The sequence below is a fragment of the Ranitomeya variabilis genome, chromosome 8 (assembly GCF_051348905.1).
Source record: "Ranitomeya variabilis isolate aRanVar5 chromosome 8, aRanVar5.hap1, whole genome shotgun sequence".
NCBI classification, from domain to species: domain Eukaryota; kingdom Metazoa; phylum Chordata; class Amphibia; order Anura; family Dendrobatidae; genus Ranitomeya; species Ranitomeya variabilis.
The window spans coordinates 106,049,135-106,121,223 of NC_135239.1; positions in this window are offsets into that span (position 1 = coordinate 106,049,135).

Consider the following 72,089-nt stretch of genomic DNA (forward strand, 5'->3'; position numbering starts at 1 on the left):
GAGAGCATACCTCTAAGCCGCACCATATAAACCTATAAGAACACACTGGGTTGCAAACATGAAATATCACCTATATATAAAAAAATATATGCACAAAGTTTGCTCCCAGACAAAAAGAGGTATCAAAGAACAAATTTTATTAATGAAGATTTAAATACATAATATTATAATAAATACACATGGACAAAAAAGCGGTGCATGGAGAGGCGTGCCAACAACAACACCAGCATAGGAGATGGAACTAGCTGCTGGGAAAAGACACAAAAAGTCCAGGCGTTCACACTGCCCACCCACGCCGGGATATAACCCTAATTAGCAAAATGTCTTGAAGAGAAAATAATGGATAAAAGGGAAAAAAGTAACCCCATACAGATGGTTCAACCGAATAACATGGGACCTTGTATGTAAATATAAATATATTTACTCAGGACAAGACATAATGATAAATGCAACACCGGCACCTCCAAGTCCTAATACCAGTACATGCATGCTATTGCTAATGAAAAAATATTATTACCTTGGGACATGGTAGGAGCCGAGCACCTGACGAAGCCCGCAACGGTGAAACGTACGTCGAGGCCTTCTCCTGTTCACACCACGCCGATGCTCGGCTCCTACCATGTCCCAAGGTAATAATATTTTTTCATTAGCAATAGCATGCATGTACTGGTATTAGGACTTGGAGGTGCCGGTGTTGCATTTATCATTATGTCTTGTCCTGAGTAAATATATTTATATTTACATACAAGGTCCCATGTTATTCGGTTGAACCATCTGTATGGGGTTACTTTTTTCCCTTTTATCCATTATTTTCTCTTCAAGACATTTTGCTAATTAGGGTTATATCCCGGCATGGGTGGGCAGTGTGAACGCCTGGACTTTTTGTGTCTTTTCCCAGCAGCTAGTTCCATCTCCTATGCTGGTGTTGTTGTTGGCACGCCTCTCCATTCACCGCTTTTTTGTCTATGTGTATTTATTATAATATTATGTATTTAAATCTTCATTAATAAAATTTGTTCTTTGATACCTCTTTTTGTCTGGGAGCAAACTTTGTGCATATATTTTTTTATATATAGGTGATATTTCATGTTTGCAACCCAGTGTGTTCTTATAGGTTTATATGGGAGTAGGTGGTCTGGCTAGCACCCACCAGTAGATCAATTAAGGCCTCTTTAGTCAGTCCCTGGTAGTTCAGGCCCAAGTCTCTGGCTCTCTCCTGTAAACTGGATACAGTCCAATTTCTGTACTCACTCTGTGTGTGGTTCTCCATTAGGTTACGCTCTGTTGATCCCGCTGCTTGCCACCAGTTGTCACAGGTTCCTTCTCTGGTATCACCCAATCAACAGAGCAAGAGAATAGTGAACGATTCCAGAACCTTTATTTAGGCAAAAGTACGAAAGGTCCATATACGCATATACGGTCCACCACACAAAGGATAAAAATATTCCAGAACACAAATGCAGTTCAGTTACAGGATAAAAGTCCAAAAATCCAGCACAGAGGATAACAGTCCATATTCCCTTCTTTCTCTCTCTGATGTGCTGTGTTCACTTCATAGTTCCAAACAAAACTGAACTGTGTCTCACCTCCCTCCTCATTCACAGGTTAGGGGGTGGGTCGCAGGGGCTCATTGTTTCAACAAGCTAGGTCAACATGTCACTAGCATATTAGCAAACAACATTATTCTCTGACCCTGTGGAGAGATAACAATACAGAACTGGGGGGAGAATATCAGATGGCAAATAACAACTCAACACCATGAAAATAAGTAAAATAGAAATATACACAAAATGATACCCACATAGCATATCACACCATCACAATAAGCATAAGACTAAAAATTAGAGCAAAAGATATTATCTAAATTATAAGCAGAAGAAGACTAAGCAGTGTATGGGGGTGAGTCCGTTCCTCTTCGTGGTGCCCCTGGAAAAAAACTACTGCTGCAGGCCAAACTGAACGCAGACAAATCCTGAATAAGGTGAAGGGGAAGTTGATGAAAAAGATGCTGCTGCTGAGGATGATGAAGAAGAAAGTGTGGGAGAAGTAAAAAAGAAGGTGAAGAACATGGAAGTAGTGAAACATAAATATCTGACAAAATATAAAAAATATTCACATAGTCAATATCTTTGTAACTCCGAACGTCTTAAAAAGAAAAAAATTAATTCCTGCTATTCCATTTGATTTGCCTAAACCTTTATGCCTTTAATGTCTTCTCCACCTCCCCCAATACATCTTACATTATTCTTAGTTGTTTTCCTTCATGTAGAATGAACCTACAAGGAAAGAAAGGGTTTATTTCAATTCCGATATTTTTGTCCCATTGACTTGCATTGGTATCGGGTATCGTTATCGGCGATATCCGATATTTTTTGAATATCAGCCGATCCAATCCGATACTTCTGGATATCGGAAGGTATCGCTCAACACTAATGGAGAGAGATCACATGCGCTGTGTATAAATTGTAGCACCAGTTGCAAACTCTTCAGGGTTGAGTGGTAATTAGTATTACACATTTGAAAGCAACAGTGTCACGGGGCAGAAATAGGAAAATAGGAGATGAGGAATCTGGGCCCCTGAACTGCCCCTCAGGCTAGGGGAAGCCCTGCCTTTCCTTAACTTGGGGGTACCCTTGAAGGTAGGGAGGCTAAAGTCACTGACCTGTCCCTGTCTCCTGTTAAACCCTGAACTAAACCCCCAACCCCCACCCCAGGAGGTGAACAGTGTAAACAGCACCACAAAGCAAATAAACTGGAATAAACATTATGAGAGTGAGGGGAACAGGATACCAAAAGGTGAATGCACAAACTACAAAGTACAAAACTCAGAACTTAGCTTGTGCACGCCGCTGCAGACTCCACAACACAGATAGTACAGCAACTGAGCTCCAAACACCAGACTTGGCTGACACCAGGGAGCTGCTACTGCGAGGTTGGTCTCCTGAAAGGAACTGTATAACCAACAGTCAGCTGATGCACCAGGTGACCTTATAAAGAATGGTGGGAGTGGTCACAAACATCAGCTGATCCAGCAGCAATGCAATGCAATAACACCAGCGGCCACCGGGGGGGGGGAGTTTGGGGAACTGCATTAACCCCCAATGACCAGAACGGAAAAAAAGTTTATATCAGAGGGAAACCAGATCTGCCACAGATCCAAACATGGATCGTAACAAACAGTGCCTATTACTACAAGGCAGAAGATAGTCCTCATAGGCTGTAGAAGGGGACAGTAGTACTGAAATGAAGCAACAGCTTATTGTAGCTGGCTCATGACAATATACAACTTTTTTTTATAGGAATAAAAAGAACATCTTCATTTTTACCAAACATGATGAACAAATAACTTGCAGCTCTGGCAAAAATTAAGAGACCACCACATCAAAACCCTGTCATGGGCAGCCCAATCTCCAGACCTGAACCCCATTGAAAACCTCTTCAATGTAATCAAGAGGATGATGGATAGTCACAAGCCATCAAACAAAGATGAACTGCTTACATTTTTGTACCAGGAGTGGCATAAGGTCACCCAAAAGCAGTGAGAAAGACTGGTGGAAAGCATGCCAAGACGCATAAAAGCTGTGACTAAAAATCATGGTTATTCCACAAAATATTGATTTCTCAACTCTTCCTGAGTTAAATCATTAGTATTGTTGTTTCTAAATGAAAAAAAAACCAAAATGTATTGCTTGGAAATTCGGAGACGTTGTCAGAAGTTTATAGACAAAAATAACAATTTACATTTTACTCAAAAATATGCCTATAAAGAGAAAAATCAAACTGAACATTTTGCAGTGGTCTCTTAATTTTTGCCAGAGCTGTAATTCAGCTGCTCTCTACAACTTTGGGTAGCAGTAAACCAGGAGCGTACATAGAAATCATGGCGCACCATAGCAAAAGTCTTAATTGGCCCCACCTTCCCCCTGAAAAAAGCAAAGCAAATTTTTTTCAGAGGAGAAGGAAGAATCATGGCCATAGGTGCAGTCACACAAAAGCCTACTTCCCAACTGTAACAGAAGGAATAGGGAATGTATTTTGGCATATACACAGAAATAGTGCCTTTACTAAACCACCTTAGTCTTCCTACTCACTATGATATCCCGTTCATGACCGCCATGGAGTATGATGTTCCTCAAAATTCACGACACACAGTATAATTCTTCAACAGTCAATTCCCCCACCGAATTTGCACCAGCTATACTTTCCATATGCACCATATGATGCTGTGACAGTGCCCTTAACACAGTATAATGTCCCCACAGTGCCCTCAACATAGTATAGTTCCCTTAGCATGATGCATTCTCATTGAACCCCTACATATTATGATGTCGCCAAAGTCCCACTCACACAATATGATGCTCCTAGTCACCCCCCCCACAGTATGATTCCTCCTCAATGCTCAGTATGATGATCCCACTGTTCCAAACTCACCCAAACACTATGATGACCCCACAATCCCTTACACAGTGTATAATGACACACTCTTCTCCACAAGTGTGATGACCTCACAGACTACCCCTCACACACAGTATGATGGCCCTAAAGTCCCTCCTACACAGTATGATGATACCACAATCCCTCCCACACATGCAGTAGCGTAGCTACTGAGGGGCAGAGGGGGCTGTTGATCCAGGCCTCAAGCTATGAGGATCCCACCTGATGTTACACTATGGTAACTGTATCGGCATGTGCAGAGCACCGATACAGTTACACTCTGTGGCAGAGCAGGGAGAGTCAATCTCCCTGCAATGCCATGCTGCCACTTTGATGCCTTGATCAGGAGGGAAGTGGCCTAGTGCCAACACCGGGGCCCCCACCCATCACTGCATGTTCAACTGCAATGCTGGATGCTGCCAGTTGAAAGCAGTGATGAGAGAAGGAGTGTCACGTGCCCTCTCCCATCATTTATTCTCTGTGCTTGACATCAATGACGTAGACACTGACAGCAGGTGCAATGATGTCACTACATGACGCCCCCTGTGCTGAAATGAGTGGGCATTTGGAGCAGTGGGGAACGAGGAGAGGGAAGTGTTGTATTTTTTTTTAATGGTGAGTGCAACTTTATAATATGGAGGTCTATGGGGAGTGCATTATACTCTATGGAGGCCTATGGGCAGTGCATGATGCTATATAGAGGCCAATGGGGAGTGCATTATACTGTATAGAGGCCTACATGGAGTGCATTATACTCTATGGATGTAACAAGGTGGCACAGAGTGGTAGTTATGGGCGCGTCCACTAAGGCGCAGTCAGTGAGCACCCCGGCCCCTTGCACATGACACAACAGACAAAGTCCCTGTCCTAAAGCACAGTTAACTCTAGCACATGGTTGCTCCCAACAATGGATTGGCATCCTCCGGATACACCACACACCACGCTTTAGTTCCAATGTTAACAATCTTTTTAATAGGGATGAGGTAGATGAGGTAAATGAGGTAAAACTTCCTGTTCTTACCCTATCAAGCTCTGTTACAGCATCAGCTCCCATCCAGCACCTGGGAACTGACAGTACTTCGGTGGGCACTTCCACAGTCCTGGTGCCTGTTTTCACTGCCCAAAAGTCCTTGGCAATGGCTTATTCCCCTCCAGGGGTATATCCTCCTACAGTCGGTGGAGCACGTCCTGCCACAGGAAAGCATGCCCGGGCTCTGCTCCAGAAGCAGGAAATTGCTGGTTTTTGCAGCCTGCTGGGCCAACCCCCTTCCTTTACTTAACCCTTTCTGTTCCTAACCTGAACACATGCAATATACAATATACACAGGACACAGCACATTACATTAACCCCTTCATGACCGGAGCTTTTTTCATTTTTGCGTTTTCGTTTTTCACTCCCCTCGTTCCCAGAGCCATAATTTTTATATTTTTCCATAAATATGGCCATGTAAGGGCTTATTTTTTGCGGGACGAGTTGTATTTTTGAACAACACTATTAGTTTTAGCACTTGAAAATGGGAAAAAAATTCCACGTGTGGTGAATTTCCAAAAAAAGTGCAATCCCACACTTGTTTTTTGTTTGGCTTTTTTTGCTAGGTTCACTGAATGCTAAAACTGACCTGCCATTTGATTCTCCAGGTCATTATGAGTTCATAGACACAAAACATGTCTAGGTTCTTTTTTATCTAAGTGGTGAAAAAAAATTCCCAAATTTGCTAAAAAAAAAAAAATTGCGCAATTTTCAGATACCCGTAGCGTCACCATTTTTCGTGATCTCGGGTTGAGTGAGGGCTTATTTTTTGCATGCTGAGCTGACTTTTTTATTTTTGTGTAGATATGTTCTTTTGATCTCCCGTTATTGCCTTTTAATGCAATGTCGTGCGGACCAAAAAAACGTAATTCTGGTGTTTTGATTTTTTTTTCCTCGCTATGCCATTTAGCGATCAGGTTAACCCTTTTTTTATTGATGGATAGGGACATTCTGAACACGGCGATATAAAATATGTGTATGTTTGATTTTATTTTTGTTTTATTTTGAATTTATTAGCATTTTCTTTTACTTTTGGGAGGCTAAAAGCTGCCACAACTAGAGTTGAGCGACTTTTGCTTTTTTAGGATCGAGTCGGGTTGGATGAAATCGTCCGATTATTGTGAAAAGTCGGGGATCCGACCGAAACACGAAACCCAATGCAAGTCAATGGGGAATCAAAGTCGGCAGTGAGTGCAGGACAGGAAAACACCTACAGTGCCCATTTTAATGCCAAAAACATCCATTCTTGTTACTGAAGCTTGTCAATCTTAATTTACCTTATAACAATAGTTAGGGATTGGAAATTGGGGGTCATTTGGCTAAATTTTTCATGGGCCCAGGAAGCGCGGACTACGTCACGGCGGTGGAGCAGGGAGAGGTAAGTATTTCAACTTTGCAAGTGCTGTGATCCTGATCAAGCAGGGGGGGCCCACTCGCTCGCATTGGCACTGGCACAGGGCCCCTCAAAGTACGGCGGTGTGTTTGCACGGCGGGGGCGCCTCCCACCGGCAGCGACACTTTTGCGTACTCTGAGGGGCCCTGTGCCAGTGACGTCACCAACAAGTATGCCCCCCCACCTGATGAAAGAACCTGCACTTTCATCTGCACCTTCCTCTTTGTCACCGTGTAAGGTGGTATAGTATGCGGGAAGGGGAACCTGACTTTCAGCAGGGTCAGATTGTGGCTGTGTAGCGTGCAAAAGGAATGTAGTGGTCTGGGACAATGTACCACAAGACTCATCTAGCACTGGCTGGGCAATGGGCAGGATGAGGAGGAAACACAGATATAGGCCCAAATAATAAAGTGGGCTAAATGCAGTTCAAAATTGGTAACAGGACTAAACAGCTGGCATTGCTTTGTTCAGTGGAGTAGAAAGCCCAGGAGCGGCAGACACCATTAATAGGGCCCAACCACACTAGTAGGCCAAATGCAGTTTAATATTAAAAATATAGGCCGAAAGCCTGAAGATTGAAGCTCAGGAAAGCAAAACAGGAGAAAACCCAGGAGTGGCAGACACCGTTTTAAGGGCCCAACCAGACTAGTAGGCCCAATGCAGTTTAATATTATAAATATAGGCCGAAAGCCTGAAGATTGAAGCTCAGGAAAACAAAACAGGAGAAAACCCAGGAGCGGCAGACACCGTTTTAAGGGCCAACCACACTAGTAGGCCCAATGCAGTTTAATATTAAAAATGTAGGCCAAAAGCCTGAAGACTGAAGCTCAGGAAAACAAAACAGGAGAAGACCCAGGAGCGGCAGACACCGTTATAAGGGCCCAACCACACTAGTAGGCCAAATGCAGTTTAATATTAAAAATATAGGCCGAAAGCCTGAAGATTGAAGCTCAGGAAAGCAAAACAGGAGAAAACCCAGGAGTGGCAGACACCGTTTTAAGGGCCCAACCAGACTAGTAGGCCCAATGCAGTTTAATATTAAAAATATAGTCCGAAAGCCTGAAGATTGAAGCTCAGGAAAATAACACAGGACAACACCAAGGTGCGGCAGACACCGTTTTAAGGGCCCAACCAGACTAGTAGGCCCAATGCAGTTTAATATTAAAAATATAGGCTGAAAGCCTGAAGATTGAAGCTCAGGAAAACAAAACAGGAGAAAACCCAGGAGCGGCAGACACCGTTTTAAGGGTCCAACCACACTAGTAGGCCCAATGCAGTTTAATATTTAAAATGTAGGCCGAAAGCCTGAAGATTGAAGCTCAGGAAAACAAAACAGGAGAAAACCCAGGAGCGGCAGACACCGTTTTAAGGGCCCAACCACACTAGTAGGCCCAATGCAGTTTAATATTAAAAATATAGGCCGAAAGCCTGAAGATTGAAGCTCAGGAAAACAAAACAGGAGAAAACCCAGGAGCGGCAGACACCGTTTTAAGGGCCCAACCATACTAGTAGGCCCAAATGCAGTTTAATATTAAAAATATAGGCCGAAAGCCTGAAGATTGAAGCCCAGGAAAATAACACAGGAGAAAACCCAGGAGCGGCAGACACCGTTTTAAGGGCCCAACCAGACTAGTAGGCCCAATGCAGTTTAATATTAAAAATATAGGCCGAAAGCCTGAAGATTGAAGCTCAGGAAAACAAAACAGGAGAAAACCCAGGAGCGACAGACACCGTTTTAAGGGCCCAACCATACTAGTAGGCCCAAATGCAGTTTAATATTAAAAATATAGGCCGAAAGCCTGAAGATTGAAGCCCAGGAAAATAACACAGGAGAAAACCCAGGAGCGGCAGACACCGTTTTAAGGGCCCAACCAGACTAGTAGGCCCAATGCAGTTTAATATTAAAACTATAGGCCGAAAGCCTGAAGATTGAAGCTCAGGAAAATAACACAGGACAACACCAAGGTGCGGCAGACACCGTTTTAAGGGCCCAACCAGACTAGTAGGCCCAATGCAGTTTAATATTAAAAATATAGGCCGAAAGCCTGAAGATTGAAGCTCAGGAAAACAAAACAGGAGAAAACCCAGGAGCGGCAGACACCGTTTTAAGGGCCCAACCAGACTAGTAGGCCCAATGCAGTTTATATTAAAAATATAGGCCGAAAGCCTGAAGATTGAAGCTCAGGAAAATAACACAGGACAACACCAAGGTGCGGCAGACACCGTTACTAGGCCCAACCAAAGTAGTAGGCCCAATGCAGTTTAATATTTAAAATGTAGGCCGAAAGCCTGAAGATTGAAGCTCAGGAAAACAAAACAGGAGAAAACCCAGGAGCGGCAGACACCGTTTTAAGGGCCCAACCACACTAGTAGGCCCAATGCAGTTTTATATTAACCCCTTTCTGACATTGGACGTACTATCCCGTCGAGGTGGGGTGGGCCCGTATGACCAACGACGGGATAGTACGTCCAGCGCGATCGGCAGCGCTCATGGGGGGAGCGCTGCCGATCACGGCCGGGTGTCAGCTGATTATCACAGCTGACATCCGACACTATGTGCCAGGAGCGGTCACAGACCGCCCCGGCACATTAACCCCCGGCACACCACGATCAAACATGATCGCGGTGTGCCGGCGGTACAGGGAAGCATCGCACAGGGATGGGGCTCCCTGCGTGCTTCCCTGAGACCCCCGGAGCAACGTGATGTGATCGCATTGCTGCGAGGGTCTCTTACCTCCTCCTTGCTGCAGGTGCCCGGATCCAAGATGGCCGCGGCATCCGGGTCCTGCAAGGAGGGAGGTGGCTTACCGAGTGCCTGCTCAGAGCAGGCGCCGGGAAGCCTCCAGTGCTGTAAGTCAGATCGGTGATCTGACAGAGTGCTGTGCAAACTGTCAGATCACCAATCTGTGATGTCCCCCCCTGGAAAAAAGTAAAAATGTAAAAAAAAAATTTCCACATGTGTAAAAAAAGAAAAAAATTCCTAAATAAAGAAAAAAAAAATATTATTCCCATAAATATATTTCTTTATCTAAATAATAAAAATAAAACAATGAAAGTACACATATTTAGTATCGCCGCGTCCGAAACGACCCCACCTATAAAACTATATCACTAGTTAACCCCTTCAGTGAACACCGTAGGAAAAAAAAAAAAAAACGAGGCAAAAAACAACGCTTTATTATCATACCGCCAAACAAAAAGTGGAATAACACGTGATCAAAAAGACGGAAATAAATAACCATGATACTGCTGAAAACATCATCTTGTCCCGCAAAAAACGAGCTGTGATACAGCGTCATCAAAGAAAAAATAAAAAAGTTATAGTCCTCAGAATAAAGCTATGCCAAAATAATTATTTATTCTATAAAATAGTTTTTATCGTATAAAAGCGCCAAAACATAAAAAAATGATATAAATGAGGTATCGCTGTAATCGTACTGACCCGAAGAATAAAACTGCTTTATCAATTTTACCAAACGTGGAACGGTATAAACGCCTCCCCCAAAAGAAATTCATGAATAGCTGGCTTTTGGTCATTCTGCCTCACAAAAATCGGAATAAAAAGCGATCAAAAACTGTCACATGTCCGAAAATGTTACCAATAAAAACATCAACTCGTCCCGCAAAAAACAAGACCTCACATGACTCTGTGGACCAAAATATGGAAAAATTATAGGTCTCAAAAATGTGGAGATGCAAAAACTTTTTTGCTATAAAAAGCGTCTTTTAGTGTGTGACGGCTGCCAATCATAAAAATACGCTATAAAAAGTGCTATAAAAGTAAATAAAACCCCCCTTCATCACCCCCTTAGTTAGGGAAAAATAATAAAATTAAAAAAATGTATTTATTTCCATTTTCCCATTAGGGTTAGTGTTAGGGCTAGGGTTAGGGCTAGGGTTAGGGTTAGGGCTAGGGTTAGGGCTAGGGTTAGGGCTAGGGTTAGGGTTAGGGCTAGGGTTAGGGTTAGGGCTGGGGTTAGGGTTGGGGCTAGGGTTGGAGCTAAAGGTAGGGTTAGGGTTGGGGCTAAAGTTAGGGTTAGGGTTGGGGCTAAAGTTAGGGTTAGGATTACATTTACGGTTGGGATTAGGGTTGGGATTAGAGTTAGGGGTGTGTCAGGGTTAGGGGTGTGGTTAGGGTTACCATTGGGATTAGGGTTAGGGGTGTGTTTGGATTAGGGTTTCAGTTAGAATTGGGGAGTTTCCACTGTTTAGGCACATCAGGGGCTCTCCAAATGTGACATGGCGTCCGATCTCAATTCCAGCCAATTCTGCATTGAAAAAGTAAAACAGTGCTCCTTCCCTTCCGAGCTTTACCGTGCACCCAAACAGTGGTTCCCCCCCACATATGGGGTATCAGCGTACTCAGGACAAATTGGACAACAACTTTTAGGGTCCAATTTATCCTGTTACCCTTGTGAAAATACAAAACTGGGGGCTAAAAAATCATTTTTGTGAAAAAAAAGAATTTTTATTTTCACGGCTCTGCGTTATAACATGTAGTGAAACACTTGAGAGCTCTCAAAACACATCTAGATAAGTTCCTTAGGGGGTCTGCTTTCCAAAATGGTCTCACTTGTGGGGGTTTAATGTTTAGGCACATCAGGGGCTCTCCAAACGCGACATGGCGTCCCATCTTAATTCCAGTCAATTTTGCATTGAAAAGTCAAATGGCGCTCCTTCCCTTCCGAGCTCTGCCATGTGCCCAAACAGTCGTTTACCCCCACATATGGGGTCTCTGCGTACTCAGGACAAATTGCACAACAACGTTTGTGGTATAATTTCTTCTCTTACCCTTAGGAAAATAAAAAATTGGGGGTGAAAAGATAATTTTTGTGAAAAAATATGATTTTTTATTTTTACGGCTCTGCATTATAAACTTCTGTGAAGCACTTGGTGGTTCAAAGTGCTCACCACACATCTAGATAAGTTCCGTAAGGGGTCTACTTTCCAAAATGGTGTCACTTGTGGGGGGTTTCAAGGTTTAGGCACATCAGGGGTCTCCAAACGCAACATGGCGTTCCATCTCAATTCCAGTCAATTTTGCATTGAAAAGTCAAATGGCGCTCCTTCGCTTCCGAGCTCTGCGGTGCGCCCAAACAGTGGTTTACCCCCACATATGGGGTATCGGCGTACTCAGGACAAATTGTACAACAGCTTTTGGGGTCCATTTTCTCCTGTTACCCTTGGTAACATAAAACAAATTGGAGCTGAAATAAATTTTGTGTAAAAAAAATTTAAATGTTAATTTTTATTTAAACATTCCAAAAATTCCTGTGAAACACCTGAAGGGTTAATAAATTTCTTGAATGTGGTTTTGAGCACCTTGAGGGGGGCAGTTTTTAGAATGGTGTCACACTTGGGTATTTTCTATCATATAGACCCCTCAAAATGACTTCAAATCAGATGTGGTCCCTAAAAAAAAATGGTGTTGTAAAAATGAGAAATTGCTGGTCAACTTTTAACCCTTATAACTCCCTAACAAAAAAAAATGTTGGTTCCTAAATTGTGCTGATGTAAAGGATGTGGGAAATGTTACCTATTAAGTATTTTGTGTGACATATCTCTGTGATTTAAGGGCATAAAAATTCAAAGTTGGAAAATTTTTGCCAAATTTCCGTTTTTTTCACAAATAAACGCAAGTTATATCGAAGAAATTTTACCACTATCATGAAGTACAATATGTCACGAGAAAACAGTGTCAGAATCATCAGGATCTGTTGAAGCGCTCCAGAGTTATAAACTCATAAAGGGACAGTGGTCAGAATTGTAAAAATTAGCCCGGTCATTAATGTGCAAACCACCCTTGGGGGTAAAGGGGTTAAAAATATAGGCCGAAAGCCTGAAGATTGAAGTTCAGGAAAACAAAACAGGAGAAAACCCAGGAGCGGCAGACACAGTTTTAAGGGCCCAACCACACTAGTAGGCCCAAATACAGTTTAATATTAAAAATATAGTCCGAAAGCCTGAAGATTGAAGCTCAGGAAAATAACACAGGAGAAAACCCAGGAGTGGCAGACACCGTTTTAAGGGCCCAACCAGACTAGTAGGCCCAGTGCAGTTTAATATTAAAAATATAGGCCGAAAGCCTGGAGATTGAAGCTCAGGAAAATAACACAGGACAACACCAAGGTGCGGCAGACACCGTTTTAAGGGCCCAACCACACTACTAGGCCCAATGCAGTTTAATATTTTTTTTTTTTTGTCTTGTAAACTGTGGTGTCTGTTCACATGGGGTGCATTTGGATAGCGCTGGGCAGGCCCGCCTGATCTAATAGAAGGGTGTCACTACTAGGCCTGCCTGGATGCTGTGCATCTCCATTGTGTGAACAGCGCCGCATACAAGTCTTTTATGTGCAGCAATGTGCCAAGCAGCCACCCCCTCCATTAATTTGGTAGGTTGTGAGTGGCTGCTTCATCGGTTATGCTGCACCTGTGTTTTTTCTATCACATGGGTCCACTGCATCCTGAGAGTGCATTTGTTTGGTGGCCTAGGCAGGTAAGCATCTCTGCCTTGTTTTGCTGTATTTTCTATTTTTGGAGGATCTTTGAATCCTCTTTTTGTGCTTTTGCTGTTTAGAGTTAGGACTCATGAGCGTGGGGACCCTTGACGCGGGTCATGAGCTTCCGTATTTTGGCCAAAATATTAACCAATACCTCACATAGAATTTTTATTTTTTTTTTTATGTGTTTTTTGCACTTTTTTTCCAGGGTGCAGTTGGGCCCATTTTTGTCTTGTAAACTGTGGTGTCTGTTCACATGGGGTGCATTTGGATAGCGCTGGGCAGGCCCGCCTGATCTAATAGAAGGGTGTCACTACTAGGCCTGCCTGGATGCTGTGCATCTCCATTGTGTGAACAGCGCCGCATACAAGTCTTTTATGTGCAGCAATGTGCCAAGCAGCCACCCCCTCCATTAATTTGGTAGGTTGTGAGTGGCTGCTTCATCGGTTATGCTGCACCTGTGTTTTTTCTATCACATGGGTCCACTGCATCCTGAGAGTGCATTTGTTTGGTGGCCTAGGCAGGTAAGCATCTCTGCCTTGTTTTGCTGTATTTTCTATTTTTGGAGGATCTTTGAATCCTCTTTTTGTGCTTTTGCTGTTTAGAGTTAGGACTCATGAGCGTGGGGACCCTTGACGCGGGTCATGAGCTTCCGTATTTTGGCCAAAATATTAACCAATACCTCACATAGAATTTTTTTTTTTATGTGTTTTTTGCACTTTTTTCCAGGGTGCAGTTGGGCCCATTTTTGTCTTGTAAACTGTGGTGTCTGTTCACATGGGGTGCATTTGGATAGCGCTGGGCAGGCCCGCCTGATCTAATAGAAGGGTGTCACTACTAGGCCTGCCTGGATGCTGTGCATCTCCATTGTGTGAACAGCGCCGCATACAAGTCTTTTATGTGCAGCAATGTGCCAAGCAGCCACCCCCTCCATTAATTTGGTAGGTTGTGAGTGGCTGCTTCATCGGTTATGCTGCACCTGTGTTTTTTCTATCACATGGGTCCACTGCATCCTGAGAGTGCATTTGTTTGGTGGCCTAGGCAGGTAAGCATCTCTGCCTTGTTTTGCTGTATTTTCTATTTTTGGAGGATCTTTGAATCCTCTTTTTGTGCTTTTGCTGTTTAGAGTTGAGACACAATATTTTCAGGAATGCCGTGCAAGCGAACCACATTCTGAAAAAATAGAGGAACCAAATCGGAGGAAGAAGGCAACTTAGGCAAGGGCACCAAATGGACCATCTTGGAAAAACGATCACACACCACCCAGATGACAGACATTTTCTGAGATACTGGAAGATCCGAAATAAAATCCATGGAAATGTGCGTCCAAGGCCTTTTCGGAATAGGCAAAGGCAAAAGCAAACCGCTGGCACGAGAACAGCAAGGCTTAGCCCGAGCACAAATCCCACAAGACTGCACAAAGGAACGCACATCCCGCGACAAGGAAGGCCACCAGAAGGACGTAGTCACCAAATCTCTGGTACCAAAAATCCCAGGATGACCCGCCAACACCGAAGAATGAACCTCGGAAATAACTCTGCTGGTCCATCTCTCCGGGACAAACAGTCTCTCTGGTGGACAACGGTCAGGTCTATCCGCCTGAAATTTCTGCAGCACTCGTCGCAAATCTGGGGAAATGGCAGACAAAATCACTCCCTCACTGAGAATACCAGCCGGCTCAGAAACTCCCGGAGAGTCAGGCACAAAACTCCTAGAAAGTGCATCAGCTTTCACGTTCTTCGAACCAGGCAGGTATGAGACCATGAAATAACTCTGCTGGTCCATCTCTCCGGGACAAACAGTCTCTCTGGTGGACAACGGTCAGGTCTATCCGCCTGAAATTTCTGCAGCACTCGTCACAAATCTGGGGAAATGGCAGACAAAATCACTCCCTCTCTGAGAATACCAGCCGGCTCAGAAACTCCCGGAGAGTCAGGCACAAAACTCCTAGAAAGTGCATCAGCTTTCACGTTCTTCGAACCAGGCAGGTATGAGACCACGAAGTTGAAACGGGAGAAAAACAACGACCAACGAGCCTGTCTAGGTTTCAGGCGCTTGGCAGATTCAAGGTAAATCAGATTTTTGTGATCAGTCAAGACCACCACGCGATGTTTAGCTCCTTCGAGCCAATGTTGCCACTCCTTAAATGCCCACTTCATAGCCAACAACTCCCGATTACCAACATCATAATTCCGCTCGGCAGGCGAAAACTTTCTTGAAAAGAAAGCACATGGCTTCATCACAGAGCCATCAGAGCTTCTCTGCGACAAAACAGCCCCTGCTCCAATCTCAGAAGCATCAACCTCGACCTGGAAGGGGAGAGAGACATCTGGCTGACATAAGACTGGAGCTGAAGAAAACCGGTGCTTCAGCTCCCGAAAGGCCTCCACGGCCGCAGGAGACCAATTAGTAACATCAGAACCCTTCTTGGTCAAATCCGTCAAAGGTTTAACCACGCTAGAAAAATTAGCGATGAAACGACAGTAAAAATTAGCAAAACCCAAGAACTTCTGAAGACTCTTAACAGACGTGGGCTGAGTCCAGTCATGAATAGCCTGGGCCTTGACTGGGTCCATCTCCACAGTAGAAGGAGAAAAAATAAAACCCAAAAAAGAGACCTTCTGTACTCTGAAGAGGCATTTTGAGCCCTTCACAAATAAAGCATTAGCACGCAGGACCTGAAACACCATCCTGACCTGCTTCACATGGGACTCCCAATCATCAGAAAAGACCAAAATGTCATCCAGATAAACAATCATAAATTCATCCAGATATTCTCGGAAGATGTCATGCATGAAGGACTGAAACACAGAAGGAGCATTAGAGAGTACAAAAGGCATCACCAAGTACTCAAAATGGCCTTCAAGCGTATTAAATGCTGTTTTCCATTCATCTCCCTGCTTAATGCGCACAAGGTTATACGCACCACGGAGATCTACCTTGGTGAACCAACTGGCACCCTTAATCCGAGCAAACAAATCAGACAATAGAGGTAAAGGATACTGAAATTTGACTGTGATTTTATTCAGAAGACGATAATCTATACAAGGTCTCAAAGAACCGTCCTTCTTGGCCACAAAAAAAAATCCTGCACCAAGAGGGGAAGAGGATGGGCGAATATGTCCCTTCTCCAAAGACTCCTTTATATAACTCCGCATCGCGGCATGCTCTGGTATAGACAGATTAAAAAGTCGTCCCTTAGGGAATTTACTACCAGGAATTAAATTTATAGCACAGTCACAATCCCTATGAGGGGGCAGGGCACTGGACCTGGGCTCATCAAATACATCCTGGTAGTCAGACAAAAACTCAGGGACCTCAGAAGGAGTGGAAGAAGCATAAGACACCAACGGAGCATCGCCATGAATTCCCTGACAACCCCAACTTGACACAGACATAGCTTTCCAATCTAAAACTGGATTATGAGCCTGCAGCCATGGCAGACCCAAAACGACAACATCATGCAAATTATGCAGAACAAGAAAGCGAATCAACTCCTGATGTACGGGAGTCATGCACATGGTCATTTGCGTCCAATACTGAGGCTTATTCTCAGCCAATGGCGTAGCATCAATTCCCCTCAGAGGAATAGGAAATTCCAAAGGCTCCAGGACAAAACCACAGCGCCTGGCAAACGACAAATCCATCAGATTCAGGGCAGCACCCGAATCCACAAAAGCCATAACCGGGTAGGACGACAAAGAACAAATCAAAGTAACAGACAAAATAAATTTAGGCTGCATAGTACCAATGGTGACAGGTTTAGCGATTTTTTTTTTAAGCGTTTAGAGCATGCTGAGATAACATGAGTAGAATCACCACAGTAAAAGCACAACTCATTTTGACGTCTATGACTTTGTCGCTCAATTCTGGTCAGAGTTCGGTCACATTACATAGACTCAGGTCTCTGTTCAGAAAATACCACCAAAGGATGAGCAGATTTGCGCTCCCGCAAACGCCGATCAACCTGAATGGCTAAAGCCATAGAATCACTCAGACTTGTAGGGGTGGGAAACCCCACCATAACATTCTTAACGGCCTCAGAAAGACCTTCTCTGAAATTTGCAGCCAGGGCACACTCATTCCATTGAGTAAGCACCGACCATTTCCGAAATTTTTGACAATACACCTCTGCTTCATCCTGACCTTGAGAGATAGCCAGCAACGCTTTTTCTGCCTGATTCTCAAGATTAGGCTCCTCATAAGGCAGTCCAAGAGCCAGAAAAAATGCATCTACATTAAGCAATGCAGGATCTCCTGGCGCCAGAGAGAAAGCCCAATCTTGAGGGTCGCCACGCAACAAGGAGATAACAATTTTAACTTGCTGAGTGGAATCACCAGAGGAACGAGGTCTCAGAGATAGAAATAACTTACAATTATCCTTAAAATTTAGAAACCTAGATCCATCTCCAGAAAACAACTCAGGAATGGGTATCTTTGGTTCTGACATAGGGCTATGAATAACAAAATCCTGAATACTTTGCACCCGTGCAGCAAGATGATCCACACTAGAAGCCAGAGTCTGAACATTCATGTCTGCAGCTGAGCTCAAAACCACCCAGAGTTCAAGGGGATGAAAGAAGCTAAACAGACTGCAGCAAAGGAAAAGCGGGAGGAAAAAAAAAAAAAAAAGTACTCAGGTCTTCTTTTTATCCCACTTCTGCGATGCATTAAACACTTTTTGGCCTGCTCTACTGTTATGATCCTTAGTGGTTGAGGATCACAAAATACTCCAGCTAAGTAACAAAACATAGGACAAACTCTAGGCAGGTGGTAAACTGGACTGACCGCAAATCTGAAGCTATCCAACACACTAAAGGTAGCCGGTGAACGTGACTAAAATCCTAGACGTCTCGAGCCAGCCTGAGGAACTAACTACCCCTAGAGAGAAAGAAAGACCTCACTTGCCTCCAGAGAAATAATCCCCAAAGATATAGAAGCCCCCCAACAAATAATAACGGTGAGGTAAGAGGAAGGCACATACACAGGGGTGAAAGCAGATTCAGCAAATGAGGCCCACTAATACTAGATAGCAGAAAATAGTAAAGGGGTCTGTGCGGTCAGTAAAAAAACCCTTACAAAATATCCACACTGAGATTTCAAGAACCCCCGCACCAACTAACGGTGTGGGGGGAGAAACTCAGTCCCCTAGAGCAACCAGCAAGCAAGGAAATCACATTTTAGCAAGCTGGACAAGAAACATGATAAATGCTGATAATCAAAAAATAAACAAAAACTTAGCTTGTCTTGGAGAGACTGGGAGCAAGGTAGACACAAGGAATCTGAAGAGCACTGAATACATTGAGAGCAGGCAAGGAACTGAGTATCCAGGTGAGCTAAATAGGAAACCAACCAAGGATAACGAACCAGCTGATGCTGCCAACCTGCAGAAAGACAACACTACACAGTACCGCTTGTGACCACTAGAGGGAGCCCAAAAATAGAGTTCACAACACTGAACATTCAGCTGTATAGAAATGCATGCAACCACACACTCCAACGGCAGTGCTGGGTTTTTTAGGCAAGAGACTCGCCTGAGTTTCTCGCATTGGAGTTACAAGTGGGACACCGGCCTAAATCTCTTAGTGACGTGATTCACATGAAACCACTGAGAGATCCATTCACTATAATGAGGCAGCAGAGTTATTCTGTATTCTATCTGGTCTCTGTTCAGCGTTGTCCTTCTTTCAGAAGTACCCAAAACTGTGGCTGATGGCACTTTTAGGCATTCCTAAAAAGACGGACACTACCGGATCACAGGTCCTATGGCGTCCGCAGTGCCTTGATCTGCCTCATTGGCACAGAGCACAGGATAAATGTGAACTGAGCCTTACTGCGATCTTTGGGAATCAGAATGAAAAAAATCAACAGCAGGTGAAGAATTGGTTTTATTTATTTTTTACACCATTTCTAATGTAAGGGCTTGTTTTTTGCGGGATAAGTTGACGTTTTTATTGGTACCATTTTCAGACACGTTACATTTTTTGATTGCTTTCTATTCCGATTTTTGGGAGGCAGAATGAACAAAAAACAGCAATTCAGTAAATTTTTTATTATGTCATTCCACATGTGATGAAATTGATGAGGCAGCTTTATTCTTAGGGTCAGTACGATTACAGCAATACCACAGTTATATCATTTTTTGTGTTTTGGTGCTATTACACAATAAAAACTATTTTATAGAAAAAATATTATCGAAAGCAATAACTTTTTTATGTTTCCGCTGTTGGAGCTGTATGATGGCTTGTTTTTTTGTGGGACAAGATGGCGTTTTCAGCTGTACCATGTTTATTTATAATTGTTATTTTAATTGCGTTTTATTCCGCTTTTTCTTCAGCAGTGTGATGATAAAGCATAGTTTTTTGCCTTGTTTTTTATTTATTTTTATGGTGTTCACTAAAGGGGTTAACTAGTGGGACAGTTTTATAGGTGGGGTCATTACAGTCATGGCGATACCAAATAGGTGTACTTCTATTTATATTTTTTTTCAGAAAAATATTTATTTATGGGCACAATATATTTTGACTTTTTTTATTATTATTTTTTACAATTTTTACAATTTTTAAAAAACTTTTTTGTTAACTATTTTACTTTGTCTCACTATGGGACTTTCATTTTTTGCAGGCTAATCGCTTGTATCGCATGGGGATGCAGCACTATCCCTATTCTATTTAAACTGTCAGCGCTGCACAGATGGACAAAGTTACTGCTCATTCTCTGAGCTTGATCAAGCAACTTTGCTAGCTCTGGTGACCCAGATGTCATCATGGCAACATCAGATCATCATGGCAACAATCGCGACCATGCAATGACGTCACAGGGTCCCTGATCCAAGGGCAGAGGGGCTGTCTTCCCTCTGCCTGCTTTTGAAATGCTGCAATCAAGTTTGCTTCAGCATTTATGGGGTTAAAGTGCAGGGAGCCGTTCAGGACCACTCCTGGCACTGAGTGCCATGTGTCAGCTGTCAGAATCAGCTTCTGCAGCTTCTGTGTGCAAAATCACAGGGACGTACCTGTACTTCCAATTTAAATAAGACCCAGTCACATGCACATGTGGATACATCCAAGGTTGTAAAGGGGTTAATCGAGATTGGAGTTCCTCCTTGGCTCTTCTTAACTTAGGGTACCCTCTCACTATATGATTTACCAACGATCACGACCTGCGATACGACCTGGCCGTGATCGTTGGTAAGTCGTTGTGTGGTCGCTGGGGAGCTGTCACACAGACCGCTCTCCAGCGACCAACGATGCCGAGGTTCGCTGGTAACCAGGGTAAACATCGGGTTACTAAGCGCAGGGCCGCGCTTAGTAACCCGATGTTTACCGTGGTTACCAGCGTAAAAGTAAAAAAAAACAAACCGTACATACTCACCATCTGATGTCCTTCAGGTCCCTTGCCGTCTGCTTCCCGCTCTGACTGAGTGCCGCCGTACAGTGAGAGCAGAGTGCAGCGGTGACGTCACCGCTGTGATCTGCTCTCACTTTCCGGCCGGCAGTCAGTCAGAGCGGGAAGCAGACGGCAAGGGACCTGAAGGACATCAGATGGTGAGTATGTACGGTTTGGTTTTTTTTACTTTTACGCTGGTAACCACGGTAAGCATCGGGTTACTAAGCGCGGCCCTGCGCTTAGTAACCCGATGTTTACCCTGGTTACCAGCGAACGCATCGCTGGATCGCTGTCACACACAACGATCCAGCGAAGACAGCGGGAGATCCAGCGACGAAAGAAAGTTTCAAACGATCTGCTACGACGTACGATTCTCAGCGGGGTCCCTGATCGCTGCTGCGTGTCAGACACTGCGAGATCGTAACTATATCGCTAGAACGTCACGAATCGTGCCGTCGTAGCGATGAAAATTGCACTGTGTGACGGTACCCTTAGTGTTCACACTCTTATATTCTCGTTCATTATGTTTTAAAACCAATTTCAATAGATTTTGTGAACATTGCAGGTGTTTTTTCTCCCATTCATCTGTAAACTCTTTATCATCGTGAAACTGAGAGATTTCTTTGAACACTCGTAAACCTTGAGGAATTCGGTCTGACTCTTTATGTGATTTTATTGACTTCACCGTCCAGAAAAAACAAACTTCTTTGTCAGATAAAATGCTGACCTTATGTTCCAAAGATCTGATGCCCTTAACTTGGATATAATCTTAAGGTTGCATTCAGAAAAAAAACACCCCTGCATTCTCACGTCCTGCCAAAATACCCGAATTTGACATTTGCAGCTAAGTGGATGATTCATCCAAATCCTTATCCATAATGTACTGTATGTGTGGATTTTATTTTTCTTATTCCTTATTTAAAAGGAACCTGTTACCAGATTTGGCTGATATAAGATACGGCCACCGCCTTTCAAGGCTTATCTACAGCATTCAACAGGGTGTGCCATTTATATGGATACACCAAAATAATATGGGAATGGTTGGTCATATAAACCTCCTGTTTATGGCACATTAGTATATGGGAGGGGGAAATCTTTTCAAGATGGTTGGTGACCATGGCAGCCATTTTGAAGTCAGACATTTTGGATCCAACTTTATTTTTTTCAATGGGATGAGGGTCATGTAATACATCAAACTTATTGAGAATTTCACAAGAAAAGCAATGGTGTGCTTGGTTTTATTGTAACTTTATTCTTTCATGAATTATTTACAAGTTTATGACCACGTATAAAATGTGTTCAAAGTGCTGCCCATCTTGTTGGATTGTCAATACAACCCTCTTCTCCCACTCTTGACACACTGATAGCAACACCGCAGAAGAAATGCTAGCATAGGCTTCCAGTATCCGTTGTTTCAGATGCAGCACATCTCGCATCTTCACAGCATAGACAATTGCCTTCAGATGACCCAAAGATAAAAGTCTAAGGGGGTCAGATCAGGAGACCTTAGTGGCCATTCAACTGGCCCACAATGACCAATCCACTTTCCAGGAAACTGCTCATGTAGGAATGCTCAGACCTGACACCCATAATGTGGTGGTGCACCATCTTGCTGGAAAAACTCCATGCCATCTTCAATGCATAAAGAGGGCAACACATCATCTCATCATGTAGCAATTTCAGATATCCAGTGGCATTGAGGTTTCCATTAATGAACAATAGCCCCACTATCTTTGTACCCCATATACCACACCATACCATCAATTTTTGTGTTCCAATTTTTGTGTTTCCTGGAAATTGGATTGGTCATCGTTGCCCAGTTGAATGGCCACCAAAGTCTCCCGATCCAACCCCCTTTGACTTTTAGCTTTGGGGTAATCTGAAGGCAATTGTCTATGCTGTGAAGATACAAGATGTACAGTATCTGAAACAACGGGTACTGGAAGCCTGTGCTAGCATTTCTTCTGCGGTGTTGCTATCAGTGTGTCAAGAGTGGGAGAAGAGGATTGCATTGACAATTCAACACAATGAGCAGTACTTTGAACACATTTTATATAAGTGTTCATAAACTTGTAAATAACTAATTAAAGAATAAAGTTATGCTAAAACCAAGCACACCATTGTTTTTCTTGTAAAATTCTCAATACGTTTGATGTGTCACATGACCCTCTTCCCATTGAAAAAAATAAAGTTGGATCCAGAATGTCCGACTTCAAAATGGCCACCATTGTCATCATCCATCTTGAAAAATTTTCCCTCTCCCATATACTAATGTGCCACAAACAGGAAGTTGATATCACCAACCATTCCAATTTTATTTAGGTGTATCCATATAAATGGCCCACCCTGTATAATCTTCTTGCGATGCCGCCCTCCTGCTTGCTTCACAAGCTCCCTGGCAATGCCCTTCTGCGCAGGCATACTTATCTGCCCTGTTGAGGGAAGAGCAAAGTACTGCAGTGAGCAGGTGCTGGGCCTCACTGACCTATCCTGGCACCTGCACACTCCAGTACTTTGGTCTGCCCTCAACAGGTCAGATAAGTACAGGTCAGATATTAGGGAGCCTGTGAAGCAAGCAGGAGGGTGGCATCACAAGAAGATGGGAGGAGCCGGACCCGGACCTGCGACACCCATTAGACCAGACTGCTCCCAGGTGAGTATAATAAAACATATTTTTCTTATCTTTCGGGTCAGATCAGGGGCTTATCTACAGCATTATAGAATGCTGTAGATAAGCTCTGGAAGGGGGTGGCTGTAACTTGTATCCGCCAAACTTGGTAACAGGTTCACCTTAAACATCTGCGTTTTTTGTCCCCGACAGCAAGGGAAGAGTCAATATAGTAAAACAGAAGAGCTGGGGCTCCAGCCTACGACTTGCACACATATATAACTGTTTCCCTTTTTTAGAGCTTTATCAAGCAAGTAAGGAAGATCATGGTGCTAGTTCACAAGTATAATGCAATGTCACCACTAGGGTTGAGCGAAACGGGTCGGCCATTTTCAGAAGTCGCCGACTTTTGGCAAAGTCTGGTTTCATGAAACCCGACCCGACCCCTGTGTGGGGTCGGCCATGAGGTCGGCGATCTTCTGAATCTGGTATCGGAATTCCGATACCGAGTTCCGATATGTTTGCAATATCGGAAATCGGTATCGGAATCCACATTTAAGTGTAAAGTAAAGAATTAAAATAAAAAATATTGATATACTCACCTCTCCGAGAGGCCCCTGGACATCGCCGCTGGTAACCGGCAGCCTTCTTTGCTTAAAATGAGCGCGTTTATGGCCTTCCATGATGTCACGGCTTCTGATTGGTCGCGTGCCGCTCATGTGACTGCCACGCGACCAATCACAAGCTGTGACGTAATTCTCAGGTCCTAAATTCCTCATTCTAGGAATTTAGGACCTGAGAATTACGTCACGGCTTGTGATTGGTCGCATGAGCGGTCACATTGGCGGCCGCGACCAATCACAAGCCGTGACGTCATCTAAGGCCCTTCACGCGCTCATTCTTAAGAAGGAAGGCTGCCGGAAAGAAGCAGGGCGCGTCCGAGGGTGAGTATATACCTAATAGGAATATACTCACCCTCGGCTTCTTTCCGGCAGCCTTCCTTCCTAAGAATGAGCGCGTTCAGGGCCTTAGATGACGTCACAGCTTGTGATTGGTCGCGGCCGCCCATGTGACCGCCACGCGACCAATCACAAGCCGTGACGTAATTCTCAGGTCCTAAATTCCTAGAATTAGGAATTTAGGACCTGAGAATTACGTCACGGCTTGTGATTGGTCGCGTGGCGGTCACATGAGCGGCACGCGACCAATCAGAAGCCGTGACGTCATGGAAGGCCCTGAACGCGCTCATTTTAAGCAAAGAAGGCTGCCGGTTACCAGCGGTGATGTCCAGGGGCCTCCGGACGGGTGAGTATATCAATATTTTTTATTTTAATTCTTTATGTTACACATTAATATGGATCCCAGGGCCTGAAGGAGAGTTTCCTCTCCTTCAGACCCTGGGAACCATAGTATCCCATTGCACTGCATTGGGTTTCGTGTTTCGGCCGACCCCGACTTTTTTATAGAATCGGCCGATTTCGCTCGACCCGACTTTTGAGAAAGTCGGGTTTCGTGAAACCCGACCCTATCCTATAAAAATGAAAGTCGCTCAACCCTAGTCACCACTCCTTTTAAAATGGAATGTCCTTTATTTTTAATGCATCGGGACATCCATAGGGTACGCAGGAGAATGCAAGTTGCAGGAGAGATTGTGGACTACGGCCGATTCACGTCCATCCACAGGCCCAGGTGTGTCAAGGTGTGGTAGAGTCTTCCTTATTAGTAGTCTGATAAATTCAGACCCCATGAAAGCTTTAGCAAACATTCACAGTTTTAATTACAAAAAACATTTCAACAATACATTTAAACTAACACCCAGTTTATAAAAACGTATTTATAAAAGCATTGATACGGACTCTGTGCTGATGTCTTCATTATCTATTTAGCCTCCCTTCTTAACAACATTTTATTGTGATCTCTTCCTTGTGGAGAGTAGATAACAGTTTCCAAATTGGCAAAGTATAATACATTAGGGTTTAATCCATGGGATTCCTGAATATGCTTAATAATAATGATAATAATAATCTTTATTTATATAGCGCCAACATATTCCGCAGTGCTTTACAGTTAAACAGTTTCAAACACAACAGTCATAAGTAACAGTGTTAAAAATAATATAATGATTAATGCAAAAATAAAACAACCCTGCTCGTAAGAGCTTACAATCTACAATGAGGTGGGAGAGATACAAAGTACAGGTGTGTATTTACAATGATGTATTTACAATGATGGTCCAGCCATCTTCACAGGGTGGGGGATAGGTGGAGATATGAATGGGCTACACACGCACACTTACACGTAAAATGACTTTAATTAGGGAACGTGATAGGCCGCTCCGAACAATTGTATTTTGAGGGAACGCCTAAAACTGTGCAAGTTAGGGCTGGTCCTAATTTCTTGGGGTAGAGCATTCCAGGGGATTAGCACAATGAGGGAGAAGTCTTGGAGTAGGGAGTGGGAGGTACGGATTTGGCAGAGGTTAGTTGAAAGTCATCTACAGAGCGCAGCGATCGGCTACGCCGATAGACAGAAATGAGGGAGGAGATGTAAGGGTGTGTCGCACTGTGGAGAGCTTTGTGGGTGAGAACAAGTACTTTGAATTGGATCCTATAATGAATGGGCAGCCAATGTAATGACTGGAGAAGAGCGGACGCGTCCTAGTAACTATTAGCCAGGTGGATGACCCTGGCTGCTGCATTAAGGATGAACTAGAGAGGGAAAAGTCGAGTAAGGGGGTGGCCAATTAATAGAGCGTTACAGTAGTCCAGGCGGGAGTAGATCAGGGCAACAGTGAGGGTTTTTGTTGTTTCCATGGTGAGAAAAGAGCGGATTCTAGAGATGTTCTTTAGGTGTAAGCGGCAAGAGCGGGCAAGAGATTGTATATGGGAGGTGAAGGAGAGATTGGTGTCAAACATAACACCCAGACAGCGCGCCTGCTGCCGGAGAGTTCTTATGGTGCTACCCACGGAGAGGGAAATGTCAGATTTAGGGAGGTTAGTAGACAGCAGGAGTAGAAGTTCGGTTTTGGAAAGGTTGAGTTTCAGACAGAGAGCGGACATGATGTTGGAGACAGCGGACATGATGTTGGAGACTGCGGACAGACAGTCACTGCCGTACTGTAGTACAGCGGGGGTAAGGTCAGAGGATGACGTGTATAGTTGTGTGTCATCTGCATAAAGATGGTACTGAAAGCCAAATCTGCTGTCTGTCCAATTGGGGCCATGTAGAGGGAGAAGAGAAGGGGGCCAAGGACTGAGCCCTGAGGTACCCCAACAGTGAGAGGAACATAGGATGAAGTGGAGCCAGAGAACAGAACACCGAAGGAGCTGTTAGAAAGATAGGAAGAGAACCAGGAGAGAGCAGTGTCCTTAATGCCTAGTGACTGGAGCCTAGAGAGTAGGAGAGGGAGGTCAACAGTGTCAAAAGCTGCAGAAAGGTCGAGAAGAATGAGCGAAGAGAGGTCACCATTACATTTTGCTGTCGCAAGGTCATTGATCACTTTGATGAGTGCAGATTCTGTCGAATGTAGAGGGCGTAGAGGGAATGAGTAGAGAGGTAACGGGTAAGGAGGGAGTAGATCGGGCGTTCCAAGAGTTTAGAGATGAAGGGGAGATTGGAGACTGGTTTGCAGTTGTTTGTGCAGGATGGGTCGAGGGTGGGTTTCTTTAATAATGGAGTAATGATAGTGTTTGAAGGAGGAGAGGAAAATGCCAGAGGAGAGGGAGAGATTAAAGATTGCAGTTTGGTGAGTTGTGACAACTGGAGAGAGAGACTGGAGGAGATGTGAGGGAATGGAGTCAGTAGTGCATGTAGTCGGACGAGAAGAAGAGAGGAGCTTGGAGACTTCTGTGATGGGATCGAATGTGGAGAGTGAGCCATGGGAAATTCAGGGAGGGATGGGAGTCACTGCACTTGGTTGCTGGGTGTGGATTTCCTGACGGGTATTATCTATTTTCTCTATAAAGTGGGAGGCCAGGTCATCATCACAAATGTCTGTGATAGGGGCTTGTGCTTTTAGCCTGAGGAGGGAGTGAATGGTGTCAAAAAGTCTCTTGGGGTTGTTGGATAGTGAGGAGATCAGGGTGGTGAAGTAGGTCTGTTTTGCAAGGTGAAGGGCAGAATTATAGTTTCTTAACATAAATTTGAAGTGGATGAAGTCTTCTGGTGTGCGAGTTTTCCTCCAGCACACCTAGAGCATCACTAGAGAAATCAGGTTTGCATTGTGAGTCAGGGCTGTTTTACTCTGTGTTTGGAGGTTCTGAGGGTGAGTGGAGCTACTTGGTCAAGGGTGCTTCTAAGAGTGTCATGTTGTAGTGATGTACAGCCAGATCAGGAAAGGAAAAAGAGGGGATTGGGTACAGTGATGAGTGTAGGGAGTCTGAAAGTGTATGAGGGTTAATGGCATGCAGATGTCAGGACTCTGAACATTTTTATCACCTTTTGTGCATTACTGCCCTTTTCCAAGATGGCATCTTTAGTCTCATGTGCACTGTGTCTTCCTGCTATAAAACTCCACCCCAGCCTTCAGTCTGTGCTAGAGTATTCTGCCTTGCATCCAGCTCCTGACTCTGGTGAATCCCTGGCTATATACCTGCTCCTGTGAACCCGTGTGTTGATCCTGCTACTATGCTCTGAGTTCCTGCTGCATACACCAGTTTCCAGTAATCCTCCTTCATCTGCTGCTTGTGTTTACTTCCATCTGCATTTGCTGGACATGTAAGTTGTTGCTGCTCTGCAAAAACCTGAGACTATTAACCAGGCCTCCCTGATTGAGCTAAGATATTATTTGAACTGCCTTATAAGCATATCTATCTGTGTTTAGACTAAGACAAAGACTTATTCGTGTCAAGTATGCTCAAGAATAACTGTGGTTCATAGACTTTCTGTGGGATTGCATTTTCCTCTGAAGTTCCCTATAGACTGTTAAGCTGCGTTTTATATTTACACCAAGTGTTGTGGAATTGAGTTTCTCTCTGCACCTGTTTGAATCACCATGTGATAATATAGACTTTACCACTTATAAAACTGTGTCCTGTAGTTGTCTTGTTCCACGCAAAGAGTCTCCTGAGTTATCCCCTATAATTATTACAGTAGATTTCTGAATGCATGGTAGGCAGGAGTGTGCTGGCGTGGGCGAGGAATTGTGAGCATGAAGGAGAGAATGTTGTGGTCAGAGAGGGGAAGCGGTGAGTTGTCTAGGTGGGAGATTGCAACACAGGTGCACAATACCAGATCAACAGCCACTCACCACATACCCACTCCTGGAGGGGGTGACTGCCCAGTATAGAAGTGCACAATAAAGGCCCACATAGGGCGTTGTTCACACAATGGTACTGCATAGTGTCTGGTTCACAGCCTATTAGTCATGCCCCTACTTTTCGATTAGGCGGGCTGGCCAGCACACTCTCAATGCATCCCAGTGTGAACACCCCTCATGCGAGACCGAACGTGTTTGGGCTTGGCTGCACCCCGAAAAATATAGTGCAAAAATATACAAAAATAGTGAGGTATTGGTTGATATTTTGGCCAAAATACGCAAGCTCGTAACCCACGCCAAGGGTCCCCACGCTTATGAGTCCTATCATTAAACTAAATAGCAAAGCCACTAAAGACTCAAGGTCTACAAAAATTCAATTTTCAACAGCAGAAAAAAAAAGGCAGCAACACTTACCTGCCCAGATCTTGGAACAAATGCACTGCAGGGTGCAGCCAGCCCATAAAGCAAGATGTTAGCAACACAGGTGCACAATACCAGATCAACAGCCACTCACCACATAACCACTCCTGGAGGGGGTGGCTGCCCAGTGTAGAAGTGCACAATAAAGGCCCACATAGGGCGTTGTTCACACAATGGTACTGCATAGTGTCTGGTTATTATTATTATTATTATTTATTGTTATAGCGCCATTTATTCCATGGCGCTTTACATGTGAGGAGGGGTATACATAATAAGAGCAAGTACAATAATCTTAAACAATACAAATCATAACTGGTACAGGAGGAGTGAGGACCCTGCCCGCGAAGGCTCACAATCTACAAGGGATGGGTGAGAATACAGTAGGTGAGGATAGAGCTGGTCATGCAGCGGTTTGGTTGATCGGTGATTACTGCAGGTTGTAGGCTTGTCAGAAGAGGTGGGTCTTCAGGTTCTTTTTGAAGGTTTCGATGGTAGGCGAGAGTCTGATGTGTTGTGGTAGAGGGTTCCAGAGTAGGGGTGATACGCGAGAGAAATCTTGTATACGATTGTGGGAAGAGGAGATAAGAGGGGAGTAGAGAAGGAGATCTTGTGAGGATCGGAGGTTGCATGTAGGTAAGTACCGGGAGACGAGGTCACAGATGTATGGAGGAGACAGGTTGTGGATGGCTTTGTACGTCACGGTTAGGGCTTTGTACTGGAGTCTCTGGGCAATAGGGAGCCAGTGAAGGGATTGACAGAGGGGAGAGGCCAGGGAATAGCGGGGGGACAGGTGGATTAGTTGGGCAGCAGAGTTTAGAATAGATTGGAGGGGTGCGAGAGTGTTCGAGGGGAGGCCACAGAGGAGGAGGTTGCAGTAGTCAAGGCGAGAGATGATGAGGGCATGGACTAGGGTTTTTGCAGATTCTTGGTTGAGGAATGAACGGATTCGTGAAATATTTTTGAGTTGAAGTCGGCAGGAAGTGGAAAGGGCTTGGATATGTGGTTTGAAGGAGAGATCAGCGTCAAGGATTACCCCGAGGCAGCGAGCTTGTGGGACTGGGGAGAGTGGGCAGCCATTTACTATAATGGTTAGGTTCGTTGGGGGGGTCGCGTGAGATGGGGGAAAGATGATGAATTCTGTTTTGTCCATGTTAAGTTTCAGAAATCTGGTTCACAGCCTATTAGTCACGCCCCTACTTTTCGATGAGGCGGGCTGGCCAGCACACTCTCAATGCATCCCAGTGTGAACACCCCTCATGCAAGACCGAACATGTTTGGGCTTGGCTGCACCCCGAAAAATATAGTGCAAAAATATACAAAAATAGTGAGGTATTGGTTGATATTTTGGCCAAAATACACAAGCTCGTAACCCGCGCCAAGGGTCCCCATGCTTATGAGTCCTATCACTAAACTAAATAGCAAAGCCACTAAAGACTCAAGGTCTACAAAAATTCAATTTTCAACAGCAGAAAAAAAGGCAGCAACACGTACCGGCCCAGATCTTGGAACAAATGCACTGCAGGGTGCAGTCAGCCCATAAAGCAAGATGTTAGCAACACAGGTGCACAATACCAGATCAACAGCTACTTACCACATACCCACTCGTGGAGGGGTGACTGCCCAGTATAGAAGTGTATGCGTATTTTGGCCAAAATATCAACCAATACCTCACTATTTTTGTATATTTTTGCACTAAATTTTTCGGGGTGCAGCCAAGCCCAAACACGTTCGGTCTTGCATGAGGGGTGTTCACACTGGGATGCATTGAGAGTGTGCTGGCCAGCCCGCCTAATTGAAAAGTAGGGGCGTGACTAATAGGCTGTGAACCAGACACTATGCAGTACCATTGTGTGAACAACGCACTATGTGGGCCTTTATTGTGCACTTCTATACTGGGCAGCCACCCCCTCCAGGAGTGGGTATGTGGTGAGTGGCTGTTGATCTGGTATTGTGCACCTGTGTTGCTAACATCTTGCTTTATGGGCTGGCTGCACCCTGCAGTGCATTTGTTCCAAGATCTGGGCAGGTAAGTGTTGCTGCCTTTTTTTTTCTGCTGTTGAAAATTGAATTTTTGCAGACCTTGAGTCTTTAGTGGCTTTGCTATTTAGTTTAGCGATAGGACTCGTAAGCGTGGGGACCCTTGGCGCGGGTTACGAGCTTGCATATTTTGGCCAAAATATCAACCAATGATGGTTTCCATGAGGGCCAACAGATTAAGAGAGTTGTTCAGAAAGTAGTTGTGTAGGAATGGAAGCTTGTTACATACAGATCGTGGATTCCAAAGTGCACAATTAAAAGAAGGAGATGAAGGAGTGTAGTTAATATTAATAGGATTAGTAAGGTTTCTATGTGAAGTAAGGTAGGGGTTGAGGGATGGTGGACGGGGGGTTGGGGGAGATATCCCCTGAAATCCGTAGGAATATGAAGATAAAGAGCAAGTAGTTTTTGGAATTGTACGAAAATTTTTGTGCGATGTGTTTGGGCAAGCTGGGCTGAGGTTTTTCAGGAAGGTGAGAAGGACATGGAAGCTGTATATGGGAGAGGGAAGTATAGAGGGGCTGATGTGGATGACTCGTGATGAAAGGGGGATGGTGTCATGAATTTGGATGGCAAGGGAACACAGGAGGAAAGAAATAAAGCACAAGTATAGAAGGGAGAGCAGAGTGTGTGTTACCTGACTCCTGCCATGGAATAACTGCTTTATCTTGATGCTTATCTTCTGTGATGCTTTGCTTATGGGATGCATGCATGCACCCCCACACATGCGTATACCCCTTAGGATGTTTCTAAATTTATAGGCCACAATACAGGCTCAAGAGAGATGGATTGTGGGAGCTGATTTGGGATAATTTGGCAGCTGGGGCCAGCACGCCAGGGGGTGGTTAGATGATCAAAGACATTGGGCCAGGCTACATCTATGTGCTATAGCACCTTCCACCAGATAATATCTAGATTGACCCCAGTCATGGAAATACGACAGTGAGTATTAAGTGCAATGCAGAAATTGAATTATACGAATGATTTAGCAGGCACACTAAAATATGTTGCTAGATGGTAAAGTGGCAGATGACAGACAGCAAGCTGAGATTGTACCATTAGAAGCTGCTTGCTGACATAGAATAGAGTGAACACATGCAGGATCAATACAGGAGTTGAATGAGATGGATACCTGCGTGAAGAGAGAAGATGGGTGTTAGTTCTTTTGGGGAGCCTTTTCCAGTGCTAACAGATTTATAGTGCTCACAAAAGAGGATAAACAGGGGTTTAATTGGTTTCCAATGTAAAAAAAATGGCTAGGACAAAAAATAATATAGATCACATGTGTGGTTCTGCATGATATGAAATACCTTACTTGATGCTGAATTGAATTTTCATTAGAAAAACTGTTAGACCCCTGTTTATCCGCTACAGTTACGTATGTGTGGCAAGTCATGAACTGGTGCCCAGGCTTTTCTGTTTTACTAGAGTCATTACAGCATAAAGTGACACGTGATGTTCGAAAAAAAAAGTCTTGCTCACAAAACCAAAATTAGCTCCATCATTAAGGGACTATAAGCTAAGCATTGGCTTTTTTTTAAAAAAAATTAACAAAATAGATCATGGGCCACCTTTCAAGATACATTTTTTTTTATTAGAAATGCATTATTTTATAATTATGCTATATGAGATCAGAACTCCAGTGCTAATACATTGAGCTCTGAATCCCCAGAGTTAGGCCGGGTTCACATTAGCATAAATCCCCATGCATCATGCGTACATATCTTTAACATGGTGTACGCAGGAACATGCGTTTGCATGCGTCGTTTTGCGGTGTGCGGCGGTGTCTGGAGAGTGCAACATGTTGCATTTTTTGAGGCGTCAAATATTGCGCAATCATGCACATGCGGATGATTGTGGATGAGTGCGTAAAAAAAATGCATTACTGTCTATGGGAACGCATTGGTACACAAGGACATGCGCACGCATGCGTTCGATACGCATGCATACTTCAGACTGAATATGTCCAGGAACTGGTTTCAGTCACTCCTAAAACAAAGGGATATGAAAGGGGGTGAGGACACAGCAATTTCATTACTCTCAAGACTTTGGATGCAAGCACAAGACTTTGGATGTAAGTATAGAAGCTGTAAAAAAGTCTGTTTGTCTTTGCAGTCTGTACTATTTTTTTTTCTGTTCCTTGTTTGCTCCTCTTGTCCTGGTGCTGCCTTCCTGGTGCTGCCATCCCAGTGCTGCCTGACTGCTGTGCTGCTGGACTAATGCTTGCAATGTAAGTATTGGTGTCTATTCGTCTTTTTTTTGGGGGGGGGCTACATTGTGTTTGGCTCTTAAAAGTTACATTTTTCTGTTCTTTTCTCTAGTGTTTCACTTGACTGCTGCCTGCTATTATAACATGTCCTTCACTGAAGCTTCCGAAAGTGGACATGACACTGATTATGTAATCACTAGTGATGAGCGAATATACTCGTTACTCGAGATTTCTCGAGCATGCTCGGGGGTCCTCCAAGTATTTTTAGTGCTGGGAGATTCAGTTTTTAGCGCCACAGCTGAATGATTTACATCTGTTAGCCAGCATAAGTGCATGTGGGGGTTGCTGGTTGCTAGGGAACCCCACATGTACTTATGCTGGCTAACAGATGTAAATCATTCAGCTGCGGCACTAAAAACTAAAACTCCAAGCACTAAAAATACTCGGAGGACCCCCGAGCACGCTCGAGAAATCTCGAGTAACGAGTATATTCGCTCATCACTAGTAATCACATTTGATTTACTGATTGGTATGTATTGACTGGCAATACTACTGTATACATGTGGTAAATCATGTATTTTCTTTACAGGTACCTTCCAGTGTGGAAGAGCAGGAGCAGTCGAGTGGAAATTATTCTTCCCAGGGTCCTCGGCCTCAAGTTGCTGAGGAAGAAAGACGGTGTGTAAGTAGCCTTTATCCGAGTTGTAATTGATTTTGTTTTCAGTTTTACTTACAAATTCTTTTTTTGTATTTCATCTATAGGTTCCACAACGTGAGGTAGGACAACCTGACATAGCTGATTGGGACTGTGCCATGCATGCCACATGCCAGAAAGGATTTTTCGCAAGCATCGCAATATTGTCTGACGCGGCAGTGAACCTGTTAATGTAGGTGCATTGTTTTACAATTAATTTTTTCATTTTTTCCTCCTTCACAGTGGAGAGAATAAAAGAACGTTGGCATTCGATGAAGGATCGCTTCAATAAGGACATGAAAGAGGAGATTCGGGTTCAAAGTGGTGCTGCTTGAAAACTCAGAAAATATAAGTACCATCATCAGCTTTCTTTTCTGAAGCCTGCAGTTGCTCAGCGAACGTGAGTATCTTTTGTGTTGTCTTACTATTATTTAAACTTTTTATTTGTTTTTACTAATGTTTTTCATTTATTCTCATGAGAAGGGGAGAAAAGAAAGACTAGACTAATAATGGTATGCACATCCAAATAATAAAATTTAAGACAACCTTTATTTCACCTGGTACAAATAATTTAAAAACATTTAAGATACAACACAAAACCCAATAACCATCTGTTACTGAATTACAGGTGATTAATCTTTCGGGGCATATGTTGTCATCTGCGGAGCTGTCTGTACTACAAAGAGGCTTGACCTTTGTGCCTACAAATACAATTGATAAATTTTCTTTGATTAAGGATCTTTACCTTTTCTGCAGGAAACTTACATTTCAGGTTATCTACAAGAGACCTGATTTGATACAATCCATTCCTTCGAAATTTACAAAACCATTTTTGTAGGGACCACCTCACATTTGAAGTCAGTTTGAGGGCTCTATGTGGCTGAAAATACCCAAAAGTGACACCATTCTAAAAACTGCACCCCTCAAGGTGCTCATAACCACATTCAAAAAGTTTATTAACCCTTCAAGTGCTTCACAGCAGCAGATGCAACATGGAAGGAAAAAATGAACATTTAACTTTTTAGTCACAAAAATGATCTTTTAGCAACAATTTTTTTATTTTCCCAATGATAAAAAGAGAAACTGGAACCCAAAAGTTATTGCACAATTTGTCCTGAGTACACCGATACCCCATATGTGGGGGGAACCACTGTTTGGGCGCACGACAGGGCTCGAAAGGGAAGGAGCGCCATTTGACTTTTTCAATGAAAAATTGGCTCCAATCTTTAGCGGACACCATGTCGCGTTTGGAGAGCCCCTGTGTGCCTAAACATTGGAGCTCCCCCACAAGTAACCCCATTTTGGAAACTAGACCCCCCAAGGAGCTTATCTAGATGCATAGTGAGCACTTTGAACCCCCAGGTGCTTCACAAATTGATCCGAAAAAAGGAAAAAATACATTTTTTTCACAAAAAAATTCTTTTATCCTCAATTTTTTCATTTTCAAATGGGCAACAGGATAAAATGGATCCTAAAATGTTAAATAAACAAAGGCACCGCGCCAACTAAATAAATAATGCGTAAATGTACACAGTGAGCATCTACCTGAATACAACGTGACGCACAATGAAAATATAAAAGGTAACAATAGCAGAGTGGATGCCTATTATTTCCAAAGCTACCACATAAAGTGCATGGCTTGCTATTAGAAAAGAAAACACACTTACTGGCTAATAATGTGCGTCACGTTGTATTCAGGTAGATGCTCGCTGTGTACATTTATGCATTATTTATTTAGTTGGCGCGGTGCCTTTGTTTATTTAGTATTTTCCTTTATTATTCGACAGAATTAGCACAGTTACTGTCTAGGTACCTGCAGCCTTCTGCTTTATTCCCCTGGGAGCGCCGGTGTGTGTTTATTCTCTGGATCCTAAAATGTGTTGGGCAATTGCTCGTGAGTACACGATACCTCATATGTGGTAACAAACCACTGTTTGTGCACATGGCAAGGCTCGGAAGGGAAGGAGCGCCATTTTACTTTTGAATGAAAAATTAGCTCCAATCGTTAGCGGACACCATGTCGCGTTTTGAGAGCCCCTGTGTGCCTAAACATTGGAGCTCCTCCACATGTGATGCCATTTTGGAAACTAGAACCCCCAAGGAACCTATCTAGATGCATAGTGAGCACTTTGAACCCTCAGGTGCTTCACAAAGTGATCCGTAAAAATGAAAAAGTACTTTTTTTTCACAAAAAATTTCATTTAGCCTCAATTTGCTCATTTCCACATGGGCAACATGATAAAATGGATCCTAAAATTTATTGGTCAATTTCTCTTGAGTACACTGAAACCTTACATGTGGGGGTTAACCACTGTTTGGGCACACGGCAGGGCTCGGAAGGGAAGGAGCGCCATTTGACTTTTTGAATGAAAAATTAGCTCCAATCGTTAGCGGACACCATGTCGTGTTTGAAGAGCCCCTGTGTGCTTAAACATTGGAGCTCCCCCACATTTGACCCCAATTTGGAAACTACACCTCCCATGGAACTAATCTAGATGTGCAGTGACCACTTTAAACCCCCAAGAGCTTCACGGAAGTTTATAACGCAGAGCTGTGAAAATAAAAAGTTTTTCTTTCCTCAAAAATTATTTTTTAGCCCACAATTTTTTATTTTCACAAGAGTAACAGGAGAAATTGGACCCCAAAAGTTGTTGTCCAGTTTGTCCTGAGTACACTGATACCCCATATGTGGGGGTAAACCACTGCTTGGGCACACGTCGGGGCTCAGAAGTGAATTAGTGACTTTTGAAATGCAGACTTTGATGGAATGGTCTGCGGGCATCACGTTGCATTTGCAGAGCCCCTGATGTGCGTAAACAGTAGAAACACCCCACAAGTGACCCCATTTTGGAAACTAGACCCCCAAAGGAACTTATCTAGATGTGTGGTGAGCACTTTGAACCCCCAAGTGCTTCACAGAAGTTTATAACGCAGAGCCGTGAAAATAAAAAAATAATTTTTCATTCCTCTAAAATTATGTTTTAGCAAGCAATTTTTTATTTTCGCAAGGGTAACAGGAGAAATTGGACCCCAATAATTGTTCCCCAGCTTGTCCTGAGTAAGCTGTTACCCAATATGTGGGGGTAAACCACTGTTTGGGCGCACGTCGGGGCTCGGAAGGGAGGGAGCACCATTTGACTTTTTGAACGCAAGATTGGCTGGAATCAATAGTGGCGCCATGTTGCGTTTGGAGACCCCTGATGTGCCTAAAAAGTGGAAACCCCTCAATTCTAACTCCAACACTCACCCCAACACACCCCTAACCCTAATCCCAACTCTAGCCATAACCCTAATCACAACCCTAACCCCAACACACCCCTAACCACAACCCTAACCCCAACACACCCCTAACCCTAACCCTAACCACAGGCCTAATCTTAACCCTATTTCCAACCCTAGCCCTAATTCCAACCCTAACTCTAATTCCAACCATAACCCTAAGGCTATGTGCCCACGTTGTGGATTCATGTGAGATTTTTCCGCACCATTTTTGAAAAATCCGCAGGTAAAAGGCACTGCGTTTTACCTGCAGATTTACTGCGGATTTCCAGTGTTTTTTGTGTGGATTTCAGATGCGGATTCCTATTGAAGAACAGGTGTAAAACGCTGCGGAATCCGCACAAAGAATTGACATGCTGCGGAAATTACAACACAGCGTTTCCGCGCTGTATTTTCCGTACCATGGGCACAGCGGATTTGGTTTTCCATAGGTTTACATGGTACTGTAAACCTGATGGAAAACTGCTGCGAATCCGCAGCGGCCAATTCGCTGCGGATCCGCAGCCAAATCTGCACTGTGTGCACATAGCCTAATTCTAGCCCTAACCCTAGCCCTAACCCTAGCCCTAACCCTAGCCCTAACCCTAGCCCTAACCCTAACCCTAACCCTAACCCTAGTTCTAACCCTAATGCTAACCCTCACCCTAACCCTAGTGCAGAAAAAAAATATTTTCTTTATTTTATTATTGTCCCTACCTATGGGGGTGATAAACGGGGGGGGGGGGTCATTTACTATTTTTTTATTTTGATCACTGTGATAAGTTTTATCACAGTGATCAAAATGTACCTGGAATAAATCTGCCGGCATTTTGGAAGATGGCAGTGCCCATGGAGAAGACGGATGGACACCGGGAGGCTCGGTAAGTATGAGGGGGGGATCGGAGCACGGGGGGTGGATCGGAGCACGGGAGGAGCGGACAGGAAGACAGGGGAGCGGACAGGCGGACGGAGGGGAGTACGGGACAGAACGGAGGACTGGGGAGGCGATCGGTGGCAGTGGGGGGGCAAATCAGGGTTTCCAGCCATGGCCGATGATATTGCAGCATTGGCCATGGCTGGATTGTAATATTTCACCACTTTTCATAGGTGAAATATTACAAATTGCTCTGATTGGCTGTTTCACTTTCAACAGCCAATCAGAGCGATCGTAGCTATGGGGGGGTGAAGCCACCCCCCCTGGGCTGGGCTGAAGTACCACTCCCCCTGTCCCTGTAGGTCGGGTGAAATTGGAGTTAACCCTTTCACCCAATCTGCAGGGACGTGATCATTCTGTGACACAGCATATGCGTCACAGGTCGGATTGGCACCGACTTTCATGATGCATACGCTGTGTCACAGATCGGGAAGGGGTTTAACGGCATATTTCCTCTATGTCCCTCCAGGTGGGTACTACACCAAATTTGACTTCGGCTGAAAAACGAGCTTTGGTAGATCTCAAAAATAATAGGGAAATTATCATCAAGGAGGCAATGTGGTTTTGTGGCCTATCCACTTATACCTGGAAGAGGCAAACGGACAGTTAAATAACTCCCGTTTTTACCAAAAACTTCCCTCAGACCCGACACTGGTATTTCTCTCTAAATTTCAAGCACTATTATGCAGAGCTCATCAATATGGGATTATTGCCAGTAGTGAGAAGAAATATATGTGTGTGGACAATCCTGTCATTGCAACATTTTATATGTTGCCAAAAGTACACAAAGATGACAAAAGACCTCCTGGTCGGCCGATTATCTCCAGCATATGGAGTCAATGTGAAAGGGCAAGTGATTTCTTTTTGCAGCCTATAATGCTTTCTTTGCCCTCATTCACTAGAAACTCTGCCCACTTTATTGATATTTGTTGGCAAATTTCCCTACCAGTTGAATTTTATTTGGTGACATACTGATGGGATTGAGGCTGTAACTTTTTTTCTTGATAAAGCCAGCCACACGGACCGTCAACATGATTCTTTCCTTCTTGAACTTCTTAAGTTTGTCTTATATCATAATTTTTTCCTTTTTGATAGGACATTCTTTCTACAAGTATCCGGAGTGGCGATGTGAGCTAAATGTGCGCCAGCCTACGCTAACACCTTTTTAGGCTCGTGGGAGGAGAATGTTGTGTACCCATCCAAGACTTTTCAAGATCAGGTTCATCATTGGCATCGTTATATCAATGACATATTCTTTGTATGGATGGGCACTGAAGGGGACTGTGTACAGTTTTTGAACTATCTTAGCATCAACTCCCACAACATTCTCTTCACGCACCCTATTTCCAACAGCTCCGCCACATTTCTGGATTTGAGGATAGAGGTTGCAGATCATCGTCTGGTCACCAATCTTTTTTGTAAACCTACTGCAACTAACTCACTACTGGAGTTTAACAGTTTTCACACAGTGCATACTAAGGTGGGTGCACCCATAGGTCAATTCTTATGCATCAGGTGCAACTGTACCCATGATCAGGATTTCTTTACACAGGCCCGTCATCTGACTAATAGCTTCCGACAAAGGGGATATCCAAAGCTAGTGATATCTACGGCTTTCCAACATGCTAGGCAACAGGACCAAGCGTCATTTTTATCACCAAGAAGACACAATCAAGATTCCCAAATCAGGTTCATTACTGACTACAACAGCAGTTGGCATCAGGTAAGGTCTATTCTGTTTAAACATTGGTCGATTTTGAGAACGGATGCCCAGACTGCTGCAGTTACAACTGAGAGGCCATTACTTACACCAAGAAGGGCTCCTAATTTATGGGATATCTTGACTAGGAGCCATTTTTCAAAACCTACTACCAGACTCAATAGGGGCATTGTCCTCAGGGGGTCATTCCCCTGTGGAGATTGTAACGTTTGCCCCTTTATGTCTCCGACACGGGATACGTTCTTGAACCCAACCAATCTCCAAAGTCATCTGCTCAAAGCTTATATCAATTGCAAATCCAGAGATGTGATTTACGCAATTATCTGCCCATGCAATAAGGTATATGTTGGGCAAACATCCCAAGAACTTAGGAGGAGGGCTCAAAAATATATATCCACTATACACCTGGCAGCCACTGATCAGGAGAAGAGTAAGACGCTCACACCTATAGCTGCTCACTTTTTGGCGGTACACAGGGGTTCTCCTAGGAACCTAAAAATTGTGGGGTTACAAAAGGTTTTCTCAAATGGTAGAGGCGGCAATCTACATAAACTATTCCTACAAATAGAATCCCGGTGGATTTATGCATTAAATTCCGTGGCACCAATGGGACTCAATGAGGAACTGCTCTTTACGGGCTTTTTGGGATGAACAATTCTGGAATTTTGTTCCATTACTTATTTTTATACTTTTTTCCCCTCATAATAGGATGAGTTGGTTGCATTCCATCAAGCATCTATGACAACAATTCTGGAGGTGGCCCCTGTGGGTCCCATATGGTTACCATTCTATCTACTGGATTGGAAATTTCAGGATTTAAGACCTAGTGTTTACACGGACCACTTGGATTGGATGGACCTAAAAAAATCGATTGGTGGTACACATGCTTATGGGAATCGGAAGAACCTCAAATAATGGGATCAAATTGGTTGATCTATATGGGACACTAGCACTCCTTACTCTACTCTGTGTCCATTGATGCAAACATTTGGTGGACTACTATGTTCATCAAAAGACTTTAATTCAAGATACTATTATTGGTGGGCTGCTACATTCATTTAAAGGTATTAATGCAAAGATTACTGTTAGGTTATCTATGCATTTGTAACCCTTTTTTTTGTTGGTTTGCATTTAACTTGAATGGGGCTCTATGTTCTATGATGGGATTACATGGAATGATTTTTCGGTTGTATCAGAATCCAGAACACAAAGTTTTTGTGTTGGCCACATCTATCATACAGACAGACCTCACTATCTATATGGCTTGTAGTGGGCCTTTGCCATCTTAACGGGCTGTGGTGTTTATACTGTATGCCTTTTGTGACAAGTACATTTGCTGCTTCAAATATTTTTGGGGCAGGTTGCTCTTTGTTTATTCGTCACGCAGCCCAATGACCATCATCATGATTTCTGTAAACACATGGGTTTGATTATGTCTTCACGTTATATGAGTCCTTCAGCATCTTGAACCTATGCATATTAGCAGCACAAATTATGGCAGACCGTGCTTTCATAGTATGGATGATCCAGGGCCGGCTCCAGGTTTTTGAGGGCCCCGGGCGAAAGAGTCTCAGTGGGCCCCCCCCCCCTTTAACACATACCACGATTCATGATGCCCAGATACAGCAGAGAAATATAGGTATAGTACAATGCCAGATTTCACTTCTTACATGAGTGAAAGCTATTGTAAATTCTGCAGTGTATATATACAGAACAGGAGGAGTGGTACTGTGCAGTGTATATATACAGGAGGAGTGGTACTGTGCAGTGTATATACTTCAACAGCCGCCCAGCCCAGGCCCCCAGCACCTGTCCTGTATATATATTATATACACTGTATCTATACAGGCTGTGCTGGGCGGCTGCTGTAGTATATATATATATATATATATATCAGCTGCAGCCGCCCAGCCCATGGCCGCCCCAGGTCACCCAGTCCCAGACTGTCAGAACATACAGCAATATAGCATTGCACTCACTCAGGTGCTGGTAGGAGTTCCGTCTCCTCCGATAAGTTCAGCAGTGCACACAGCCAGGAGATTCAGAGCAGGAGATCTCTCCGCCCACAATGTCACGCTGGCTGTGTCCAGTTAACCCCTATGTGTGCCTGGCCCTGCACTGACAGTGAGAAGATGCTTGTGCCAGCGCAAATTGAAAGGGTAGAAAGGGTTAAAGCAGCCAGATGGCTCTATGACTGTGTGAGTGGGCCCCCCTGTCTCGTCAGGGCCCCGGCACTTGCCCTGGTAGGCCGGGTGCTGCCGCCGGCCCTGTATGGATCCACCTTTGTGCTTTATCCAGTCTTATGTGTTTCTTTATTATTATTCACATTTAAAGATGCCCTAAGTGATTGACCCGTCACCTTGTGGGTTTAGTACTCTAGATATGATAACTTTCACTTTATTATGTATTCTGATATGGAAAGTGTCTATAAAATTAAATCAAATATTAAAACTACCGTAATTCAATTATGACCATTTGACCATATTTTTGGCATATATTTTTTATCTATATTTAAGGTTCACTGGTATAGTTACATTTTTTCTCTTTTTTTCACTGTTTAAAGACAGATATCTATTTGTGCCATATAGTGCCCTGGATTTCATGTACGTTTACCTGAACTGTTCCAAGTTGCTTTTTGCCTTAGGGAGATATGTGCATGGCATATTTGATCCCTACATGTTCCTCCTATTTATTCTGACCACGCACGCGCAAAGAACAATATGCTGGCAGATCTTGTATCTGCTAGCAGCTGGTACCAGCGCAGGTGCTTTGCTTCACCTTCCTTGCGTTGATACTGTGCATGCGCGATACATGCCATACCCGCGTCATGATCAATAGCGATAGACACGCATGCGCGAGGGCTACCATAGCAATGGCGTTAACATCCAGCTACAGGGATTGCATTTCTGTGTACTAATCAGCATCAGGTGGCTGAAACTTGCATCTACCTATCTGGACTGTGTCTGTATACCGGTATGTTTTTGATATGTATATATAGACCAGCTTATTTCTCCTTGGACCCACTTCTCCTGACGAAGCTGCTTTGTGAGTAGCGATACGCGTGGGGTTTCTCCCTCACCCCCCCTTTCTTACCTGGGCAATTTTATCATGCGATTCCACCCATGGCTTCTTCTTTTGAGCTAGGATTTGGTGACTATGTGGTAACTACAATCGGAATTTTATAGCCATTTAAGCTTTTACAATGCTTTTCCTTGCCCCAGATACCAGGCTATATACTAAGAACTTTTCTCTTTTCCTTGAGACAGACTGAGAGACTAGGAGAGTCTTCAGACCAACTATTCTATCCTGTTATAGATCTAATCCCAGGGAACATATATTTCTGTATTGGCAATTATATGAGTTCACCTTATGAATTTATCTGGTCTTGGTTCTGTTCAGGGACACATATTTATATGCATAATCCTTTGTTCCACACATCATTTAGCTCAGTCAGTATTCTATATATTATATTTGTGGTTTTTCATGCAGGTTTCGACTTCATTTATAGGTTCATATAGTCCATCTTTGTGTGTGGGGCGATGGTTATTGGGTTTGTATGTTGTATTTTAAATGTTTTTTTAACTACGGTATTTGTTCAAGGTGAAATAAAGGTTGTCTTAAATTTTATTATTTGGATGTGCATACCTTTATAAGTCTAGTCTTTCTTTTCTCCCCTTCTCATGATTATTGTTGTACAGACTAGGTATGGCACTCAATCCCAACAGACATAGTAAATATTGACAGCAGTGCACACTTTTTTCAATTTTTCATTTATTTTCCACACAGAACCTGGAGCAGCACCACAGAACTTGGATCGTCCTCTGATGGAGCGGCCCCTCATCGACCAGCCAATGAACAGGCACAATCCCAATCATCCACCAGTGATGGAGCAGCCAGGCAGGCTTCACAGACTGGGGAACAGGAAGCCGGTCCATCTGGTTTTCTCTCTCCCAGCACTCTGCCACTACTTTACTTGGGTCTGCTAACCAGCGGCAGAGGGCCTTATTCACTTAACCCCTTTCTGACATCAGATGTACTATCCCGTCGAGGTGACGTGGGCCTGTATGACCATTGACAGCATGGTACATCATACGAGATCAGCCGCGCTCACTGGGGGAGCGCGGCCGATCGCGGCCGGGTGTCAGCTGACTATCACAGCTGACACCCAGCACTATGTGTCAGGAGCAGTCACGGACTGCTCCCGGCACTTTAACCCCTGGAATACAGTGTTCGCAGCGTTTCGGTGGCATAGTGAAGCATCGCGCAGTGAGGGGGCTCCCTGCGCGCTTCAATGAGACCCTCAGAACAACATGATGTGATAGCATTGTTCCGAGGGTCTCCTCCGGTCTCCTCCCTGCAGGCCCCCAGATCCAAGATGGCTGCGAGGTCCTTCCGGGTCCTGCAGGGAGGTGGCTTCTCAGTGCCTGCTGAGAGCAGGCAACGGCAAGCCTCCTTCACTGACCGTCAGATCGCTGATCTGACACAGTGCTGTGCAAAGTGTCATATCAGTGATCTGACTTTAATACAGTGATGTCCCACCCTGGGACAATGTAAAAAAAGTAAAAAAAAAAATTATTATACTGTGTAAAAATATTTTTACAAAATTCCTAAATAAAGAAAATAAATAAATATTGTTCCAAAAAATACATTTCTTTATGTAAATAAAAAAAACAATAAAAGTACACATATTTGGTATTGCCGCATCCGAAATGACCCGACCTACAAAACTGTCCCACTAGTTAACCTCTTCAGTGAACACCGTAAAAAAAATAAATAAAAAGCAGAGCAAAAAACAATGCTTTATCATCATACCGCCGAACAAAAAGTGGAATAACACGCGGTCAAAAAGACAGATATAGATAAACTTGGTACCACTGAAAATGGCATCTTATCCCACAAAAAATGAGCTGCCATACAGCATCATCTGCGAAAAAATAAAAAAAAGTTATAGCTCTCAGAATAAAGAGATGCAAAAGCAATTATTTTTTATATAAAATAGTTTTTATTGTATAAAAGCGCTAAAACATAAAAGATATATAAATGAGGTATCGCTGTAATCGTACTGACCCGAAGAATAAAACTGCCTTATCAATTTTACCACATGCAGAATGGTATAAATGCCCCACCCAAAAGAAATTCATGAATTGCTGGTTTTTGTTCATTCTTCCTCCCAAAAATCGTAATAAAAAGCAATTAAAAAATGCCATGTGCCCAAAAATGGTACCAATAAAAACGTCAACTCGTCCCACAAAAAACAAGACCTTACATGACTCTGTGGGCCAAAATATGGAAAAATTATAGCTCTCAAAATGTGGTGATGCAAAAACAATTTTTTGCAATAAAAAGCGTCTTTTAGCGTGTGACAGCTGCCAAACATAAAAACCCGATATAAAAACCAGCTATAAATAGTAAATCAAACCCCACTTTATCACCCCTTTAGTTAGGGAAAAGTAATAAAACAAAAACATGTATTTATTTCCATTTTCCCATTAGGGTTAGGGTTGGGGCTAAAGTTAGGGTTGGGGCTAGAGTTGGGGTTAGGGTTTGGATTATGTTTACAGCTGGGATTAGGGTTAGGGTTGGGATTAGGGTTGGGATTAAGGTTAGGGGTATGTCAGGGTTAGGGGTGTGGTTAGGGTTATGGTTAGGGTTGGGATAAATGTTAGGGGTGTGTTGGGGTTAGAGGTGTGTTGGGGTTAGGGTTGTGGTTAGGGGTGTGTTGAGGTTAGGGTTGGGATTAGGGATAGGGGTGTAGTTATGGTTAGGGTTGGGATTAGGGTTAGGGGTGTGTTGGGGTTAGGGTTGGAGTTGGAATTGTGGGGTTTCCACTGTTTAGGCAAATTAAGGGCTCTCCAAATGCGACATGGTGTCCGATCTCAATTCCAGCCAATTCTGAATTGAAAAAGAAAAGCGGTGCTCCTTCCCTTCTGAGCTCTGCCGTTCGCACAAACAGTGGTTTACCCCCACATATGGAGTATCAGTGTACTCAGGACAAATTGGACAACAACTTTTGCAGTCCAATTTCTCCTGTTACGCTTGGGAAAATGAAAATTTGGGGGCTAAAAAATAATTTTTGTGGGAAAAAAATGATTTTTTATTTTCACGGCTCTGCGTTATGAACTTTAGTGAAAGACTTGGGGATCCAAAGTTCTCACAACACATCTAGATAAGTTCCTTGGGGGGTCTAGTTTCCAATATGGGGTCACATGTGGGGGGTTTCTACTGTTTAGGTACATCAAGGGCTCTGCAAAGCAGCGTGACACCAGCAGACCATTGCATCAAAGTCTGCATTCCAAAATGCCACTCCCCACATATGGGGTATCAGTGTACTCAGGACAAATTGGACAACAACTTTTGCAGTCCAATTTCTCCTGTTACCCTTGGGAAAATGAAAATTTTGGGGCTAAAAAATAATTTTTGTGGGAAAAAAATGATTTTATATTTTCACGGTTCAGCGTTATAAATTTGGGGGTTTAAAGTTCTCACAACACATCTAGATGACTTCCTTGGGGGGGTGTAGCTTCCAAAATAATGTAACTTGTGTTTTTTTTTACTATTTAGGCACATTAGGGGCTCTGCAAATGGAACATGACACCCACAGACCATTCCATCAAATTCTGCATTGCAAAACATCACTACTTCCCTTCCGAGCCCTGACGTGTGCCCAAACAGTAGCTTTCTCCCACATATGGGGTATCAGCGTACTCAGGATAAATTGGACAACAACTTTCATGGTCCAATGTTGCCTGTTACCCTTGGAAAAATACAAAATTGGGGGCTAAAAATCATTTTTGTGGAAAAAAAAGATTTTTTATTTTCACGGCTCTGCATTATAAACTTTAGTGAAACACTTGGGGGTCCAAAGTTCTCACAACACTTCTAGATAAGTTCCTTGGGGAGGTCTAGTTTCCAATATGGGGTCACTTGTGGGGGTTTCCTACTGTTTAGGGGCTCTGCAAATGCAGCGTGACACCCGCAGACCGTTGCATCAAAGTCTGCATTCCAAAACGCCACTCCTTCCCTTCCGAGCTCTGCCATGTGCCCAAACGGTGGTTCCCCCCACATATGGGGTATCAGAGTACTCAGGACAAATTGCAAAACAACTTTTGGGGTCCAATTTCTCCTGTTACCCTTAAGAAAATAAAAAATTGGGAGTGAAAAGATCATGTTTGTAAAGAAAAATATGATTTTTTATTTTTACAGCTCTACATTTTAAACTTTTGTGAAGCACTTGGGGATTCAAAGTGCTCACCACAAATCTAGATAAGTTCCTTAGGGGGTCTACTTTCCAAAATGGTGTCACTTGTGGGGGGTTTCCACTGTTTAGGCACATTAGGGGCTCTCCAAACGCGATATGGCGTCCGATCTCAATTCCAGCCAATTTTGCACTGAAAAGTCAAACGGCACTGCTTCCCTTCCGAGCTCTTCCATGCACCCAAACAGTGGTTTACCCCCACATATGGGAAATCAGCATACTCAGGATTAATTGTACAACAACTTTTGGCATTCAATTTCTTCTGTTACCCTTGGTAAAATAAAACAAATTGGATCTGAAGTAAATTTTTTGTGAAAAAAAGTTAAATGTTAATTTTTTTTTTAAACATTCCAAAAATTCCTGTGAAGCACCTGAAGGGTTAATAAACTTCTTGAATGTGGTTTTGACCACCTTGAGGGGTGCAGTTTTTAGAATGGTGTCACTTTTGGGTATTTTCCATTATATAGACCCGTCAAAGTGACTTCAAATGTAATGTGGTCCCTAAAAAAAAAAATGGTTGTAAAAATGAGAAATCGCTGGTCAAATTTTAACCCTTATAACTTCCTAACAAAAATAAAATGTTGGTTTCAAAATTGTGCTGATGTAAAGTAGACATGTAGGAAAAGTTACTTATTATGTATTGTGTTTAACATATCTCTATGATTTAAGGGCATGAAAATTCAAAGTCGGAAAATGGCAAAATTTTTGCCAAATTTGTTTTTTTCACAAATAAACACAAGTCATATCATAGAAATTTTACCACTGTCATGAAGTACAATATGTCACAAGAAAACAATGTCAGGATCACCAGGATCCATTGAAGCATTCCATAGTTATAACCACAAAGGGACAGTGGTCAGAATTGTAAAACTTGGCCCAGTCATTAACATGCAAACCACCCTCGGGGGTAAAGGGGTTAGGCTCGGTCTTCTAGGCTGGGAGGAAGGCTGTTGTAGAAAGACTGGATAGTGGGTTCACTCAGGTGAACACACTTTTCCAGGAAGTCCACAGACACCTTGACTGCCTGGATGCCGACCTTAATAGACTTGCCCGACATTATTTTTCTGCTATAGAACGGGACGTGATGGAAAACCTTCGTCCTGATCTCCAGCTATATGTTATGAAGGCCTGTCAGGCTGCTTACACCAAGGCCACACGGCAGTCCCGATATCAGCAGCAGGCACAAGCTTCATTCCCTACAGGGCAACAAGCTCCAGCACATCAGTGACAGAATCTGCCAGCACCTTTTCCAACATCACAAGGACTTGGATACCAGTCAGCTCACCAAGTGACCTATCCGCCACCACCGCTGGACATTAGGACTGTTCCAACAGTACCCAGCTACACCATGCAGCTGAGTGCAGCAGCCCAGCCTTCCCCTTCTACCACGCAGCTGAGTGCAGCAGTCCAGCCTTCCTCTTCTACCATGCAGCCGAGTGCAGCAGCCCAGCCTTCCACTCCCACCGTGCAGCAACAGGAACCAAAAGGCAGAGGAAGCAGCAAAACAAAGGCCTGAAAGCAAAAAGGAAAGAGACATTACCCACCCCTTGTACCCTCACCTCCAAATGTGACTTTATTTTCAAGTTTGTCCGCACCTTCCATTAGTTCTCTCCCTTGTAATATGTCAATCCTTTCCAACTTGCTTTCCACTCCTAATATGTCCTCCTCCCCAATGTGTCTGACCCAATCCTCCAATTAACTGCCACTTCCCCTGTAACAACTTCCCCAACCACTCCTAGCCTACCTTCACAGCCCAACACCCCCCAAAATTGTCAAATTGACACTCAGCATCTGCAATCACCATGAGAACAATGGAAAAGTATTTTTTATAATTGAAGTACTCGGATCCACTTCCAGCAGGTTTCAGAATCCGAATGTGTTTGCCTTCCACAGCCCCCACACAGTTTGGAAAATTACAAACTTCCTTGAATTTTTCTGCATTTTTCAGCCAGAGTTCAGTTGTGGGTTGGGGGAGGAATTCTGCATGCAGAACGTCACACAATGCACGGCAGGTGTCTTCAACAATCCCAAAAAGGGTGGACACTCCAATCCTAAATTGAAAATGTAGAGATCTTAAGGTCTCTCCGGTAGCCAGGAAAAGAAAATGGGAAAAAAAATCAGTACATGGCTTTTAGAACAATAATATTAATGACAGGTGTTTCTTTTTCCAAATTTCGTACCTTAGAGTCATCAACTGATGCTCCTTAGCAGTAATTGCTCTACGTAGCTGTGTGTCCTGCCTTGTGATGGATCCTTGGACACGTAGCAGCAATTCTTGGAAGCTCTGTTCCGACATTCTCGTGTACTCAAAAAACTTTTGCGGGTTTTCATGATACTCCGCGTACAATGAGTGGTAGGCTCCATGGCTCTCTCCGACTTCAACAATGGGGTGTTGCCAATAGAGACGACAACGTCTTCTCCATCTTTCTATTCCCCTTTCTTCCTCACAAGCCACAGCAAAAGTAAAAGCCTATTTCAATGACAAATCCAAATTAATATTGAAGCTGTCCATGCTAAGATCCATCTTGCAGCTGAATACACCATCAAAAGATGAGGATTATCTGTGCAGGGTGTCTATATGTAGAAATCCCATGAGACACGCCCACTGTGTGTGTTTTGTGTCAAGGAAATTCTCCTGGAAAAGCATTGTCCTATTGAACGCATGTGCATAAACAACGCAAACACATGAAAAACGCATACAAACGCGTGCACACCCAGCTTTTTTTTGCTATCATGCGTAAGATCATGCATATAAAACCCACTATGTAAACATGCGTTTGCATGTGTTTTTGCATGTGTTTGCGCATGCAGATGATACGCTGTGCACAGAAATGCTAATGTGAACCTAGCCTTACACAGGTGATAAAAGATAGCGCTCCATCAGGTCTAGCTTATAATTATGCTGTTTTGACTCCAAGAAACCCCTATGAAGATAAAATACTGGTTTCAAATATGGCTAGTAGTGTTGAGCGATACCGTCCGATACTTGAAAGTATCGGTATCGGAAAGTATTGGCCGATACCGGCAAAGTATCGGATCTAATCCGATACCGATACCCGATACCAATACAAGTCAATGGGACTCAAGTATCGGACGGTACTCCTGATGGTTCCCAGGGTCTGAAGGAGAGGAAACTCTCCTTCAGGCCCTCGGAACCATATTAATGTGTAAAATAAAGAATTAAAATAAAAAATATTGCTATACTCACCTCTCCGACGCAGCCTGGACCTCACCGAGGGAACCGGCAGCGTTCTTTGCTTAAAATGCGCGCTTTTACTTCCTTCCGTGACGTCACGGCTTGTGATTGGTCGCGTGCCGCCCATGTGGCCGCGACGCGACCAATCACAGCAAGCCGTGACGTAATTTTCAGGTCCTCAATGCCTAATTCTAGGCATTCAGGAATTTAAAATTACGTTCCGGCTTGTGATTGGTCGCGTCGCGGTCACATGGGCGACGCGACCAATCACAAGCCGTGACATCACGGGAGGCAGGAGACGCGCGCATTTTTAAAATTACGTCAAAATTTCAGGTCCTGATGCCTATTTCTGCATTGAGGACCTGAAATTACGTCACGGCTTGCTGTGATTGGTCGCGTCGCGGTCACATGGGCGGCACGCAACCAATCACAAGCCGTGATGTAATTTTAAAAATGCGCGCGTCTCCTGCCTCCCGTGATGTCACGGCTTGTGATTGGTCGCGTCGCCCATGTGACCGCGACGCGACCAATCACAAGCCGGAACGTAATTTTAAATTCCTGAATGCCTAGAATTAGGCATTGAGGACCTGAAAATTACGTCACGGCTTGCTGTGATTGGTCGCGTCGCGGCCACATGGGCGGCACGCGACCAATCACAAGCCGTGACATCACGGAAGGAAGTAAAAGCGCGCATTTTAAGCAAAGAACGCTGCCGGTTCCCTCGGTGAGGTCCAGACTGCCTCGGAGAGGTGAGTATAGCAATATTTTTTATTTTAATTCTTAATTTTACACATTAATGTTGTTTCGATACCGATACCCGATACCACAAAAGTATCGGATCTCGGTATCGGAATTCCGATACCCGCAAGTATCGGCTGATACCCGATACTTGCGGTATCGGAATGCTCAACACTAATGGCTAGTAGAATAAATCTCCAGATCAACATCTCGTATATAGAAATCTGTTACTCAAAAATGTTAATATTCACTTTTTTCCAGAAAGGCAGCCAGATTCTATTTGATCTTGTTTAAAGGTTTAGTCTGAAGTTTTTACATAGCTTTAGTTAGTTGGACAGCTTGAAAATAAGCACGTTTGCAATTGACGTCCTTTTTCTATATGCTGTAATTCTCTTCCAATGAAAGTTTTTATCTTTCATAATTGCTGGTTTCCAGGGAGCTTGACCACTAGTGGCTGCCCAGACCTTAGCCATGTGTGTGCCTGCCCAGACCTCAGATAAATTTATTAAGCCTATTGATTTATATACTGCAGTTAACTGCTCATTTGCCTCCCATTCTCAGCTCCTGACAAGCTGCAGTTCTAAATCTTGCAAAACCCCTAGCACCCACCATCAGCAGCTTTGAAAGCAGCTCTACTAATCACGGCTCTAAGGGTACTGTCTCACAGTGGCACTTTTGTCGCTACGACGGTACGATCCGTGACGTTCCAGCGATATCCATACGATATCGCTGTGTCTGACACGCAGCAGCGATCAGGGACCCCGCTGAGAATCGTACGTCGTAGCAGATCGTTTGGAACTTTCTTTCGTCGCTAGATCTCCCGCTGTCATCGTTGGATCGGTGTGTGTGACACCGATCCAACGATGCGTTCGCTTGTAACCAGGGTAAACATCGGGTTACTAAGCGCAGGGCCGCGCTTAGTAACCCAATGTTTACCCTGGTTACCATCGTAAAAGTAAAAAAAAAACAAACACTACATACTCACATTCCGGTGTCCGTCAGGTCCCTCGCAGTCTGCTTCCCGCTCTGACTGACTCCCGGCCGTAAAGTAAGAGCAGAGCACAGCGGTGACGTCACCGCTGTGCTGTGCTTTCACTTTACGGCGGCACTCAGTCAGAGCGGGAAGCAGGCTGCGAGGGACCTGACGGACACCGGAATGTGAGTATGTAGTGTTTTTTTTTTTTTTACTTTTACGATGGTAACCAGGGTAAACATCGGGTTACTAAGCGCGGCCCTGCGCTTAGTAACCCGATGTTTACCCTGGTTACCCGGGGCCTTCGGCATCGTTGGTCGCTGGAGAGCGGTCTGTGTGACAGCTCCCCAGCGACCACACGACTTTCCAATGATCACGGCCAGGTCGTATCGCTGGTCGTGATCGTTGGAAAGTTGCAGAGTGTGACAGTACCCTAACTTTCCAGAGTTATTTGACTGTTCAAATGCCCTGTTATTTATCTGTGTAAATACAGTGATAGTGTATCACTACTGATGGCTGAGTATGGTACAGCAGAACTTGTGCTGAGCTTTGCAATTCTACTAATACTAGAGCTATGTGGCTCACCAGAAGTGTCAGTCATCTAGGAGAGTCCGTCCCCCCCAGAAACCAGGAAGTGAGAGACGGGAACACAGTGGGCAGTTCAAAAAGGCAACTTGAGAATAACCCTTTAATGAATCAATCATTAGAACTTTGTGTGACATACAGTTTCATAGTTTCCTAATAACAACATTAGAGCTAAAACTCTAGTTTTTGCTGCAGTAAAATCTGCTGCAAATCATCAATGTGTATACAAATTAGAAAAATCAGAGTAATAGAATCTGTCTTTAGAGTATATACAAAATCATTTTTATTACATATACTGTACATTAAGTATGGACATACAATAAAATCATATTCAAGTAGAAGCATTAGTATTATATAGGTGAAATAAATATGAAGGACACAGGTAAAAAAGGGGTCTGGAAATCAACATTAAACTGCAAAGTATAAAACCGGTAGGATCAAGTTCATGAGAGAATAAACCAGAATATAAAGTGTGCACGTGTCTTTAAGAGGCAAAAAGTATAATGGCTAACTCAGGATTGATCCTCACCCACCTCGGTCAAAGTGTTGACACCAGACTGCCAGCCCCTACACGCATCTCGCGTAGGCTTCTTCAGGGGGCCTATCAATTCTTTCAGTGTTTTTCATTCATTTCAAATAAACGGGAAAAATACAAGTTAAAACTAATCCAAAATGCACGCACAGAGACATAAAAAAACTCGTAAAAATTTATTATTTTAAGCAGTCTTTTTCCAGAAAAAAACTCTAGTTTTTGCTGCAGTAAAATTTGCTGCAAATTTTCAATGTGTACACTTACCCTTGACGGGGTTTTCAGGGCTGAGCAAAAATGTGTGCAGTGATTCTATATAACTACAGATTGCAAAATCCTGACAGTGTGCACATAGCACAATTTCTTTTAATTCCAGATAACTTGTGTGCAGATATGTTATTTGCATTTGCTACAGTATTGAGAGAAGTAGGAAATGTTGTTTGTTGGCAAGTAATAACAAGTATGAAACTTTCATGCTTGCAGTCCTGTGACAACTGCTGGAGCTGGCAATAGAAGGTAATCTTGACAGTGTGCATTCTGCTGTCATATAGAATAATTGCAGAAATGTATGATCAGTAGTGTTGAGCGATACCGTCCGATACTTGAAAGTATCGGTATCGGAAAGTATCGGCCGATACCGGCAAAGTATTGGATCTAATCCGATACCGATACCCGATACCAATACAAGTCAATGGGACTCAAGTATCGGACGGTATCCCTGATGGTTCCCAGGGTCTGAAGGAGAGGAAACTCTCCTTCAGGCCCTGGGATCCATATTAATGTGTAAAATAAAGAATTAAAATAAAAAATATTGCTATACTCACCTCTCCGACGCAGCCTGGACCTCACCGAGGGAACCAGCAGCGTTGTTTGCTTAAAATGCGCGCTTTTACTTCCTTCCGTGACGTCACGGCTTGTGATTGGTCGCGTGCCGCCCATGTGGCCGCGACGCGACCAATCACAGCAAGCCGTGACGTAATTTTCAGGTCCTCAATGCCTAATTCTAGGCATTCATGATTTTAAATATACGTTCCGGCTTGTGATTGGTCGGGTCGCGGTCACATGGGCGACGCGACCAATCACAAGCCGTGACGTCACGGGAGGCAGGAGACGCGCGCATTTTTAAAATTACGTCACGGCTTGTGATTGGTTGCGTGCCGCCCATGTGACCGCGACGCAACCAATCACAGCAAGCCGTGATGTAATTTCAGAAATAGGCATCAGGACCTGAAATTACAAGCCGGAACGTAATTTTAAAATCGTCGTTAATTAACGGCGCTGTGGTTTAAGTACCCTTAGCGGCCGCCGTTAAAAGGCGTATCGGCGGTCGTTAAGGGGTTAAGTGCAGGTGCTTTTGCTTTGAGTCTAACCTGGCAAAAACTTGTATACTGTACTCTTTTTGTGTATATAGCATGTTTCATTTTTTTTTGGTGCACGGGAGAAATTTGATTTATACTGTTCCATAAAGATGAGATGCCCAGTGCACATCTATTATCTTTAGAGCACTTGTAATTCAGTGTGACAGGATCTGCTCCTCACTGCTACCCTCTTCCATGTGGGACAATAAATCACACAGCAGTGTTAAGCTCCCTGCTGTATCAGCCCCTCCCAGAAGAGGGGCATGGCCACATACCCTGTCCAATGCAGAGAAACATCTATTATCAGGAGACTGGCTGATATTGTGTGCAAACTGTAAAGTGCTGCAGAATATGTTAGAGCTATAAAAAAATAAAGATTATTATTATTATTATTATATATAGGTGCAGCATGGAACTGCACACTGCTGTAACATCCCAGACATGATGGGGTGAGCAGTGAAGAGCAGCTTTCGTCACTTCAGCCCCCTGAAAATGTCTCACTGTCTGCAGTCTGAAGTGATTGGGCTATGAGGGACATGGCCTGCTCCCTGCACGTAGCCCTCCAGTGAAAGAGACATTATGAGGGCTAGCTACTACTAGAAGCCAGGAGACTGGCCTTGCCCTTGTCACACCCCCTCATCTCATTTTGCAGTGAAGGAGACATCAGACGGCTGTCTGCTGCTACTAAAAGTCAGGATCAGGCCAAGCTACCACCAAGCCACCGCCAAGTCCCCTCAGACTGGCTGTTACTCACAGTGTGGAGCTTTACACTGCTGTGCGACATATTGCACACATATTGTGTTCTAAAGATATTACAAGTGCACTGGGCATTTCATCTTTTTAATTTATGAGGATAGGGACAGTACAGTTTTTTTGTCTCATCAGAGAACCCCTTTAATACTTGTAACAGCTAGCTCACAACAGTGTATGCATTGGACATGTGCCATCTGACTTTTTTTTATCTGATGGTACTCAGACCAATGTTACTCAATGGGGCAGTGCTAATGACTGATTTTTTTCATAGACAGAGGCCGGTTGCACACGTCCTGAAAAACCGGTACCGGAGATTTCAGTGTCCGTGTGTGTACTACATGGGGCACACGTGTGGCAACCGTGTGCCGCATCAGTACCACACTGACGGCCGCCGGGAAAGTACCACTACTGTAAGCGCTGTTCCCCTGCGTATGGTGCTGAACGCGGTTGTCATCCATTCTTCCCTGCTCGGCTGGCGAGCAGGGGAGAATGAGTGAATGAGAATCAGTGGGCAAAGCTCAGTACCTAACGCTGACATCATAGAGTCTGTGCTCGCTGCCGGCATGAACTCCTGTGACCTCAGGACCGTGGGAGAATGCAAGTGATGAGGTCACAGCAGTTCAAGCTCTACAAAAAACAAAGCGACAGCGCCAAAATGGATGGTGATTTTTTTTCTTTCACATACAAAAATATTAAAACAGTCCCATAGAGTCATTACCACAAAGGCCCTTCATATACTAAGCAGTTAAATAGCTCTGATCGCTCTTATAAGTAAATCATATCATTTTAGAGCTGCTATCCCTTAAAATGTAAACAAAGCGATACCACCAATCAATAGACAGCATTGTAGTCCCCATGGCGATAACCACCCGCACAGGTATGTCTTTTTAGTGCACAAACCAATCATGGTAATAGCTATGCCCCAACCCACAGCACACACCAGTGTGAATGTCCACTCGCAATGACCAGACCCTATCAATCAAATACTGATAGATAAGATCGATGTAGCTGTGAATCATAAGTTCCTTCATGTGTGTAGTTGAATCAATCCTCTGGTGAACACACAGCTGGCCAAACTGCGCACGTCCAAGGCAACTGCGGCTTGCGCTTCTCCGTTGAAGGTATTGTGCATGTCATCCGAAGTCCTTCTCAGTCAGCGGTGTCTAAGTACCGGAAGGCACTCGCTGCGTATGTCCCAATCCAAAGGCTCCCTCTGGTCTGCCAAACCACGCACACCTCCCGGAGTTATAACAGCGAACCCATTTTATTCACATCACTTTTTCAGCGGTGCAGCTACAGGACCGAGAATGTGCTCAGGGTACATAAATTAAATATTATACATATGAAAAAATCTTAATTCCCAAAATGGGAGAGCCATACATGCTGCCATAAATGTGGATCAATTGTCAAAACAACCTACATATCCATATACAATTATACTACGTGTGATTTGTGTAATCAGTTCGTTCCACACAATAAATGTAAATGCAGCATCAGACCCAACTGGAGCATAACAGAGTAAATAATGAATGATCAATAGGTCGAAAAGAGTCTCAAAGAGACAGACTGACTGTTCTGCCCATCTTAATGTGCAGAAAGTTAATTATCATGTTATTCAAGTTGTGGCCACTGGAGGTCATCAGTTGCCTACTTTTCATGTTGTTTACCAACTTTTCCCTCAGAAGAGCAATGTCTTCTGGGTAAGTTCCGCCCTCATTCTTCTTGTGGAAGACAAGCTTCAGTAGCCATTTCTCCTCAGGTCTGAAGGGAGGCACACGTGCTCCTGTCTCACTTACTTTCCTACCCCTGTCCTAACGGATCTCGGTACGTTTATAAAGGGTTAAATGCATATTATGTTTGTGTTAGTATCTGAGCCTTATGCAGCTCCTATAGTCTGATGTAGTTAGGCAGATTTGTGCTCTGCAGCTTGCATGTAGATAGATGCATCTTTGTATAGAATAGGGCAGTGCTGCTAGAATTACTGTGTAATGCACTCTGTATAATTCTTGCTGTAATGTCCCAGTTATTTATGTGATTGCACCCTGTATGTGCATATACTGATATGCTGTTATTCTTTAGTTTTTCACCAGTCATCCACTATGATTATTCACTGAACATCCACTTTGTGCATCAACATCATTCACTATTCGATCATCTACTATGAATACTATCCACCATTGTTGTTCAACGTTATAGTTTATGTTATCATCAGCCTAATAAATAAGACTTAAGCATCAACACAGTCTGTTTACTGGGATGTGGATGAAGGTTTAGCCGTATATTGGAATCCACACAGCATCCTACGTGGAGGAAGGCAGAACAGTGAAAAACGAGACCGCCAGTCGCAGGCGGTGATAGTAAAGCAAGAACAGATTAGCTGCCTTCAGTGAAACTGATAGCCGGTCGCAGGCTGTAGTTGATCAGACTGTACGGAACCGCTAACACCCACACTGCTCCGCATTCGGGTACCACAGCAGCCGCCATACAGCCGCAGAACTATACTGCAGCCCGCCAAGAAGAGCTACATCATTCCCGCCACGCGGAAGCTCACCGCACATAGACTCAGTTTCCCGCCAAAACACTCAGCAGTACGCAGCTAAGCGCACAATGTCTCGAAACAGCACATCCTCACTCAAGACGAGATCACGAGCAAGCTCTAGCAGGTCATCATTAGCAGAGCTGGCTGCTGTCGCTCGTGCTGAAGCTGAAGCAGCCAAAGCGAGGTCCTCCTTCGCCGAGAAAGAAATGCATCTAAAACTGAGACAAGCAGAGCATGAAGCAGAAAATGCACGTTAGAGGGCAGAGCAAGTTGCAGAAAGTGCACGCCTGCAAGCCGAAACCGCACGTTTGCGGGCAGAGCAAGAGGAAGAAAGTGCGCGCCTGCAAGTGTCTCTAGAAAGACTTATGGCAGACAAAGAGGCAGCAGCTGCAATAGCTAAGGCAGAGTACTTGGAAGCCATGAAGGATCCTGATTATGAGGGACGCAGCAATGTTCTTGGAACAGATCTAGAGCAGCAAGACCCAGCTCAATGTGTCGCAGAGTACGTCCATCGACACTCCAGCATGGACAACACCCTCGACAGACTACATCGATCAGCCTACGCCGATTATCATTGATCCAACCCTGAACTTCTCAACTACAAACAAGAAGGCGTCCAGCACAGAGGAGTCAACTACAGCTACCGTTCCACTGAGAAGAAGGTACAGCTCCCACCTCACCTTAAAGAGACATCTTCACCAGAAAGGTACTATGCAGACTGTCCAAAGCCAAGAGCGTCTCACAGGTATGGTGATGCACCACACACTAGACATGACTATAACATACCGGCTCGTACCAACACTGATCAAGCCACCGTAGACTTGGCAAAGTTCTTTGCCCGCCGAGAACTGGTAACAAAAGGACTGGTAAAGTTCACTGACAAAGCCGAAAACTGTAGGTCATGGCGAGCTTCGTTCCAGAACACCATTCAGGGACTGGACCTTTCTAGTAGTGAGGAGTTAGATCTCCTGGTAAAGTGGCTTGGAACTGAATTGGTCGAGCATGCTAAAAGACTAAGAGACATTAACATCATAGAATACCCACACATAGGTCTACGTAAAGTGTGGGAAAGACTTGACGAATGCTATGGGTCCATAGAAGTAATAGAGAATGCTTTATTCAAAATAATCAATGATTTCCCTAAGATAGGGCCCAAAGGTTATCAAAAGCTTAGAGAATTGAGTGATTTATTGATAGAATTACAGGTCGCCCAGAAGGAAGGTCACTTGCCTGGATTGGCATTCTTAGACACTGCTAGGGGTGTCAATCCAATAGTACAAAAACTTTCTTACAATCTACAAGAAAGGTGGATTATACATGGTTCACGGTATAAACAAATTCATAATGTACCATTCCCTCCTTTTACTGTATTTGTTGAGTTTGTCACCCAGCAAGCCAAGATCAGAAATGACCCTAGTTTTGATTTCACTCAGTCATGTTCCACTACCCCTGGTGTCAAACCCAGTAAGACACCCGTGGCAGTCCACAAAACTAATATTGATTTCATAGGTCCTCCTCACAAGACAACTAAGCCCCCTACAGAAGAGAGCAAACCTCAGGATGTCAGTAAGCAGTGTCCTCTACACAGGAAACCACATCCTCTACTAAAGTGCAGAGCCTTCAGGGAGAAGACTTTAGAGGATCGCAAAGGTTTCCTCAAGGAAAACAACATCTGCTTCAAATGCTGTGCTACAACCTCTCACTTTGCCAGGAACTGTGGAGCTAGCGTGAAATGTTCAGAATGCAGCAGCACGGATTACAATACAGCCTTGCACCCTGGACCACCTCCAGGAGTGTTGTCACAGGCAGAGGAGCACGATGAGAAGCAGAAGAAAACCGACGAAGACACCCCTGCGGTCATCTCTCAATGTACGGAGATCTGTAAGGGACTCACAGGAGGAAGATCTTGTTCAAAAATCTGCCTTGTCCAAGTCTATCCAGCAGACCACAGAGACAAAGCGCTCAAGATATATGCAATCCTGGATGACCAAAGTAATAGGTCTTTAGCCAGGTCCATCTTCTTTGACAACTTCAACATTGTAGGCCCCGGTTCTCCCTACTCCCTTAGGACATGTTCAGGTACCGTCGAGATGGCGGGGAGGAAAGCAACCGGATACAAAGTGGAGTCCATAGATGGCCAGATCTGCCTGTCACTACCGACCATCCTGGAGTGCAACCAGATTCCTGACAACAGGTCTGAGATACCTTCACCAGAGGTGGCAACGTATCACCCTCACCTGAAGCGTATAGCCCACCTGATACCTGAGTTGGAACCAGAAGCCCCAATAGCTTTACTTCTGGGAAGAGATATACTACGAGTCCACAAGACTAGAGAATATATCAATGGCTCCCGAAATGCTCCTTACGCTCAGAGGCAAGACCTTGGATGGGTCATTGTAGGAGATGTCTGTCTAGGAGGAGCACACAAGCCGGTCTCAGTCAACAGTATGCTTACCAGCACACTAGAAAATGGACGTCCATCTCTCTTCCAGCCGTGTCACAATAGTCTGCTGGTAAAGGAACTACCGAGCAGCACTCCCCTACCTTGCCCTTTCTCAGTTCCTATCAACGAAGACCACGCCTGTGAAGGTGAACAAGACCACATAGGATGTACAGTCTTCCGCAGGATGAAGGAAGACAACAAGGTAGCGATGTCTATAGAAGACAGGATGTTCTTGGACATCATGGATGAACAAATAGTCAAGAATACGTCGAATAGTTGGGTCGCACCTCTACCATTTCGACCTCACAGGAGACGCCTACCCAACAACAGGGAATTGGTCTTCAGCAGATTCATCTCCCTAAGACACAAGCTTCAGAAGTCACCTGAGACGAGGGAACATTTCTTTACCATCCAAGGAAAGCTGATGCTCAGGGACTTCTCCCAAGACACTACTGATTGGGATGATCCACTTCCAGCAGAAAAGGCTGACCTGTGGGCAGAGTGGAGGAAGTCTCTTGAAGCCCTGACCAACCTTCGTGTGAAACGACCGTATGCTCCTGTGCCATCCACAGAGGTCAAAACGCAAAGACTTTGTATTTTCTGTGATGCATCAGTCAAAGCGATTGCAGCAGTAGCGTACTTCAAAACCATAGACGTGAGCGGACAATGCCATATCGGGTTCGTTATGAGCCGGACGAAATTGGCGCCACTTCGTGAACACACGATACCTAGACTGGAACTCTGTGCTGCTGTCCTAGCAGTTGAGTTGGCCGAACTGATCTCGGATGCGATGAGTCTGAAGATCAAGGATGCAGAGTTCTACACATATAGCAAGGTGGTACTGGGGTACATCTGTAACGAGACATGACGCTTCTACGTCTACGTCAGCAACCGGATACTTCGGATAAGAGGATCCACCGGCCCTAATCAGTCGCACTACGTACCTACTCACCACAATCCTGCGGACCACGCGACTAGATCCGTTGCACCCAGTTATCTGAAGGACACTACATGGTTCACAGGTCCTACCTCTTTATACCGTTCGATGCCCCACATCAGCAGGCCTGAAACTTTTGAACTAGTGGGTCCAGACACAGATGAAGAGATCCGACCTCAAGTGTGTCTGCTCTACATACAGAGATTTCAAGCTGCCACCTCGAATCTCACCGGTTCAGCAGGTTCTCCACCTGGAAGTCACTTGTTCAAGCTATAGCTTGTCTATTTCATGTAACCCAGTCCTAAAAGTCAGCACTACCTGATAGCCCGAGACATTGTAAAGGTTGGCATCACTGCAGGCTTGCGTTTACTGTTCCCGACCTGGAAAGAGCCAAGTTTATAATACTTCGTGTCGTACAAAGAGAAACCTATGGCAGAGAAATAGACAACCTCAACAAGGGACAACCCATTCCTGAAGTCAGTGGACTGAAGAAGCTCGATCCGATTGTCGATCAGGATGGGCTGCTGAGAGTCGGTGGCCGTCTTCAAGAAGCTGAGGTAGAAGTTTCAGAGAAGCGCCCGATAATAATTCCTGGACGTCATCACGTAACAACCCTGCTGATTCAACATCATCATGTCTTAGTGAGACACCAAGGCCCTTTGTTTACTGAAGGAAACCTACGGGCGGCTGGACTATGGATAGTGGGAGCAAAGAGAAGAGTGAGCAAACTCATCTTCAACTGTGTTACGTGTCGCAAACTCCGGGGCACGTTCCAAAATCCGAAGATGGCCAATCTTCCACCCAACAGACTTAGTACTGAACCCCCTTCACCAACGTTGGACTAGATGTATTCGGTCCTTGGTCTGTGGCTACATGACAGACTAGAAAAATACTTACAGAAGCAAAGTGTTGGGCAGTTCTATTCACGTGTCTGTCCATCAGAGCCGTTCATATCGAAGTAATCGAATCGATGGACACATCAAGTTTTATAAACGCACTTCGACGCTTCATTGCAATCAGAGGCCCTGTGAAGCATATTCGTTCTGACCGAGGTACGAATTTTGTCGGAGCGGCAAGAGAGCTCCAAATCCCTTCCAATCTGGACATCGCTAATGTGGAAAGGTATCTAGGCGAGCAAGGATGTTACATAGTTACATAGTTACATAGTTATTAAGGTTGAAGGAAGACTTTAAGTCCATCTAGTTCAACCCATAGCCTAGCATGCCCTAACATGTTGATCCAGGGGAAGGCAAAAAAAACCCATGTGGTAAGAGTAAGCTCCATCATGGGGAAAAAAATTCCTTTCCGACCCCACATACGGCAATCAGACTAGTTCCCTGGATCAACGCCTTATCAAGGAATCTAATATATATACCCTGTAATATTATTCTTTTCCAGAAAGGTATCCAGTCCCTTCTTAAATTGAAGCAATGAGTCACTCATTACAACATCATACGGCAGAGAGTTCCATAGTCTCACTGCTCTTACAGTAAAGAATCCGCGTCTGTTATTATGCTTAAACCTTTTTTCCTCCAGACGTAGAGGATGCCCCCTTGTCCCTGTCACCGGTCTATGATTAAAAAGATCAGCAGAAAGGTCTTTGTACTGTCCCCTCATATATTTATACATTAACATAAGATCACCCCTTAGTCTTCGTTTTTCCAAACTAAATAGCCCCAAGTGTAATAACCTATCTTGGTATTGCAGACCCCCCACTCCTCTAATAACCTTGGTCGCTCTTCTCTGCACCCGCTCCAGTTCAGCTATGTCTTTCTTATACACCGGAGACCAGAACTGTGCACAGTATTCTAAGTGTGGTCGCACTAGTGACTTGTATAGAGGTAAAATTATGTTCTCCTCATGAGCATCTATGCCTCTTTTAATGCATCCCATTATTTTATTTGCCTTTGTAGCAGCTGCCTGACACTGGCCACTGAATATGAGTTTGTCATCCACCCATACACCCAGGTCTTTCTCATTGACGGTTTTGCCCAGAGTTTTAGAATTAAGCACATAGTTATACATCTTATTACTTCTACCCAAGTGCATGACCTTACATTTATCCCCATTAAAGCTCATTTGCCATTTATCAGCCCAAGCTTCTAGTTTACATAAATCAGCCTGTAATATAAAATTGTCCTCCCCTGTATTGATTACCCTGCAGAGTTTAGTGTCATCTGCAAATATTGAAATTCTACTCTGAATGCCCCCTACAAGGTCATTAATAAATATGTTAAAAAGAAGAGGGCCCAATACTGACCCCTGTGGTACCCCACTACTAACCGTGACCCAGTCCGAGTGTGCTCCATTAATAACCACCCTTTGTTTCCTATCCCTGAGCGAACTCTCAACCCACTTGCACATATTTTCCCCTATCCCCATTATTCTCATTTTATGTATCAACCTTTTGTGTGGCACCGTATCAAAAGCTTTTGAAAAGTCCATATACACTACATCTACTGGGTTCCCTTGGTCCAGACCGGAACTTACCTCTTCATAGAAGCTGATCAAATTAGTCTGACATGATCGGTCCCTAGTAAACCCGTGCTGATACTGGGTCATGAGGTTATTCCTCTTCAGATACTCCAGTATAGCATCCCTTAGAATGCCCTCCAGGATTTTACCCACAGTAGAGGTTAAACTTACTGGCCTATAATTTCCGAGTTCAGTTTTTGCCCCTTTTTTGAATATTGGCACCACATTTGCTATACGCCAGTCCTGTGGTACAGACCCTGTTATTATGGACTCTTTAAAGATTAAAAATAATGGTCTATCAATGACTGTACTTAATTCCTCACAGATAACAGTGCATATAAGGGTACTGTCACACCGTGCAATTTTCGTCACTACGACGGCACGATCCGTGACGTCGCAGCGTCGTATGAGTATCGCTCCAGCGTCGTAGACTGCGGTCACACTTTGCAATCACGGCGCTGGAGCGATGCCGAGGTTCGCTGGTAACCAGGGTAAACATCGGGTTACTAAGCGCAGGGCCGCGCTTAGTAACCCGATGTTTACCGTGGTTACCAGCGTAAAAGTAAAAACAAACAAACCGTACATACTCACCATCTGATGTCTGTCAGGTCCCTTGCAGTCTGCTTCCCTCTCTGACTGAGTGCCGCCGTACAGTGAGAGCAGAGCGCAGCGGTGACGTCACCGCTGTGATCTGCTCTCACTTTCCGGCCGGCGCTCACAGTCAGAGCGGGAAGCAGACTGCAAGGGACCTGACAGACATCAGATGGTGAGCATGTACGGTTTGTTTTTTTTTACTTTTACGCTGGTAACCACGGTAAACATCGGGTTACTAAGCGCGGCCCTGCGCTTAGTAACCCGATGTTTACCCTGGTTACCAGCGAACGCATCGCTGGATCGCTGTCACACACAACGATCCAGCGATGACAGCGGGAGATCCAGCGACGAAAGAAAGTTTCAAACGATCTGCTACGACGTACGATTCTCAGCAGGGTCCCTGATCGCTGCTGCGTGTCAGACACTGCGATATCGTAACGATATCGCTAGAACGTCACGAATCGTACCGTCGTAGCGATCAAAATTGCACTGTGTGACGGTACCCTAAGACCAAATGAGAATCATGAGGTCAAAGGAACTGGCCAAGGAGCTCAGAGACAGAATTGTAGCAAGGCACAGATCTGGTCAAGGTTACAACAGAATGTCTGCAGTTTATGAGGTTATAATTTTGGGACACTTCAACAGACAGATCCCAGTGATTCTGAGACTGTTTTCTCATTACATATTGTACTTTATGATAGTGGTAAAATTTCTTTTATATGACTTGGATTTATTTGTGAAAAAAACGGAAATTTGGTGAAAATCTTGAAAATTTTGCAATTTTCAAACTTTTAATTTTTATGCCCTTAAATCAGAGAGTCATATCACATGAATTAGTTAATACATAACATTTCCCACATGTCTACTTTACATCAGCACAATTTTGGAACCAAATTTTATTTTTGTTAGGATGTTATAAGGGTTCAAACTTGACCAGCGATTTTTCATTTTTTCAACAAATTTTACAAAAGCATTTTTAGGGACCACCTCACATTTGAAGTCACTTTGAGGGGTCTATATGAAAGAAAATACCCCAAAATGAAACCATTCTAAAAACTGCACCCCTGAGGCTATGTTCACACGGTGCGTTTTTTGGTGCGGATCCGGAGCGGAATTTCAGCTGCGGATCCGCATCCGTTTTCCATGTAGGTTACAGTACAATGTAACCCAATGGAAAACAAAATCCGCTGTGCCGACGATCCTTTTTTCCCCAGGAAAATCCGCGCGGATTTGCCTGCGGAAAAAAGAAGTACCATGTCAATTCTTTCTCCGGATTCCGCTGCGGGTTTCCAGCAGCACCAATAGGAAACTGCATTTGGAAACCCGCAGTGGAATCCGCAGAAGAAAAAGGATCAAAATCCGCAGCTAAAATCAGCGCTGAATTTTAGCTGCGGATTTTCAAAACAGGACAGGAAAAAAAACTGATGAAAAAACTGAACGTGTGAACGTAGCCTGAAGGTGCGCAAAACCACATTTAAGAAGTTTATTAACCCTTCAGGTACTTCACAGGAAAAAATGGAATTTTGAAGGAAAAATAAACATTTACTTTTCTTTCATAAAAATGTTCCTTTAGACCTAATTTTTCTTTCATTCGCAGGCGTAACAGGAGAAAATGGACTATATATTTTGTTTTGAAATTACTCCTGAGTACGCTGAAACCCCATAAGTGGGGGAATACTACTGTTTGGTCACATGGGAGGGCTTGGAAGGGAACGAGTGCCATTTGACATTTTGAATGTAAAATGTTCTGGAATAATTAGCAGTTGCCATGTCGCGCTTGGAGAGCCACTGATGTGCCTAAACAGTGGAAACCCCAACAAGTGACCCCATTTTGGAAACTAGACCCCTTAGAGAACTTATCTAGGTGTGTTTTGAGCACCTTGAACCCACAGGTGCCTCACAGAAGTTTATAACTTAGAGACGTGGAAATAAATAAAATAAAATGTTTCGAAAATAAATCCTTTTAACTCTATATTTTGCATTTTCATAAAAAATCACAGGAGAAATTGTACCATACAGTTTGTTTTGCAATTTTTCCTGAGCATGCGAATACCCCATATGTGGGGGAATACAACTGTTTGGGAGCACGGCAGGGCTCGGAAGGGAAGGAGCACCATTTAACTTTCGGAATGCAAAATTGGCTTGAATTGATTGCGGACGCCATGTTGCATTTGGAGAGCCCCTGATGTGCCTAACCAGTAGAAACCCCAAACAAGTGACCACATTTTGGAAGCTAGACCCCTCAAGGAATTTACCTAGATGTCTGGTGAGCATCTTGAGCCTCCAGGGGCTTCGCTGAATTTTAAAATATTGAGCAATCAAAATAAGAAAAAAACATTTTTACCACAAAAATGCTATTTTAGCCCTCACTATTTTATTTTCACAAGGGTAGCAAGAAAAAAATGGACCCCAAAATTTGGTGTGCAATTTCTCCTGAGTATGCCAATACCATGTCATGTCACATTGGCAGAGATTCTGAGGTGCCAGAACAGCAGAAACCCCCATAAGTGACCCCATTTTAAAAACTACACCTCTCAATGAGTTCATCTAGGGGTTCAGTGATCATGTTGACACCACAAGTGTGTCACAGAATTTGATACCATTGGGTAGTGAAGAAAAAATAATTACATTTATAACAAAAAAATTGTTTTAGCCCCAGATTTTACATTTTCACACTGGGAAATGGGTAAAAATGGTGCCAAAATGTGTTACACAATTACTTCTGAACTTGTCAATACCCCATATGTGACTGCACAGTTCTGCTTAGCCACACAGCAAGACTCTGGAGGGACGGAGTGCTATTTGACTCTAGGAGAACAAATGATTATAGAATTGTTTCCAGACTCTATATAAAGAGCCCTTAAATGTCATAAAAGCAGAATCCCCTCTCAAGTGACCCCAGTTTGAAAATTATACCCCTTTAGTAATTTATCTATAAGTGTAGTGATGATTTTGACTCCATAAGTGTTTTCCATAAACATACAGCATTGGATGTTGCTGAGTGAAAAATGCAAACTGCCGTTGTAGTGACTAGTACGCTGTAGTGACCAGTAGGTTGCAGTCACCAGTACGTTATGCCCAGCCCGTGCTTCTGGATACATTTACCCATAAAATAGGACTATGAGAAATAAGATTCTCTGGTCTAATGAGATGACGATAGACCTTTTTCGTGATAATTCTAAGCGGTACGTGTGGAGAAAACCAGGCACTGCTCATCACCTGCCCAATACAATCCCAACAGTGAAACATGATGGTGGCAACATCATGTTAAGGTGGTGTTTTTCAGCTGCAGGGAAAGGACAACTGGTTGTCATTGAAGGAGGTATGAATGCGGCCAAGTACAGAGATATCCTAGATGAAAACCTCTTCCAGAGTGCTCGGGCCTCAGTCTTGGCCTAAGGTTCACCTTTCAACAAGACAATGACCATAAGCACACAGCTAAAATAACAAAGGAGTGGCTTCAGAACAACTCTGTGACCATTCTTGACTGGCCCAGCCAGAGCTCTGACCTAAAGCCAATTGAGTATCTCTGGAGAGACCTGAAAATGGCTGTCCACCAACGATCACCATCCAACCTGACCGAACTGGAGAGGATCTGCAAGGAAGAATGGCAGAGGATCCCCAAATCCAGGTGTGAAAAACTTGTTGCATCATTTCCAAGAATCATGGTTGTACTAGCTCAAAAGGGTGCTTCTACTCAATACTGAGCAAAGGGTCTGAATACTTATGACCATGTGATATTTCAGATTTTCTTTTTCAATAAATTTGCAAAAATTACTACATTTCTGTTTTTTTCAGTCAAGATGGCGTGCAGAGTGTACATTAATGAGAAAAAAAAATGAACCTTTTTAATTTACCAAATGGCTGCAATGAAACAAAGAGTGAACAATTTAAAGGGGTCTGAATACTTTCTGCACCTGCTTGTAGATCTTCCAGCATTGAAGTAGATTGTGCAAAACCTGTGTGGCAGTCTTTGTGCTAAAACTTTGTTTCAGTGGCAAATCAGAAGGCCAGATTTCCACTTCAAAATTGTTAGGCCTAATACAGTGGTGCAGCCACAAGGCCCAATTAGCTACTCCAAACCATTTGTGCTAAAACTGTGCTTCAGTGGCAAATCAGAATGCCAGATTTCCATGTGAAAATCATTAGGCCTACTATAGTGCTGCCACCATGAGTCCCAATTAGCTACTCTAAATCATTTGTGCTAAAACTGTGCTTCAGTAGCAAATCAGAAGGACAGATTTCCACTTAAAAATCATTAGGAATAACTTTGTTGTTCTGGCACCCTATCTAAGAAAATAAGTAGCGATTAGTGTTGAGCGATACTTTCCGATATCGGAAAGTATCGGTATCGGAAAGTATCGGCCGATACCGTCAAAATATCGGATCCAATCCGATACCGATACCCGATCCCAATGCAAGTCAATGGGACGAAAATATCGGAATTAAAATAAACCCTTTATAAACTTGTAGGTTCATTCTACATGAAGGAAAACAACTAAGAATAATGTAGGATGTATTGGGGGACGTGGCGGAGACATTAAAGGCACAGAGGTTTAGCCCAATGTAATAGAATAGCAGGATTTTGGGGGTTTTTTATGACGTTCGGCGGTAGAAAGATTTTGACTATGTAAATTTTTTTTTTTATTTTGTCAGATATTGATGTTTCACTACTTCCACGCCCTTCACCTTCTTTTTTACTTCTCCCACACTTTCTTCTTCATTATCCTCATCATCAGCTTCTTTGACATCAACTTCTTCACCTTATTCATCTTCTTCTTCATCTTCTACCTATTATTTTTTTGGTTACATTGTTCATATTCTTTTTATTTTACTATTATCTTCATCATATTCTACTTCTTCATCATATTCTTATTTGTGACAGGCATTCCCGTAGTTGTTATCTATAAAAGTTTGAAGATTACACCTTCCGTTCTGCCTGTCACAAAAGAGTTACATTTGTCCGCGTTCAGTTTGGCCTGCAGCATCAGGCTTTATCCAGGGGCACCACGAGGAGGAACGGACTCACCCCCATACACTGCTTAGTCTTCTTCTGCTTATAATTTAGATAATATTTTTTGCTCTGATATTTAGTGTTATGCTTAATGTTCTTCTGCTCTTTGTTCTGCAGCCTCTTGTTCTTCTGCTTCTCGGTCTTCCTAGTCGTCGTCGTCTCCAGGGTCGTCGTCTCCGGGGTCGTCGTCATCGGGGTGGTCTTCAGGGTCGTCGTCTCCGGGGTCGTCGTCATCGGGGTGGTCTTCGGGGTCATCGTCTCCAGGGTCGTCGTCATCACGGTGGTTGTCGTCTCTGGTGTCGTCGTCATCTTAGGGGTGGTCTTCCGGGTCATCGTGTTTAGTCTCTTGAACTTGGAAATGTAGCAGAAGGTACAAGAAGGCTGAGAAAATGCCGAGAACCAGCTGATGGAACTGGAACTCGGATGGCTACCCGAAGGTCCAAGAGCCAATGGAACGACCGAGGACCAGCTGACGTTACTGGAACCCGGTTACTAAGCAGGAGGTACCCGTGCCTGAAAGCACTACCAAGGACCACCTGACGTTGGTGGAACTCGGATACCCAGAGGGAGGCACCTAAGCCAAAGGCTCTGCCTGGAACCAGCTGACAGTACTGGAACCAGGATGGGGAGCAGAAGGTACAAGAGCAAAAGACACTGCCGAGAACCAGCTGACGGTGCTGGAACCCGGATGGGTAGCCGAAGGTCCAAGAGCCAATGGAACTACCGAGGACCAGCTGACGTTACTGGAACCCGGTTACTAAGCAGGAGGTACCCGTGCCTGAAAGCACTACCAAGGACCACCTGATGTTGGTGGAACTCGGATACCCAGAGGGAGGCACCTAAGCCAAAGGCTCTGCCCGGAACCAGCTGACGGTACTGGAACCAGGATGGGGAGCAGAAGGTACAAGAGCAAGTGTCTGCGTGGCTTTTGCAGGACACGATGCCGGCTGCACAGCAGGGGAACAGCTGGCGGTGCTGAACCCCACTGACACATTGGCTGGTGTTTTTCTCTGTGCAGCTAGCAGTACCGGGCCCCAACTGGCGGTGTTGGAGCCCGGGGTCAGCAGGAGGAGGAGATGGAGCAGAGTGTAGGCCGAAGCCTGCACTGGCGGCAGCTTTTGGGTCTGTTGTGCCTGCGTGGCAGTTGCAGGACACGTTGCCGGCTGCACAGCAGGGGAACAGCTGGCGGTGCTGAACCCCACTGACACATTGGCGAGGTGTTTTTCTCTGTGCAGCTAGCAGTACCGGGCCCCAACTGGCGGTGTTGGAGCCCAGGGCTCTGCAGGGGGAGCAGAGTGTAGGCCGAAGCCTAATTGAACCAATTTCAAAGGTAACCTTTAACCCCCCCCTCAGGGGTTACAAAGTAGAAGAGCCACAGCTTATGCAGCAGTAGTGCTGCACAAGTCAAAGGTTGCTCTTTTAATTTCGCTCCTTGCACACGCTGAATGAAACACGTCTAACATTTAGCCCTTTATACAGTCAAACTGTGTTGGAGGCGCGAGTTCCCTTTGTAATGAGACGCAGCACAGATGTCAAGAATCCCACCTTGGTGCTGGGTGCAGCCTCCTGAGCGTTGTTATTTGCTGTACAGGAGTCTGCGCTGTCGTGTTATCCCCTGGCCTAGCGCTGTTAGCGCTGCCCATCTTCTGACATCATTTAATGTCGGCCGGTGCGGTTCGCGATGACCATGAATCCCAGCCCCGCAGTGTCTTAACATTGTTAAAACACTGCGGGGCTGGGATTCAGGGCCTGGCGCAGCACATATGTTCGCCTCTCACACTCGGGTCCTTACACCCGCTTCAGACTGTGCGGCGTCATCTGATCCCTTATCGCATGCCACGGCCATGAAGCCGCACAGTCCGAAGAAGGCGGAAGGAGAGGAGGGACAGGCGAACTGATGCACTGATCATGCCCGTCAATCACACCCTCGCAGTCCCAATAAATAAGACACCGAGGGGCGTTGTGTGGGTCAGGGCGGCCGCAGAGGCGCAGCCAGCCAAACAATGATGCCAGAAGACGGGCAGCGCTACCAAGGGGGTTGCAGCGTGTCATTACAAAGGAAAGTCACACCACCGGGACGGTTAAATGGTCACACAGAGGACACATTTCAGACGTGTTTTCAGTTCCACATGTGCGAGGAGAATACGTTTATGAGCCACCTTGCACACATGCAGCATTACCGCTGTACAAGGTGGCTGGATAACGTAAAAACGCCTGGGGGAGGGGGGACAGGTTCCCTTCAATTTCAGTTCTGGTGTCTGCGTGGCTTTTGCAGGACACGATGCCGGCTGCACAGCAGGGGAACAGCTGGCGGTGCTGAACCCCACTGACACATTGGCTGGTGTTTTTCTCTGTGCAGCTAGCAGTACCGGGCCCCAACTGGCGGTGTTAGAGCCCGGGGTCAGCAGGAGGAGGAGATGGAGCAGAGTGTAGGCCGAAGCCTGCACTGGCGGCAGCTTTTGGGTCTGTTGTGCCTGCGTGGCAGTTGCAGGACACGTTGCCGGCTGCACAGCAGGGGAACAGCTGGCGGTGCTGAACCCCACTGACACATTGGCGAGGTGTTTTTCTCTGTGCAGCTACTAGTACCGGGCCCCAACTGGCGGTGTTGGAGCCCGGGCTCTGCAGGGGGAGCAGAGTGTAGGCCGAAGCCTAATTGAACCAATTTCAAAGGTAACCTTTAACCCCCCCTCAGGGGTTACAAAGTAGAAGAGCCACAGCTTATGCAGCAGTAGTGCTGCACAAGTCAAAGGTTGCTCTTTTAATTTCGCTCCTTGCACACGCTGAATGAAACACGTCTAACATTTAGCCCTTTATACAGTC